This window comes from Diceros bicornis, chromosome 16, assembly GCF_020826845.1.
Source record: "Diceros bicornis minor isolate mBicDic1 chromosome 16, mDicBic1.mat.cur, whole genome shotgun sequence".
NCBI lineage: Eukaryota > Metazoa > Chordata > Mammalia > Perissodactyla > Rhinocerotidae > Diceros > Diceros bicornis.
In genome coordinates, this window is record NC_080755.1 from 40,713,970 (window position 1) to 40,785,314 (window position 71,345).

General features: G+C 50.7%; 1 protein-coding gene across 1 annotated transcript; it reads right to left on the reverse strand.

Moving 5' to 3' along the window:
• Nucleotides 1-5,612: 5,612 nt before the first annotated feature.
• ZBTB7C (zinc finger and BTB domain containing 7C) lies at nucleotides 5,613-18,260 on the reverse strand. Its single transcript, XM_058556573.1, has 2 exons — nucleotides 17,050-18,260; nucleotides 5,613-6,328 (listed from the first exon to the last, which is right to left on the reverse strand). The coding sequence occupies exons 1-2, from the start codon at nucleotides 18,258-18,260 to the stop codon at nucleotides 5,677-5,679; spliced, it is 1,863 nt and encodes a 620-aa protein (XP_058412556.1). The 3' UTR covers nucleotides 5,613-5,676.
• Between the last annotated feature and the right edge of the window lie 53,085 nt (nucleotides 18,261-71,345).

The following is a 71,345-nucleotide window of genomic DNA, read 5'->3' on the forward strand; positions in this document are numbered from 1 at the left end:
GTATCATTTGTCTGGTAATTCTGTATGTGTGTGTGCACACGTCTGGCTGCAGATCAAGTGATCGGTTTCCAGGTCTTCAGGGATTGTCCAGATTTGAGATGTTTGGTCCTTATTTGTCAGTCCACTTCTGGGCCCATATTTTTTGGGTGAGGCCTTGTGGGCGCTGCCCCTCCAGGGCACAGCAGCCCCTACCCAGGATGTGGCAAGGAGGGAAAATGAGCAGGGAATTCTCCCCTCAGTTGCTGGAAATGCGTGTTTGACTCTGTCCTCAGTCCCTGGAACCTGAAAGGAGGGAAAGAGGCTATTTGCTTGCTTCTCACATCCGCCCTCGCCTCCTGCGCCCCAAGCAGGATGCGGGAGAGGTGGGCAGGGCTGGGAGGCCCGGGCAGGCTGATAATTGTCCACTGGTATGATTTCAAGGCTGCCTGTCCAGATCAGCCACCCTTGTTTGCTGCTTGAGGCCTGACCTCGCTTTGCTCGGGTCCTTTCTTTCCCCCTGGGAGGAGGAGCAGGGGGCTGCAAAGGCCAGGAGAGGGAGCCTGTGAGTCACATTCATCCCCAGTGGCTCCTATCAGAGGTTGGACAGAGGGGAGGGCAGAGAGAAGAGAGGGCGCCCAGATCTTGAAGGGTGTTTGGGGTAGGAAGGGACACCAGGAGAAAGGGGGAGGAGGAGGACACTGGCCGGGTTGGGAGGTGTGGTCATTGGCTATAAACATCCTTCATTCCAGGATTGCCCAGGTCCCTGGAGAGGCCTCTGACCCTCTGCCTGCAGGATGCATTTCCCTCCTGTAGGGCCTCCTGACTCTCCTGAGTGACAGACTTTTCAGACTAGAGAACCTGTGCCCATGAGGCCTCCCTGCCCCTCCTTCTCGCTTCCCTTATGAAGCCCTAGCGCCACCTGGCTTTCAGAAGTGGACGTGCATGCGAGGGGAACACCCAGTTGGCCCCGGGATTCTATAAATGCTAAGTTGCCTGGTCTGCAGTAAGCTCAGAGGACCCTCAGGAGGAAGAGCTGGCAAGGTTCCAGGAGAGTAGGAACAGGGTCTGTGAAGAGGTTTGTCGGGATGTGGCGTGGACCTCTGCAGCCCTGCAAATAGAGACCTTTGTTCTCCTCCTTAAGGGCAGGCCCTGGGGTCAGATAACAGCCTAAGAGGAGTGACAGTCTCACTTCCTGTTGGTTCATCCCTGTCCTCCTGTCACATATATCTGGGGCCTCAAAATAAGAGTCAGGATCTTTTCTACACGGAGTCCTGTTTCTCTGGCCCCAAGTTGCTGTAGGTCAGCGGCGGGAGGGCCGGGGGGCATGCAGCCGTAGGCCACCAGGGTGGGTTCTGCACACTTGTCCCATCTCATCTTTTTCACTTGTCACTCACTCTCCCTGGCGCAGTCCTTCCTCCATGGTCACACGAGAATATATATTCTCCTTTTCACAAATCAGATGGAAGGGGCCCAAGAGATGGACCATCTGGAAAGCCCTCCTTTCTTGCAGGAATTACCTCATTCTTGAAAGGTGATGTTGAACCCTTCCATTGACTGAGAGCTCACTCCATCACAAAGGATCTCATTCCTCTTTAGGACAAGTCCAGATGTTAGGAAGTTATCTTCCTTCATTCAGGCACCCACCTGCCCCCTGGATTCCCTCTCCTATTAGTTTGAGTTGGGCAAACTTTTGGTAAAATCCTTCCTCTACCTGACAGACCTTTAGAAGTTCCAAAGCCTGTTCTACCGTACCCCTTAAGCCTTCTTCTCCAGGTTAAGATGCACGTGTTTCTTTGGCCTGCTCTCAATGGCCTCCTTCTCCTACCTCTCCCTTCTTCCTTTGCTGTCTGCACCCCAACTCCCTTAGCACACTGGGGCCTGAGGGAGCAGGCCACGCCTGGCGGAAATCCATGGAATACCCACCTGGCCAGGACTAGAGGGGATTTTACTCACACGAGGAGTTCAGGAGCACCCAGGGCTCAGGCCCCATTGGGCCCAGTTCCCTATCCCTTCGCCATGTTCACCTGTGGCCCTCAGTGGACACTCACCCCCAGAGTGAGGACCCAATGATCCTAGAATGCTCGAACTGCATTTCTTGACCAGTAGCTGGCCTTGTATTTCTTGCATTGGGCTATGCTTACCCCCAAGCCCTCAGCCACGAGTTCGGGCGTCTTAAAGCTGGAGGGTGGCCAAGGAACACTCTGACTTTACCAGAAGATTCTGGGGAAAAGGCTAGTAATGGAACTGGCAGGTAGTTCAAGATGATATTTTTATCTTAAGACCAGTGCATACATATTATGTAATAGAATGTAGAAGCATGAATTTCAAAGCCATAATATGAGACTTCAGAGGTGTTTTACACCACAGGATGGTTGCTTCCAGCTATTCCTTTAGAGTTCAGTCCCCACTCCCCCAACTGGCTGGCCCCCTCTGCTGAGGGGTATTTGGGTAAAGAACTTGGAGAAGCTCTGATGTATTCAATCTCCTTTGTTATTAGAAGTGAGGAAAGTGAAGATGAGAGTAGAGAAGTGATTAGTCTAAGGACACACAGCTCAGAGTCCAGATTTGAAACTCAGATCTGTTCCTTCCTCTGTACCAAGAAATGCTGCATTAGGTTTATAAGAACGCTTATCATGGCAAGAAAGGGGATCAAAGACAGAAAAGGGGCTTTGTGTTAACCCTTGGTTATCCAGAAAAATGCAGTTCAAAGTCCGTGCTCTGGGTTGAGTAGAGTTGACCTCCTTCAGTGATAGAAGTGTATTTCCTTACATTTTTCAGGGTCTAGTGTTCCCTGGTTGGGAAAGAGGCTCAGGTGAAAAAGAAAGACGTCCAGATCCAGTGCCAAGGAATGAGAGGAAGAAGTCCAAGGTGGTGGCAAGGCCAGCTGGAGGCCGCTTTGGACACCAAGCCAGGGAACTGGTAGGGCTGGCTGTGTTAAAATGGTCAGACACCCCTGGACTTTCCCGTGCTCACACACCACAGGCTGTACCTGCACATGTGTACACACACACACACCCACACACCTCGCACTCAGGCTCATAGATGCCCAAAGATTATGATCAAGTGGTTCCTCACAAAGCTGAAATAGGAGACCACTGAAGGATGGAATCCTGGCCTCCCCACCACACAACCCCCCACTGACAACTGAAATGAGAATTGGAAGGGGGAAGTCAACCTTCATCAGGGAATTGAGCAAGCATAGCTATTTTGTGCTCAAAACGCTGTCCTTCAAATTATTAAATAAGGGTCAAAGTTTTGTGTTTTTTATAAAGGTGTCTTTGACATTATTGTAAGTTTGTGACACCCAGTCATCAGAACCTGAAGCAATGAGCGTCTACAGGTTGACTTGTTGCTGTCGCCTCTCACAGAAGTGCAACTCTCAATATAACTTAATCAAGTCAATTAATACTGTTTAATAAATAGGCCAGAAAATTAGCTGAGAATTTTTCTTGGCGGGATGCGGCGTGCGACCAAAGTTATGGAAGATTGTCCCTTGAATCACTAAGGCAAACTTTGTTGAGTGTCATTTCACATAAAGCAATCACATAAAAAAAGAGTTATAAATAGAAAAAATTCCAAAGTTCTCCCACAGACAGACAGGGAAATTGAAACATCAAAAAAAAAAAAGGGGGAACAAAATAAAACACAACCACCCCTTTGCCCACAACCCATTTGCTTCAAGTTCTTCTGATCATACAGTACTCAACATCTTTGGATATCTTACAACGTACAACTCCACACTGCAGCCAAGACAAAGCAAAAAGAACTAACCAGTCGTCTGAAAAACTGAGTTTATAAGAAGTCATTATCTTTACAAAATAAAAACAAAAGCCCCGACACCACTGGATTCCAATTGGTTCATTTTTCCTCGTTTTCTTTTAAAGTTCAGGTCAGCCCCAGTCCCTTGGCTGATGGGGGGACCACAGGCATGTTGGCTGGTGTGTTCCAGAAGCAAGTGTCTGAAATGGAGATAGGAATCCAAGAGGCGGCTGCCTAGGTAGATGACTCCTGAAGACAAGAGGTGTCAGAAGCAAGTCCCTCTGGCTGGAACGGCATCTGGTGGTGTGTGGAGGCAGGGGGTCTGTCCTGGGAGCTGGGAGAGTGACAGAGTCTGTGGTCTTCTCTGGCCTTTTTGTTTTTTTATGTTTGCTCAGGAAGAAGCCAAGGCGACCGGAAGAGCCGAAGTCTCTTGCACCCACAGCTCCGGGATCGGGGATACCAGCCCTGGGCACCCTTGCTGATGAATGCTCCTCCTTTCCGGGCTACTGAGACACAAAAGCAGACTCAGCAAGACAAGGGAGGGAAGGGCCAGAGAGGGGGGAGAAGATCAGGAAGGCACTGGGCCAGTGGAGCTGTCTTCCTTCTCAGGACCTGCTACAGACTCAAGAACCAGGGAGAGTGTGTGGACGCACCAACCCACAGAACCCTTGAAACCCATGTTGGAGCCAAGACTCTACCTCCCACACTGAAGGGAGCCGCACACGCCAACTTCAGCCCCGGAGCGGGCATGGAGGGGTTGAGGGTGTTCAGACACAGCAAAGGGGGCAGTCGCCAGCCACGCCAAGGCCCTGAGAAACCGGCAACTGGAAAAGCAACCTAGAACCCCCGGGGGAACCAGGTGCTTTGTCTGTTTCTGGAATCACGGTGGAGGACAATTGCCAGATGTTAAGAGGTGGCCCCCGTCCCTTCTATGTTGGCCCCAGGAGTCCCAAGAGACTCTGTGCAGCATTGGAGGGGGCATGTGGAGGTGGGGTACATGCTAACTAGTCGTCCCCAGGGGCCCAGACATGCACAGCAGCCTGCCCAGGAGGAGGGTGGTGGGCACGAAGCTGCAGTGGGCTGTGGAGAAGCACTACCTCAGCTCTGTCTCTGTCATCCTATCTCATTTCTCACCTCATCCTGGCCTCATTTCTCACCTGTGCTAACACAGAGGTGGATGTGATACAACGAAATCTGGTAAGACAGACGGTTTCCAGCAGGGACTTCAGGAGTGGAAAGCTCCTACCCTCTCAAGAATTCTCTGTGGAGGGATAGGCGTGTATATGTGTGTGGGTGGGTGGGAGAGGGGAAACTAAATTACCAGCCCCCTTCATAGCAGGGTGAACTGGGGTACGGAGGGCTGACCTGTCCAAGGTCACAGGGCAGTGAGGGAAAAATGGGCCCAGACTCTGGGAGACTCACTCCTGGCTCCGGAGGCCTCTCTGCCTACAGGGTGTTTCCCATAAGGATCCCAGGATTGCTGGAGACAGGAATACTCATCACAGCAGTGTCCCTAGGGCCTCTGCCATAGCGCGCGGCTCAATCAGGCTGTGTGCCCCAGGACCCTACCCTCATCCCTACTCCATTTGGTTTGCCTCTGGCCCAGTCACCTCCGTCCATCTAGCACCACACAGCTCCTAAGTGCTCCTGGGCACCACTGTGTGGCCTCCTCTGTGGCATAGGCCCATGTGACTGTCTGTGTGAGAGCCAGGGAGACAGCCAGGGAGAGGCCACGCCCTTTGGGAGGGGAAGCCCATCTCAGACACCAGCAAAAGGGACGCAGCAGCCTCAGGAGGCCCGGAGAATACCATTGCTGCTAACATTTCTTTTCGTTTTCCCATTGCGATTTGAATTACAAAGTTCAGAACCACTGGGTGGGGCAGGGTGGGCCTGGTGGGAGAGGGGACAGGGCTGCTGGACGGGGTGACAAGGACCAGCCTAGTTGTTGGCTTCAGACATGGAGGCCACGTGGTTGAGGCCGGCGAGCCCGGGGAGGCCGGCCAGGCCCGCGGCCCACGGGTCGGGCAGCGGGAAGTAGGGCCGCGCTGCGGCCACGTTCTCGGCCAGCGCGAAGGCCAACAGGCCGCCCGCGTTCCTCTCGGCCTCCAGCTGCGCGCGCCCGAACAGCTTCATCTGCGTCTCCTCGAACTGCCGCTCCAGCTCCTGCAGGCTCAGCGCGCCCTTGGGCGCCGCCAGGAAGTGCCTGGCGGGGCTGGGGCCCGGGAGGCACATGGCGGCCCCGCCCAGGTGCCCGCCCACCTCACCCAGCGCGGGCGGCATCACGAAGGCCGCCTTCTCGGGCGCCGGGCCGCCGGGCCCGAAGAGCAGGCTGGCGGCCCTCCAGGCGGCGGGCTTGCGGCCGCGCCGGGGCCGCGCCATGCGGCAGCTCTGGCGCTTGATGTGGCGGTGCAGGTGGTCGGAGCGCGTGAAGCTCTTGTAGCAGAACTCGCACTGGTAGGGCCGCACGCCCGTGTGGATGCGCATGTGGTTCTTGAGGTCGTAGTTGTGCACGAACTTGGCATTGCAGTGGATGCACAGGTAGGGCCGCTCCCCCGTGTGCTTCCGCATATGGATCTTCAGCTTGTCCTGCCTGCAATGCAGAGCTGGGAGTCAGTCCCCCCACGGAACACCAGGAGCCATTCCTAACCCTCGGCTCCCTCTTCCTCCCAGAACCTGCTAGGGCTCCCTATTGCCGTGGTGTCAAACCCCAGGAATGGCACCCATGCTGGGAGTCACCTTCAATGGCTGCCTCACCCCAACAGGTGTGGCTGCTCACCTGGATTAGAGGGCTGGAGAAGGAGCAGTGTCCTGAAAGGCCTCCTCCACTCCAGAACTCCTTTTACACATCAGCTCGGCGCAATGAAGGTCCTACTCTTCAGGGGCCTGGCTCACAGACTGGGAAATAGACTTGCCAGGGACATAGGCCCCTGAAAGTCAGCAGTCTGTCTTTAGTCCTCCGATGGAGCAGCAACTTCTGATACTGCATTGCACCTTAATTTCGTGCCCACTCTCTCCAAGCAACAGTCTTCCCTCCCGGTTCATCCTGTGCTTTTGCCCAGAGCCCCTGGTCCCATCCCAGCTCCTGGGCTGTTGAGATCTGTCTGTCCTCAGCGCTAATCTGGGAGGTTTCAGAGCCCGGCACACCTTGTTCACGTCTCCTGCACTGTGGTTTCTTATCCCAAGCCCTGGGCTCTCCTTTTCGGAGGATTCCAGGGTTCACAAAAGAGCCAGGTGCAACAAGAATGCACCCTAATCTGGGGCAAAGCTTTTCAGGATTTAAGCGGTATTATTCAGAGGTAAGGTATGGTGTAGGCGTGGGGCTCCCACTGGGGGTGAGGGAGCCCCTGCTCCAGCTGCAGACTCACCACTAACATACTGGGTGACCTTAGGAAGTTACTTAACCTCTCTGCACAGAGCTGAACCTAGCACTAGACATCAGTTCCTATTGTCCAGGGCTGATGGGAAGAATCTGGGTTTGTGTTGAGCAAGATTCAACACACCTCCTGGTGGTCTTGAAAGGAAAACGGATATCACGGAGTTGTTTTCCCAAAGACTGAGCGCTGGGTGAACCAGCTGAAGGAGCCTTTCAGCCTGGCTGAGGTGGAGTCAGCTGTGCTGCAAGAACTCCTCTCAGGATCCTTCTACAGCCTTCCGTAGCCAGGCCCGGCAGGCCGGGAAGCTCTGTGTCCCGTCTCCCATCCCGCAGGTGTGGCTTGGGTGGAGTGTCTGCCTGTAATTTTTGGCTCGGGTTTGAGGTTGGAGCAGATGTGGAGCCCCGATGTCCTCCCTAGAATGGCCGGATTTAAACCATGCTCAACATAACCCCAGGACAGTTGGAACATGTCCTGGTCGCCTGGTGTCCCCTGGCCACTAGAGGTCTCTCTGACTCTCATTTTCAGGCTGATTCTCCAGGGCTGGGGCAGGAGAGAAAAGGATGTTTGTGTGTACAGTGGCAGGGGCCAGGAGAGGAGGACCAGAAAGGACAGCTCTACCCCGCACACCTGTGCTCAAGGGAAGGCTGGAGGGCACCTGGGGGGTGGAGATGGGGGTGGGGAGTGGGATGGGCCCGGTGGGGGCGGGGTAAGGAAGTGCTGCTGCCCAAGCTGGCTGGTGTCCTGGCACACCAGACCCTCCTCTCTTCCACATCCTCCTGCCCCTGCCCCTCCCACAACCCACCTGCCGACTCCAGGCTGCATAGTACCCTACTGTGACATCCCATACCCCCTCCTCCTGCCAGCAGGCTGCCCTTATGGTATCTGTAACCCACATTTCATCCAGGTGATGGGTTTTGGAGTAGGAAAAGGTCTTAGAGAGCACCCAGGCCAGTGGTTCTCAAACTCAAGCATGCATCACAACCGTTATCAGGGCTTGATGAGACCGAGGGCTGCGCCCACACCCGGAGATTCTGACGCAGCAGGTCTGGGGAAGAAGGGCAGAGAATTCGCATTTCTAACAAGTCGCCAGTTGCTGCTGATGCTGCCTGTCCACGGACCACTTTGAGAACCACTGGCCTAGGCTAGTCCTTCATTCTGCAGATGGGCAAACTGAGGCCCAGGGAGGGGAACTGGCCGAGGTCACCCAGAGGGTAATGGCAGAGCTGGGATTAGAACTCAGGCCTGTTGGCTCCCGGCCCAGGCCTCTTTCCTCACCACTGTAGGGGTCGGGGGATAGGGCTGTCTGTACCCCTATAGTGATGCTATATGGTCCTGACGAGTATGGGATTTCACACATTCACTCAGGCTCTGATGGAAACACTGATGCGAGGTGGTCGGCTAGGCTCACTCACCAGGGCCTGGAGGAGGGCTCAGCTCAGAGTCATCAGTGGGGCTTTAAATCCATCAGCTCATTTAAATTCCTCACCACAACCTTATAAGGCAGATTTTAAAAAATTCACTATTACATATAATTGACCCCGAGGCTCACCCTCAAATAATGGACAATGCAAACGGTAAATCTTCAAATATCAAGGGCCTATTATAAATATCCACTTCTTCTTCCAAGCTTTTCATTAAGGCATTTAAAATAAATAACATTTCAGCGTCAATTGGCCCGAGTGTAAGTAGTGCTGAGAACATGACTATAACTTCCTTTTATTGAGCACCTGCTATGGGCAGGTGAATACACCTTTTCAATGGCCCTGGAAGGTCCTTATTTACAGGCAAGGTATGGTGTGAGGGTGAGTCCCCTGTTAGAGGGGGTGGGAGCCCCTGTTCTAGCTGCAGACCCACCACTAACTTGCTGGGTGACCTTTAGGCAAGTTACTTAACCTCTCTATGCAGAGCCAAACCTAGGGCCAGACATTAATTCCTATTGTCCAGGGCTGATGAGAGAACCTGGGTTAGTGTGAGCTAGATTCAATATACCTAGCATAATTTCCTCTCTTGGACAGAGAAAAAGTAGGGGCTCAGAGAAGGGAAGCACTTTCCCAAAGGTATCCAGCCAGTGAGGGGCAAAGGGGCCTGGAGGGCTATCTGGGGTGTGGTTTGTTTGCAAGCTATTTTGAGGTTGAGAAAGGGTGGATTTTCAAAACGAGAACTCCCAGCCTGCAGCCTATAAGAGCTTCCTCAGAAAGTGCAGACCAGAACAATACAAACAGGGCATTGGCAGCCAGCTTTCTGCCTCTGGGGCCAGAAGACTGGGGCACACCATGGGAAGAGCTCGGCCCCGGGCAGAGCCGGCTGTCCCTAGTGGAGACTTTTCACGGGAGCAGGGGCGAGGGGCGGTAGAGTGGACAAAGCTCATGAGAAATGAGTCCTGGAAAACAATTAGAGATCATCTAGTTTACCAGGAGCAGTTACCATGTTCTGATTCATGGTCTGAGTCAGCAGGCCCATAACCTGCATTATTAGCAGTATGCTTCCCAGGACCTTGCAAATACTGATCTAATCCAGTTCCCTCACTTTCAAGATAAGGGAACCAAGGACCAGGGAGGGAATGGCTCTCTAAGGTCACACAGCTCTGAGTCCTGTAATGACCTTTCCATGTGGATATAATGTGCATGTGTGTCAGCAGAGCTGGGCCCAGGGTGAGACACACTCCAAGAACTGGACTGGGTCTTAGCTGCCCTGGGCCTCAGTTTCCTGACCTCTAAAATGGGGGTGCTGGGCTGCCCCATTTGACCTCTGGTGTTCTGAGAGTGTTTGCATCTGGGTAATGGGCTTATACCGAATCTCTTTCTGGAGCTTGGATTGGCTGGTTGGCTTCATAGATTCTGGCTCTTCTATCCTTGCTTCTTTATGAATCTGATCTGCTCGTGGAAGCAGGATTAGTGTAGCTGGAAGATGTTCTAGCCTGAATCTCAGAAGCTGAGCTCTTTGGCACTTCCCTTCAGGACTGGAGGTCTGGTGGTCCTCCTTAAAATCTTCCAAGGCTCCCCCTGTCGGATGGCCTTTGTCCTAACTTACCCCTTAGCATGGCTTTCAAGGCTCTTGACAAGCTCACCACTTCCAGTTACAAGATGAATAAGTTCTGGGGACCCCTGGCGACTATAGTGAACAATACTGTATTGTACACTTGAAAGTTGCTAGGACAGTAGATCTTAAATGTTCTCAGCACATACACACACACAAAAGATAACTAGGTGAGATGATGGAGGTATTAACTAACCTGACTGTGGTAATCATTTCACAATATATACGCATTTCAAATCATCACATTGTATACCTTCAAGTTATACAATGTTATATGTCAATTATATAAGCTGGGGGAAAAAGATCACCCCATCTGCTTTTCCAGTCCCCCGCCCCTCCTGGTAGTACTGCACCCACACACCACATGGATATGCTGTTTGCCCAGCAGGCCACACTCTGGTCAGCTTTGCATCTTTGAACACTTGCCGGCATGAGCTGGGTAGCCGGCCCCCCTACTGCAGCGCCTGCCATATTATGGGATGGATGCTTGGCACCCCGGCTCCTTCCCCTTCTGTGCATGTCTTGTGTTTGTGCACATCCAGTGCTCCGTCCTTAGGGTCCCACCAGAGGTCCCAGCCCAGAGGCCAGCGCGCATGCTCCCTCCTTCCCAGCTGTGAGCCCTCGTTCCAGCCCTCCTCCTCCCTGCACCCATCTCTTCCATCTCTGAGTTTACTCTCGCAAACTGCCCTGTCTGAAATGTCTCCCACTCCCAATCCTCCGACCCTTCAAGGTCAAACTCAAGGGCAGTCCTCCACAAACCCTGCCCTGTCCTCCCAGGTCTCATCCTCTGCCCTGACCTTCCAGAGCACCTGTGACCTGAACACTGCAGCTCAAGGCAGGTCACCTGAGGGACAAGGAGGGAGCAACAGAAGACGATGTGTCTGCGTCATCCTTTCCTGCTCCCTGATGGCCCCATATGTGCCAGCATTACCCTCCCAGCAGGTCGTGAGCTCTGGGGGCCGAGTCTCCCCGTCTGTGTCGTCTGTGGCCCCTGCTCAACCACACAGGTGCTCTTGGCAGATGGGAACACTTGTTCAGAGGCCATCTCTGCTGCCTTTATTTCTGTGCATGTTATTTTCAGGGCAGGACCATCACATGTGTTGTTTCCCTTAGCTGACCCCCCGTCCCTGGCTCCTGGAGCCCTGTCTTGCTAGGAGCCCAGACAGTGAGATGATGCAAGAGGCAGCAAATTACTGGGCAAGGAGCACTGGTCCTCGGCTGGTGCAGAAAAGGAACCCGGCTCATGGACATTCCTCTCAGTACTAATTAGCACAGATCAGGTGTTTACTGTGCACCAGGCAGTAATGCCTTATCTCACAGAAGCCTATGAAGTCGGTGTTTCCATCATTCTCATGAGGAAACAGAGGCAAAGAGACGTGCAGTCATGTGCTATGCCTTTCCTGATCTTAGGTAATGTATGAATGGAGTCATAAAACTGGGAGCAACCTTAGGGAATACCTGCTCCAACCCCCTCATGTTTCCCTCAGTGGGGAAACTGAAGCCCAGAGAGGGGAGGAGACTTGGCCAAAGTCACACAGCTAGTTAAAGGCAGAACCAGGCCCTGAACCTGGGCCTCCTGATTACCGCTCCGGGCTTCACTGAGATATGGAGCCCTGTATTCACTCGTGCAGCAGCTCTCATTGTGCACTGGTGCTGCCTTCTCAGCCCTTATTCAGCACGTCGCACGGATGGCACTGGTACCTGCTTTGATAAGAACCTGGGAGGCTTTTCTATTCTGCACTATGCACAACACTGAATGTAGAGTGGGGCTCATGGCACGTTTGTTGACTGACCAACGACCTGCTGGTACAGGGCCAGTGCTCAGATCTCCAAATCTGATGTGCTCCTCTCTTGCCCTGGTCCCCTTGTCCACCATCTCATTCCTCTACCCGGCACGGGGAAGCCAGCCCAGGTCACATGCCCCTTGATCTGCATCCCCCCTTCCAGCTCAGAGAGCTCATCGTCGGGGAAGTCGTCCCAGTCCTCATGAGCTCATTCCCTGAGTGAAAGCGAGCGCCGCGGGGCCTCGCCGGGGTGCTCGGCCTCCGCCGAGGCTCCCGGTCAGGATATGCTTTCCCAGCACCATCCGCCCAGACTTCTTGGTAACCTGATGGTCTGAGACAAACTCTCTTCCTGCTGCCACTGCTAATGACATTACATTATCTTAATAAGGTCCCCAGAGCTGCCAGGAGTGGGAGGACTAAAAAGAAAATACAGAAAAAACAGAAAAAGCAGCCAGGCTCCTGGCTGTGTTTGGAGAGCAGACAGCTGCCGGGCGGTCCGGAGCGGTCGGCATTTGGCTTGCACTGGAGCCAGGGCATTGGAGACTGAAAGTTGCGGCTTTAATGGGATGTTAGTAGGGGATCTAGTGGAAACTGGTGAAATCATGGCTCGTCAGAGATGGACTTCTCAGGGTGCAGAGGGTGTCCATTCTTTCCCGGGGCCTCCAGGCGACCTCTGTTGTCTCGGGGGCTGGTCCCTTGGCAAGTGTTACAGTTTCTTGTCTTCACTACGTGCCCCGCCAGACATGGCTGGAGCACCTGTGAGAGCCAGGCTGCAGACAGATGCAGGGGCTAGAGGAGGGAAGATGCCCAGCCATGCTCTCTAGGGGCAACTCTGATAGGCTGCCTCCCCTCAAGGACCCATGTGGCGGGATAGGAGGAATTAAGAGGTGTGTAATGCCTTCACGGGCCCAGGGCCAGGCCCAGTTGGCAGTGATGATGGCTGAGTTGGGGCAACAAGAAAGGGGGGCCACCTGCGATGTGGGTGGGCAGGGACAATACCCACCAAGTGCAGCAGCATCCCTCTGCATGCTGAGAGCACAAATACCGTCTTGTCTTCCCCAGCACACATGCTCCCTGTTCTTCAACACCCGTCCCCGTGGCCACCTCTGCCAGAACCCTGCTGTCCTGACCTTTGGCCCTGGCTTCCGGACTTTCCGGGAACAGAAGGTAAAGGACTCCTGATGAGGAGGGTCAGGGGGAACCTTGGCTCTGCCCTATGACCTGGAGCTGTTCCTGTCTCCCAGGTCGGAGCCACAGACCAGTTTCAGCAGGAGCCGTCTCTCTGTGGCCAGCACAGGCACCAACTGGCCTTTCTCAGGAAGAAATTGGTGACCTTGGACGAGGCTGGGGCAGTGGAAACACAGACTCAGGTACAGGCGGAGGGACTCAGAGTCCAAGTGATTATGAGGTGACCAGACTAGAGGAGGGGACAGCATGGGGCCAGAGAAACACAGTCTGGTTGAAGCCTTTGAGGCCCTGCCTGGGGCTCCAGGGGTATCTCATATCTGGAACAATCGGTGGTGGGGCAACTGGTGGGACTGGCTGAAATCTAGAGCCGCCTTGGAAGTGAGGTTCCTGACACCAAGGAATAGACACCACCATAGGCGGGGAGGCCTCAGTCCCTTCTCGGAGACCCACAGAATGAATGAAGCAGCAGGCAGGGCCTTAGGTCCACCCCAGGCCCCTCCACCATGTTGTGGCTGCTGAAGTCATTAGGAATGATGTCCCCATGGTGTGTGGACATTCTGGGAGTTGGCATCTGCGGCCATAACTCGGAGCCTGGGCCAAAGGGCCACCCTGCAGGGGGATGGTGGTCCCCTCCAACATTACCCAGGAGGGATGGGAGGTGGGGTCAGCATCAAGGAGAGAGGAAAGGAGACCTGGCCAGAGAGTAGAAGCTCAGTGGCCATTAAGACTCGGGCTCTAGAAAGGGAAATAGTGCCCAGAAGAGGACTTGAGGGCAGCAGTTCTGGGGTCCCTCAGCCCCAGGGAGTGGCGTGGCCTTGCAAGGGAGTCTGGGAATTCTGAGTCAAAGAGGCAACAGCTGCTGCTTTAAGTGGCTGCTGAAGAGCCTCCAGCTGGGGAGGGAGGGGAGGTGTTATGGATGGTGCTGCAGGAAGTCAGCCCCAAAGAGGTCCCCAAGGAAAGGCTGCAAGGAGACCTGGCTACAGAGAGAGTTGTGGGAAACCCCGACCTGGACAGGCCAGGATTGGGGCGCTTGAAGACCGAAAAGAATCCTTGCAGGGCAGCTCGGGGGAGGGGCCAGAAGGGAAGCGAGGAATGAGTGATTCTGAAGAATGTGACGGGAAGGGGGTTTGGGGAGTGTTCAACATGGACAGCCACAGCCCACAGGGCGAAATAAAGTCCTTATGCGAGGAGCCCAGGAACATCTCCTCCAACCTCCCCCACTCCGGGGTGTCTCTGCTCCTGGGAAGGGGGGCACCTAAGAGCTTTTCTGATCTTTCTCAGGAGGGTCAGAGCCCAGTGGGAACCAAGTGAGGAGGAGGTGCCGACGGAGGCTGCAATGCAGCTGCTTCGGCTGGAGACAGGCCTGGGGGCCCAGATGGCTGTTGTTCTGCTGAGCAGGAGTAAACCGGAGGGAGGGCAGGGCAGATGGCTGGACGGCTGACCCTCCCCACGCCTGATCTGGCCTGGAGGGGTGTAAGACTGCAGGCAGAGGGGCCACCCTAAGTGATCATCAGGAATGTGCTGGGAGGGAGGGTTTCTGGAATGCAATCCTCCTATACAACACAGCATCCAGGCCCAAACCAGGAGGCCTACACAGAGAATGCTGTAGTGTCAGGAGGGCGAGAAGTCTGACTGTCTTGACTGACCAAGGTTAAAACTTTCCCTAGGGAAGTCGGGGCCCACAGACCGGCGTGGCCCTCCCAGAAGGCTGTGTGGGAAAGGCCCGGGGTGGGGGGGGGCGGGGAGGGGCGGGGAAGGAAGGGAGACCGGGACTCAGGGTGCTGGGCGGGCTCACTGTGCGGTACCCTGAGACTTACATCCTGTTAAAGCCACAGACCTGGCTGTCCCCTGAAGGAAGAGGTGTCCCTAGTAAGGGGACAGGCATGGAAGTTAGGGAGGAGGACCCTGGATGGCAGGAGGGGGCCCTCTGGGCTGACTCAGGGGCTGACTTTCATGTCTGGCCTGTGAAGAGTGTCCCTGTCTTTGAAGCTATCCCCAGGGCCCTGGGCTGGGAGTCACAGGCTGAGAGAGGCCTGGCTGGAGATGAGTGAACTGTACTTGAATTCAGATTATGCTCTGGTTCATCTCCCTTCTGATATCCCCACTTTTGTCAAGCCTAGTTTAGGTGTTCTAACCTGGCCCATGGATCTAAGGAGAATTCAGGAGGAAGCGGGGGCGGCAGGGCCACTAGTGAGGGACACCCAAGGTGGGGTGAATCTCGGGGACTTTGGGTCCAGCTGCTCTGCAGCTATAACAAAAGCAGAGCACCTTGAGGTCAGCATTGCCAGGTGGAAGAGGACACACCCTGGGTATGTGGGGCCCTGCCCCTCTGCACCTGGAAATCCTCCCTCACTGTCAGCCTAAAGCATCTGGGAGAGATTCTGTTTGGGGTTTCCCTCGCAGAAGCAAGGTATGAGGGGTCCCAAGGCCACCTTGGAAACAATCAGGGTTGTCCTTCGAAGCAGTCAGCAGAGGAGCCTGCAGAGCTCTTTCAGCAAAGCCACTGTCACCTGAACATATTTCTGATGCCCTTCTCTGGCCACCTCAAATAGTTTTCAAGCCATCAAAGAGAGTGGGTCTCATTACTTTATATGACTCATCTTGTTTTCCCCCAAAAAGCACTGCCCCTGGTTTGATAAATTCAACCTGATTCAAAAAATTTCACCCTAACTTCAAAGGCCAAAACTTTGGATCCACTGAGGAAAATCAAAAGAATAAGCCCCCAGAAATTCCCAAAGATAAATTTCTAAGAGGATGTGGGGTGACGGCACCACTGGAATAATGTGGGTCTCTCAGGATGAGTTCTTTGATGGGGACAGTGGCTGTGTGGGCAATGGACCTAGTCTAGTAAGTCGTGGTCACAGGGCAGGTATTTCCCAGGCTCTGTCTACATCTACACGCTGAAATGACTAAGCCCTGATGCAAGGCCACACCAGAACCTTCCCCACTGTGGACACGGCTGGGAAGGTCAGCCTCACACCAGTGACCACGAACGCACCAACAGACCATATTTTCCCTAGATGAGGCCCATCAAAAGCCAGCAGTGGACATATCTGACCCCCATCATCCCACCAATCAGTTCTGACTACAAAAGTTGCTGCACAGAGAAGATACATAACACACATTTGCTAAATGGGATGGAGTCTATAAAACATGAAAGGTTTATAATGTATTGATTTCAAATTTCGAATTTTATAACAGCGTAAAGTTAACCCTCTTCCTAACGTGGAGAGTCAAGGGGGAGAACATAAAAGGAGGCCCATCCTTTAGGTCTGACCCAAAAGTGGATTGAAAGGGCCTACAGAGGTCTCTACAGTCTCCTGGTCACAGGTTTTGCTGTCACACATGGACTGGAGTTCAAGTGCCTGCTCTGCCATTTTCCAGCTGTGCTTATGAGTGGCCAACTGGCCACTGAGAACTGGATCGCTCATCTGTGAACAAAGGCCGTGGCACCTCCTCATCTTCCCAGGGCAGGGCTGGGGTATAGGAGAGTATATGTAATACACTGAGGACAGCCCCTGGCATGCTAAACATGCTCCAAATAAAGTAAAGGGGGTGCAGTCCATTGGGGAGTGTCAAATGGCTTCGGTGGGTCTACAGTGGGGAAGAGGAGAAGGAGGCCAAGCAAGCAAGGTGCCTTAACCAGAACAGCTCTGCTCTGATCTGCATTGTATCTTGGCCTTCCACTTAATATTGTATTTAAGAACACATTTTAGAGTTCAAAGAGTTGAAAATTACTATACCAGGTCATGCCTCGCATGCCCTCTAGTAATGAACTTGATGTGTGCCTAGGATCCAGTTGGGCCTCGCCTGAAATGGGTCTCTCTTTCCCTCCTGGTCCTCCATGCTCCCCTCTGCTGCCATCACCGTGGCCTCTGGTCCTCCCCCAGCACCCCTGAGGCCCCCCACCCAAGGGCTGTGATGCGCACCTGGTGAAGCGGACCTCGCAGATGTTGCACATGTATGGCTTCTCCCCGGTGTGGGTCCTCATGTGCCGCGGAAGCTTCCCGGCCCCCATGATGACTTTGTGGCAGATGGGGCACTGCTGAGAGGCCTTGGGCTTCAGCTTGCGTTCCTCCACCAGCGGCCAGGGTGGAAAGAGGCCCCCCAGATGGGTGGCACTCAGGAAGTTGAGATAGGCACCGTAGTCATTCTCTGCCTTGATGGGGCCCAGTGGCCCCCCAGGAAGGTCCGGGAACATGTCCTTGAAGAAGTCATTAGGGAAGGGTGGCGGTGGGGGTGGGGGAAGCTCTTCCTTCTCCTCCTCCTTGATCTTCCGGTTCTTGATGACCAGGTCCAGTGGCCCACTGTCCATAGGCTGCTCAGGCAGCTGGGCAAAGGCACCGAAGTCCCCTGGCCAGAGGTGTGGGAAGAAGTCCGGGGCAAATGGAGATAAGGAGGGTCTCCTGTCAGGGATGTTGGCTTTGGGGTACAGGTTCTCCCTCAGCAGAGATTCGATGGAGAAGTCCCGAATCACGCCCAGATGGCCAGGGCTGCCAGCCTGGAAGGAATCAGGGAAGTCCCTGGGTGTGTCTGAATAGGCCTTCTCCGTTAGATGGTCTGTCTTGGTAGGGCTTTGGTGGCAGTTGATGTCCTGGGGGTCAGGCAAGTTTTCTTGATCAGCAAAATCCTCCGTGTCATCCTCCTCCTCCTCCTCCTCTTCCTCCTCCTCCTCCTCTTCATCCTCCTCGTCATCGTCATCTTCGTCATCGTCATCGTCCTCCTTGTCGTCCTCCTCCCCCCCATCCCCCCCGGGCTCCATGATCTCCAGGCACACATTCACGATGCACTGGATCTCCAGCATCCTGGCGGCATTGAGGATGTGCTTGACGTTGGAGGCTGTGATGGTGAGCGTGGAGGTGTAGGCGAACTCCAGGATGGCGGCCAGAGCCTCGGGCTGGACAAAATCGATCTCGTAGACATAGGGTTGGCTGGCTAAAGTGCCGGCCGTGAAGAGCTTCTTGAAGTACTTGCTGCAGGCGGCCAGGACAGAGCGGTGGGTGCGGTACTCCTGCTCCTGTACCACCAGGAGCACGTCGCAGAGCAGGCCATCATGTCGCTGCTCGTTCAGGCTACACAGGACCTCACTGCTGTGGTTGGGGAAGGGAATGCCAATGAGCTCGTCAATGCCATTGGCCATGTTCTCAGACAAAGCCCTGCAGGGACACACAGAGAGGGAGACTGGGGTTAGAGGACATGGTCCCAGGAGGGGACACTTAGCTTTGGGACTCTGGACCAGCGAGGCCAGGCTGGTGGGCATACTCAGCCACACCATCCCTGCCTGAGCACACCCTCCACCCCCCTCTAGAAAACCAGCCCTCCTTCCTCTTAGCTTTTCCAAATCTCACCTGCCATTCAGAGCCCAGCTCATAAGCTGGGGTTTTTCACTATTCCACCGGGCGAAGTCTTCCCTGGACTCCTAAGGCCCTGGAGTTAGGCTTCTCATTGGGCAGTTGGTATATGCTATTTAGCGGAGGCTATGGAAGCTTCCATGGGCATAATTTCACCAAATTCCACTTTGTTAACATGAAATTGTGGACCACTGGGATGGACAGCCACATGAAACTCAGCTGCCCAGTGTGCTACGGGAATGGCGTGCACTACTCACAATATCTGGGGGTCAAGGACCAACGGGGGAGCGTTTTCTCACAGCTCAGTGCTCCTGCTGGGAATATGCTGTAGTTGATTCAACAAATCCTCTGACTCCTGTAGCAGACTAACATTTTGCATTGACTACTGTTAGGGGCTGAGTTGTGTCCCCCCAAATTTATGTGTTGAAGTCCTAACCCCCAGGACCTCAGAATGTGACTGTTTGGAGGTAGGTCCTTTAAAGAGATGATTAAGGTTAAAATGAAATCAGATGAGTGGGCCCTAATCCAGGATGACTGGTGTCTTCATAAGAAGAGGAGATTAGGACACAGACACACAGACAGAAGTCCATGTGAAGACACAGGGAGCAGACGGCCATCTACAAGCCAAGGAGAGATGCCCAAGAAGAAAGCAACCCGCTGACACCTTGGTTTTGGAATTTCAGCCTCTGGAACTGTGAGGAAATAACTTGCTCTTGTTTAAGCCCCCAGTCTGTGGTCCTTTGTTATGGCAGCCCTAGCAAACTGATACAGCTACTAGGAATCTTAAAACTGAATTTGTGGCCCATTTTCAGCAAGGGAACAGGGGACTTGTGGCATATGTTTTGGCTTCTGACCTTACTTCTGGTTTCATCTTAGTTGATGAAGTTTCCCTTCATTTGCAATTCTTGATCTTTTTTTTTTTTTTTTGTGAGGAAGATCAGCCCTGAGCTAACATCTGTTGCCAATCCTCCTCTTTGTGCTGAGGAAGACTGGCCCTGGGCTAACATCCGTGCCCATCTTCCTCCATGTTACATGGGAGGCTGCCACAGCACGGCTTGACAAGCAGTATGTCGGTGCGCGCCTGGGATCCAAACGTGCGAACTCCGGGCCGCCGAAGTGGAGTGTGCGAACTTAACTGCTACACCAGGGGCCAGCCCCTCTATTTTTAAATATTGACATCTTATATATATGTATATCTTTGAGCCGTTTCACCTATAAATAAACATTTAAATTCAATATTAATTCGAGTGCATTGTTAGTTAATGCATCACGTCTATCTTCTGTTATCCTCAGAGAAACACGGCCCCTGGGAGGAGAAGCCTTTTCTGAGACACCTTAGGACTATATATATTATACACAAAGTGAGGCAAGTGATAGCCGCCAGAGGGAGAGGTGCAGGACAGAGGACAACAGGCAGCCCCTCCTTTCAGGGAGCAGAACTCAGAGCCCAAGTCGGCAGATTCAACCTGGACGAAAAGCCACCTCAATTTTTATGCCAGAGGACGTAGAGCCTTCCACTCAGGGCAAAGCTTCATCATGGCCCATGCTTAGATCCTACAAAGGCCTGGCACTTACCCTGGTGCAATTACAGTGGGGAGAAAATAAAAAGAAAACCCAAACCTGAAAGCCCCATGCCCCAGTGGGAAGAGCTTTGGGAATCCCCACATATTTGCCTTCTGGGTGTTTCCGCCCTGGGAAAGCAGATGCAGGGTGAGAGGAGGAGCCAGAAGTGCCAGGCCCATGCTGTGTGCCCCGAGGGGGGCCTGGAGGCACCAGGGACCCAGAGGAGCATGCAGGGTGCCCCTCTCCTTCTCTGAGCCTTCCCTGTGCTGTCCCACCTGGGCAGGTGCTCAGGAGGTTTCCCAGGGTGAAGGCCTCACTGCTTTCCTGCCTTCTCATCTTTAAAAGGACCAGGGACCCCACAGGCCATGCATTCATACCCTAAATAGTCACTAGGTTTCTCCCCGAGCCAGGCACTGCCCTGGGCCCCAGGGATGCACAGAGAGCAAACCAAGAAGGCCCTGGTCTAATAGAGCTTACAGAGACATGACAACTGTGATAAAAATAGAGCAAGATTCACTGAAGAGGATCCATAGATGGCAAATGAGCCGTCTTCTTTGAAAAGATGTTCAACGTCATTAGACTTTAGGGAAATGCAAGTTAAAACCACAATGAGACATCACTAGATACCTATCAGAATGGCTAAAATAAAAAACAGTGACAACACCAAATGCTGACAAGGACGTGGAGAAACTGGATCTCCCGTGCATTGCTGGTGGGGATGTAAAATGGCACAGCCTCTCTGGAAAACAATTTGACAGTTTCTTAAAAAACTAAATATGCAGCTACCATGTGACCTAGGAATTGCATTCTTGAGCATTTATCCCAGAGAAATGAAAACTTATGTCCACACAAAGACCTGTACATAATGGTCATCACAGCTTTATGCATACTAGTCAATAACTAGAAAGAACCCAGATGTCCTTCGATGGGTGAATGGTTAAACCAACTACACCATGGAGTAGTCAGCAATATACTCAAATGAGCTACTGACACACTCAAACACCTGGATGAACCAGAGTGAATAAAGCCAATGTCAATAGGTTACAAACTGTATGATTCCATTTCTATAACATTCTTGAGATGACAACATTATAGAAATGGAGAAGAGATGGGTCATTGCCAGCAGCTAAAGAGGGGATGTGGGCAGCAGGCGGCATGGCTATAAAAGGACAACATAAGGGGCCAGCCCGGTGGCGGAGCGGTTAAGTTCATACGCTCCGCTCCGGCGGCCTGGGGTTCACAGGTTCGGATCCTGGGTGCAGACCTGTGCACCGCTCACCCAGCTATGCTGTGGCTGCATCCCACATATCAAGTAGAGGAAGATGGGCACAGATGTTAGCCCAGGGCCAATCTTCCTCAGCAAAAAGAGGAGGATTGGCAACAGATGTTAGCTCAGGGCTGATCGTCCTCACCAAAAAATAAATAAATAAATAAATAAATAAATAAATAAATAAATAAATAAATAAATATAAAAGGATAACATGAGGGATATCCTTATGGTGATGGACATGTTCTGTATCAACGTCAATATCTTGGTGATGTTGTACTATGGTTTTGAAACATGTTACCATTGGGGAAAACTGGATAAAAGGTACATGGGATGTCTGTATTACTTCTTAAAATGACATGTAAATTGATGGTTATGTCAAAATAAAAATTTTAATTAAAGAAATGATACGAAACAACTTAAATCAATCAAAGAATCATCCCCCATCTCTATCATCTGTCTCTCTATGGCAGTGTATGAGGCAGTGGGTCAGGGGGGAGACTACTTTACCCACGGCTGTCAGGGAGGGCCTCCTTGAGGAAATGACATTTGAGCTGAGGCCTGGATGGTGAAAAGGATCCAGTCATGGGACAACATAGGGAACAGTGTTCCAGGCTGTAGGAACAGCAAGTGCAAAGCAGGTAGTCCCACCAAGGTGCCCTGGGTCTGGGAGGCCAAGTTCTGCTCTGAATGGTTCCATTTAATTTGGTTCTTTTCTACTGAAAACACATTCCACTTCTGCGTCTCTCTGGGGGGCTCAGATGGACCACAGCTACCTAGATTCCCCTGAGGTCCTGTGTAGGACTCCCCTCCTTCTCTCTGAATAGAGAGGGTGTCCCCAGGCTGTAGACCTCAACCATCGGTGCCACAGAGAGAGCTCTGAGGCTGCCTCCTACCGTCCAGAGAAGGAGAGAACCTTCTGGAGGCTCCCTCTTTCCCTTGCACCCCACAGCCGCTCACTCCTGTAATGGTGGGAACCAGAGGGATGCAGAGGCCTTGGAAACTAGGAAAGTTGAGAAGCTCAAGGCCAGGCAACTCCTTCAGGGCTGCCATGCCTGTTGTGGGTCCCAGGAGAGCTGCTTTGCAGACAGCTGGGCTGGGGGCCAGCAGGCAGCCCCTCTAAGTCCCCTGTCAGAGGGGAGACCTCAAGTCTGAGCTACTTTTGGTTTTGAACGCTCAGAGCCAGATGCAGTGTGACCTTCTGTGCAGTGAGTAAGGGGATCCGAGGACACTGGTCACCATCTTCTTGGCCCCTAGCTCCCTGCTTCAGACACTCAGGCCCTATGGGGCAGACTGGAAGGATAGGGCAGGGCCAACCTCAGCCAGTACCTTCTCTCTGCAGGCCAAGTTCCAGCCCTACACAATGGGTTTCCTGAATGAGGAATCAGGATCACCATCTGCCGTCAGGCCTGCTCAGTCTTCACAGTAACTGGGATTTAGCTCCTATTATTATCCCCATTTTACAGGTGAGGTAAATGAGGCACAAAAGGATAAATCACACAGACAGTAAGTTTGGGCATAAAGATCTGAGCTTGAAGTCCGGCTCCCCAACCACGCTCTTAACCACAACCAATCCAGCTGCTGCCTCTGACCCTCAAAGGTAACCAAGAGTGGCCAGTAGCCTCCGCTGTCGCCTGAGCGGCCCAGACTTTGGGCACTCAGAGGTGCTCAGGGTGCCTTTGTGGAGAAGGGTGGGAAGGATGTGGGTCAGCGGGGGAGGGTGGCCCTGCCTTCCCAGGAGGGCCAAGCAGGCAGGGGCGGCAGGGCAGGTGAAGTCCTCAGGCAGGCTTGGCCAGCCTCGGGAGCTGGAGTATCAAGAAGACCTCTCCACTGAGCCCCAGGCTGCTGCCTTTCTCAGAGCTAGGGGAGGGGCTCCTTTCAGACCCCTGGGAACATGCGTGCTTGCTCCCCAGGCAGCCTCCCCAGCCCTGTGGAAGTGGCCGCCTTGGTGGTGGTCTTGGCAAAGCTCTGCAGTGGGAAAGAGGAGGAGGGGAGAAGAGGAGATAGAGCAGAGGCTGAGCACAGCTGAATGGGCAGTCACCTGGATGGGGTAACTGGCCACAACACTTCCCTTAGGTGTGCCCCAACTATACCCCTGTCCCCTACTGTCCAATCCCCAAACACAAATCTTGCTCTTCAGCCTCCCTGCCCTTGCTCATGCTGAACTCTTGGCTGGAGAACATCCCACATCTTGCATCTCCAGCACCCTCCGTCTCCAGGAGAATTCCACCCATGCTTCAAGGCCCCACTCAGATGACCCTTTCTTCATCTCAGTTCAGATGCTAGGCCTCTCCAGCCTCTGGTTCTCCTAAACACTTAAAGCCTCTTTTCATTTATTTTATTCTGCCTTGCACTGTAACTAATTTTATATGCTCTTGGCATCTCTGCTAGATGTAAACTGCTTGAAGGCAGACTGTCATTACAATGCTTAATACAGTCTTGGCACATAGTTGGTGATGGTCTGGGGCAGGGGCTCAGCAGCACTGAAATGACAGTTGTGCAGGTTGTTCACTATACAATGGCACCACATCTAAGGGGTAGCAGACTTAAAAATGGCTGCTCCGTGATTCTTGCCTCTTGGTGGCAAGAATTCGTGCTCTCCTGTGGTCCCCTCCCACGTGAACAGGGCTGACCTGTGTATCAATGATTTGTGGAAATGACGGTGTGTGACTTCTGAGGCTAGATCATAAAAGACATTCTGAGGGAAGCCGGCTGCCATGTCTGGGGACACTCAAGCAGCTCTATGGCAAGGTTCACGTGGCAAGGAACGATGGCCTCCTGCCAGCAGCCAGCACCAACTCGCTGGCTGTGTAAGTGAGCCACCGTGACAGTGGCTCATTCAGCCCCAGTCAAGCCTTCAGATGATGGCAGCCCTGCTCACATCCTGACGGCAGCCTTGATGAAGATGCTGAACCAGAACCACCTACTGGAGCTGCTTCTGAACTCCCGACCCATAGAAACTGTGAGATAGTAAATGTTTATTCTTGTTTCAAGTTGCTAAATTTTGAAATAATCTGTTATGCAGCGATGGAGGATGAATATGGGGCCCCATTCACTTCACAGACATTATACATTTGTGATATTTATAGTGACAATTTTCTGGCAAACGGCAGATGCTTCAGTCTAAGAAAATCAGTATATTCCGTCACTGTTTTGGTAGATGGAAGTAGATATTTTGAGGAAATGACATCTTTCTAATTCCCATGAAGTTATGACATGGGTAACAGGGTCCTCACCCTCACAGTGACCTTCTCATCTGAAAAGACTTTTTGTGAATGAAATGAAACTTCGACTCTTAAATAAAAAGCCAAAATCATTAAAACCCCAGAAAATTAGTTCTTCATGGAGAGCCAAGTTTTCTGGCTTGCTGAGGGCTTATTCCTTTAAAGACAAAACTGTTAAAAAATATTTTTTCAGAGAAAATTCCGACATTCTTTAAGCTTCGCCTTCTTCAGCAGAGGAGATGCAATCCGTTGGACTGTGTGTGGGTGGTCAGTGTCTCATCTGAGCCCACTGAGGAATGGAGGGCAGCTGTCCCCACGCTAAATGTCCCATCTCCTGTGCCTTTGGAGCCATGTCTGCTTGGGCCTGGGAATCAGGAACCCATAGCTGTGTGACTTGGGGAGTATCCTCCGCCTCTCTAGACTTCTGTTTCCTCATCTTGTTACTGGATAGTTGTATGAAATCTGATATCCTGTGTCATAACTGCAAGAAGCTAGATGAGCAAATTGGATCTGGAGATGAGAAGGGGGCAACAGGCTCACGTGACCCTGGACTCAAAGGCTGGTCTGCTCAGCAGCGACTTCTCCACTTCTCACCATCCCTCAGTTTGGAGCTTTTGGGCCATTCCTGGAGGAGCCAGCGGGTGTAACTGCACAGCTGGGGGCTGTTTTTCCAGGCAGGAGGCAAGGGCTGCCACTGGCTTTTCATTGTCTCTTTGGGAAGACGTGCCCCTCCCTGCACTCTGGGAGCTTCCCTGGTGACCCTAAGATTCCCATGCCCTGGAGGGCCCGCAGACAGCAGTGTCCCAAAGGGGATGCCATGCCCGCCCCCTTCCCGCCCAGGCCCTCTATCCCCTCCCTCCCATCGCCAGAGCCAGGGCGCTCTGTCTCCAAGAATAACAAGCTCAGGAAAGAGAATCACACACACACACACAAGAAAAACAAAACAAAAACTCAACAGCTCAGAAATATAAAATATGAACCTCTGCTAGGGAGGGGATAGAAAAAAATAGAGAGATCAGAAATAAAGGGGAGGAGGAAGGAGGGAAAGAGTTGCTCGGAAATGAAGGAAGGAGGTTAAAGAGGAACAATGCAGGGCCAGTGAAACCCTCTCAGTGTGGTCACCATTCCAGAGGATGTGAGGCTTGCCACAGCCTCTCCTGGGCCTCTGCCCTCAGTGGAAGGTTCTAGAGCCCAGGTGTGTCCAAGTGGCCCTGCCTGACAAAGGCAGCACTTCTCATCTCTGGCCTAGATCTATTCAACTGTAACATGAGAAGTTACTCCTCAGGTTCTCTACCTGCCTTCCCCTCTCTCCCTACCAAGAGAAGGGGTCATGCCCTCAGTTAACTCCCTAAAAAGTGGGAGGGGTGCTGCTCTGAGAGGAACAGAGAGGAGGCGGGGGTGGGGCGATGGGAAGGGGCCAGAAGGCCTTTGACCTACAGAAACGCATTGCAGAAACCTGGCTCTAGAAGTCCTCCAGGGCCAATTTCTTGAGGGTGACTTGAATTTTTGTTTTTCTTTGCGTCCTGTTCTAGTAACCGAATCAATCAACCAAGCAAACCAGCGTTTATAATAAAAATCAGGACTAGGTACCATTTATCAAGTGCCTGTAACGTGTCGGTCATGGCACCTCTAATCCTTCTTTAACACACACAACTCTGAAAGGTGCATATTTTTATCATCATCTCCAATTTGGAGATAAAGAAATGGGTATGGAGAGGGTGAGGGACTCGCCCAATGCCACAATGTCTGAGCCAGGATTTGAACTCAGCTGCACTAGGGGAAGGCTCATATTCACTCCCCTTTACCACACTGCCCCCTACAAAGTCCAACTTAGAGGGAGGAGGATTTGAAACCCCCCCGCAACAAAGCTTGTGTCTTACTTGAGAGATCTGATCAGAGCCAGGGCTTAGGGAGGTACACCAGGGAGCTGAGACCCACACATGTCAGGGGGGCTCAGTTCTGAGTGCAAATAAGAAGTATGGACAGAAAGGCACAGACCCTGTGGGCTGGGGAATCAGAGTAGGCTTTCAGGAGGAGGCATCTCATCTGAGCTGTGAAGGATAGAGAGGATTTCATTGGGCAGAGGAGCAGGAAGAACCTGCCCCACATCATTTAGATCTGGAAGGCTTTGGATTTCCAGAATCCCCTCTGAAAATGTGTTTAACATGGATTCCGAGTGGGATCACACCAGAAGCTGTTTTCAGCCAGCGTATGCCAGAAGTTGATGGACAGCCATCTGACAACAGGAGGCCTAGGCCGAGTGGTGGGGCGTGAGGGCCCTGCCCTCAGACTGCCTGGGTCCACATCCTGGCTATCCTTTGGCAGCCTCTGGGATTGGCACTACCCTCCTTGAGCTCAGTGTCTTCATCTGTACAATGGGGATGATAATAGTGTCTATCTCACTGCGTTGCTGTGTGGATCAAATGAGGTAAGGCACCTAAAGTGCCTCCCGGTACATAGCAGGTGATCAACCAATCTCAGCAATTATGAAGTCCCGGAAGGACATGGAACCCTACCTGGTGTCTGGGCTGAGGGAGGGGGATCATAACGGGAACTAATTTGCCTGCCGCATAGTTTTGCAGAGATCCACACCATTTAAGCATCTCTCCCAGAGATACTCTGAGAACAGCCCTTACAAGCTTCAGGGCCACCCCTGGCATGTGTAGGACATCAAAATCTTCCAAGTTTCTTTCGTACCTCCTGTGCTCCTAACCCAACCAGGCAGGCAAGGCTGAGATAAACTGAATGCCCATTTTACAGATGAGGAAAATGAGGCACAGAAAGGAGGCTGTGCCCAAGGTCACACGGCAAGTTAGTGTCAGAGCTAGAACTAGAACTAGGGTACTGTGATACTCAAGTCTGTGCCCCCTCTGATAGACCACAGTGCCCCCAGCTAGGTGCAGCATTGCCTGGCTAGGAGGGACCCATGTTCTAGGATTGGTTTTATTAGGAACGTGAAGTGCAGGGGTGGGGAAATTGTATACTCCTGCTGCCCTCCATTTGCTTATCCAGGAAAAGGGGAAGTAATGGCATGGATCTCACCTGCTCTGGAGCAGGGTCTGTTTCTTATAAGTCCGTATCATTCTCAGGACACCATCAAATAGGAGCATAGTAGATGCTGAATGAATGACATCAGTTTAAATACAAAGTGGGCATAGGCTTGAAATCACAAGAGGCAGTGGGATGGCCCCAACCCTCTGCCTTGAGGACATCTAACATTTGAACAGAGCCTTGTCATTCATAGACACTTATATTCATTCATTTCATCCCTATTATGATCCCCATTTATGGGGATCAGAGAAGCTAAGTGACCTGCCCCAAGTCACACAGCTAGAAAACAGCAGGGCAGGGCCTTGATTGCTGCTCCAGTCCTATCTCTTTCCTGTCCTCCACAGCTGCCCTGGTGTTGTGACTTTCAGCACAATTCTATTGCTTTGATCTACAAGTCCAGCACCTCCCTGAATTCTGCTCAGCTCAGCAAATCTGGGGCTCAGGATGGTGCTTCCATCTGCCAAATCCCAAGGGCGGGCCGGCCCCAGTGGGCAGACTCCCACTGTCCTGGGGAGTGGCCCCACCCCGTCTCCAGCCTCCAGCTCCTCTCCTGCCTGGGCCTGGAACTTCAAAGCCACCTGGCAGAATTAGTAGCTGCCATGAGGGCAGGGGTGGGGCTGCACAAAGGCAGAGAAGGGATGTGGATTCTTTTCCAGATTTGGGAATGAGGCTGGGCAGCAGCTACCTGCATCGTTGGAGGAGGTTCTTAGTCCCTGTGGTCTTTGTAGGCACTGAAACCTGTAAGGGGCTGGTGGGCCGGGGCAGGAGAGAGGGCAGGGAGGCCTGGCCCAAGCAGCTGGCCAGCAGATCTCTGCTGGGCGCGCCCCACCCTGCCCTTGGCAGTTCCCTTAAGCAGGGCAGCCACACCCTTTGGCCTCGGAATGCCCTGGGGCTTCAGCTGCCCCAGAGACGGGGGCCAGACATGTGGGCTGGGAGGCTGGGCAGGGCCACTCAACTTCCCGCCTGCCAGGGCACCTCAAGCAGAGCACTCACAGCTGGGTGACGCCAGCCCCACCTGCTCCGCCACCCTGCCAGGACACGCCTGAGCCCACAGTCCCCAGCTCAGCCTCAGGCCCAGGGCTTGGAGCTGGTGGTTTCTGTGAAATAAGCTCTGAGCTTCCTTCCTCTGCCAAAGGTGATGGCCATGCCAGATGTTCCCTACAGCTGGAATGCAGGCCCTCCCTGCCTCACACGATTGTGCTCCCCTATCCTCTTCCCCCCTAATGCCTAGTCCCCCCACCCACAAGACAAGACATGAGACGGCCGGGAGAGAGGCCAGGCCCAGTAGGCAGGCACTCATGGGTTCTCACCCCAGCCACAGACAGATTTTGTCTGTGGCCCTGTATCTGGAGACCTGAGTTTCTTCTCCTGTGACCAAGCATGCAAGTCCCTGCTGCATTGTTCTCTGCTGAAGCCCCGAGTTAAAAATGCCACGTGCTTGTTGAGCTTCAGATTCAGAAAAGCTGGTCCACAGAGACTTTTCTCCATGAGTTTTCCTAAGATCCTTGGTACAGAAGAAATTGTCTGGCCCGCTTTGCTGATGAGAAACCTAAACTCGTGCTGGTGAACTGACTTGCCCAAGGTCCCAGCACTAAGTAAGTGACAGAGAACCCAGACCTCCCGACTTGGGGCCCAGGCTCTGTCCACTGTCTTGTGCTGTATCCTTGGTCAACTCCCACCCTCAGCATCATCACCTCCGCCCCCCACACCCCGCACTGGTTTGGTTTCATCAAAAGAAAGTCTAGGATCACCCGCGGGGTTTGGAGGAGGGGCTTCTCTCCTCCTAAATTCTTACAGGGATGCAACATACACTTGAGGGGCACTGAGAGGGTGGCCTGAGAGATGGGCAAGGAAGAGTGAGAGGCAGCTCTGCACTGGGCTTTGGCAATGGAGGGGTGTGGGGGGTATGAGTCAGGTCAGAGCTCTTTAATCACCCCCCAGAGGAACCCCTTCTTCACACAGCAGCTGCCTGCCAGCATGCCAGGGCCTCTGCTCCCATCCCCTCGCCCAAAGGGTGGCTTGGAGCTTTTTACTTTTCAAAGCACTTCAGCTCCTTGATGGCAGGTGGGGCCAGTATCATACCCATTTTACAGGTAAGGAAACAAAACTGAAAGGAGGTTAAAGTCACAAAGCCAGGTGGTTAAATGACTGCTGGAGAGCTCGCACGTCCCCTGAGGCCATCGATTTTTCTACTGCACTGTGCAGTAACCTCGCAGGAAAGGTAGGAGTGGGCTCTTTAAGGGGCTGCATGGGAATGCAAGGAAGGCCCTCTCCAGTGCGCTGGAGGGAGGCTGGAGGGGCCCAGGGCCGGCAGAGCACGCCCGCAGGGAGGATCCCCCTACTGACGGCTGGAGCACGGCCAGGTTGCCCTGTGGGAGTCTGGGCCAGACAAATAAAGTGGTGCCCCTTCAAGCTGTTCTTTAATTATTTATTCATCCTTTATTTATTAGGGATCGAGGCGGTGGGGGGTGGGGGAGACTTGTTTTCTTTTAAGAAAAATTGCACACCTCTTTATATTCAAAATAAAGAATTTACTACTTGTGTTTATTACAGGTGATTTCCTGAGCCAGAAAACTCCTTGGGAGGCTTATTAAACCTTATTAAACCACTGAAAATTTAGATAATAAAATAAATCACTTGTCTCCCATAAACAGCACTAGGCCCCGTGTTACGGAGCTTCAGAATCCCAGCTGCCCCTGGCTGCCTTTTCGGGAGGTGTCTCGGCCGGTCTGCTGCCCTCCCGCATACTGCATCAGCAGGTCACAGACTCAGTGGGGGTGGAGAGGTGGGGGACCCACAGGAGCCCACTGGAGTGCTATTCGTTTTAGCATTTCTGCCCCAGGCTCCATCTCCTGTAGAGGAGTGGGGATGGCTTAGATTTCGCTAGTTATTAAGGGGCTGTGTGTGGACACCTGGGTTAAGTGGCACCATATTTTGACCCTTCCTGGGGATATTTTAGTGTCTATTCTAGAAGGCACCAAGGCGGCTGCACAGCCGGCCAGCCTCTGAGCACACTCTGTTCGAACACCACCTTGACCCGCACGCTAAGGGCTCCCAGTGCTGTACCACTGCCGCCGAGCACGGGGACTTTACAGCGGGAGGATGGAAAGCGGATGCCGGGGAGGGGGCCATAGCTGGAGCCGAGAAAGGCTGAGCTCTCTTTTGGGAAAAGGCATGAGGAGCAACCACTGAGAAACGCCTGGATGTGCAGTCCGCAGAGAGGGCAGGCAGTACCTGCCTGCATGTACAATTAATCTCTGCACTGCAATTGAGTGACAGGCGACCTTGGGCTGGCCGAGTTTCCTCTCTGAGCTGCAGTTTCTTCTATGTCAGACTAGGAGGCTGTGAAGGCTGTGAAGGCTGCCCACACACTCGGTGGTTCCATGGCGTCCTCCAGTGAATCCATTTCAAGCTTTCGGTTCCAGGTGGATCCTTGGATTCTGATGACACGAACAGGTCAACTTCTGCTGTCTTGAGGCGGCAGTGCCCGACTGTGGATTTCCTGACTCTGTCCCCTCCTCTCTTCCCCCAGGTGTCTCAGGGATGCTGCCGGGTTACACCGGGAAATAAGTGTGAACACACATTGGGCTTTCAGAGGATGAGTGTTCTACAAAGTCGAGGTGGGATTAGCATTTGACCCCACTGGGCAGAGTGATGGAGACACAACAGCTTGGTAAAAAGTGCTTGATACATTCCCTCTCCCTGCCCCTGAGGAGGGCGAGGACGCCAACTCCGGATTATCTTTCTGACTCAGACAGTGGCCAAGATGTGGACCCGGGAGTGACCAAGGCAGGGTTTGGAAGCTGCCTCTCCAGGATGTGCACAAATTCATTACAAACAACTCCACAGCCCTGTGGGGTGGGGAGTGGGGGGGGACAGATGGGCACACAGCTTGACAGAGGTACAATATATGGGAGACAGAGGGTTAATTCTGAGATTCCTCCAACTGATAGTGATGGAATCAAACGGGTAACTGAGATGGATGGAGTGCTCATTTGGTGCCAGAAGCTGTCCTAAATACTTTACGTGGATTCTCCCATTTAATCCACTGAAAAAACCCCATGGAGTAGCTACTATCATCATCGTTTCCCCACTTTTCAGATGAGGAAACTGAGGTAGAGCTGGGACTTGAACCCAAGCAGTCGGGCTCCATCCAGATTGTACCTCTGACCATAAAGTCGTTCCTCATCGCTCACAGCCACACCCCTGCCCTTCTCCCAGCCCCGGACCTCACCTCAGGTGGGATTCGTGGGGAGGGGCTTCAGTGGAGTGGGAGCTGTGGGAGGAAAGAGGGCAGAATCCCCCTGCAAGGCCTCCTCCTGGGTGTAAGATGCCCTAGTTATGCCTCAGCTCTCAGAAAACACTTCTGCCTCCCTGCCGTTGTCCACTCCAATTTGGAGACAAGGCCCAGATCAGCCGCCCAGCCGGATGGCCTCAAGGATCCCAGCCCCTCCTGTGTTTTCCAAAGGAAGTGAAACCTCAGATTTGCCTCTGAACTTACACTTTTCTTCTAAGCAGACACCATCCACCACGAGAACCTCCTGGCATTTGGCTGGAAAGAACAAACTGGAAGCTTGCAATTTCAGGCTTAATTGCACAGTTACATAGAGTAGTATTATATGGAACTTTTATTGCACCAGGAAAGTCCAAGCATTTCCTTTTCTATTTATATACTCGAGCCCAGTCCCTCCTCTGCTATAATTTTCCTCCTTGCCCGCTGCAGAAGCTGACGGCTATTTGGTTCCAACAGCCCTTTCCCAAGAAAGGGCAATGAGGATGCGAGTGGAAACTCATCTGTCACGAGTGGTTTACTCATGGAGTATCAGCCAGTTCACAAATGTTATTGATCACTCACCACGTGCTTCACCTGGGCTTAGGCTGTGTGGGGCTCTACACAGAACCCCAAACCTGCTTTTGAGGGGCTCTGGCTTCACTGAGCAGGTAAGACTAGCCCACAGCAAAACATTAGAGAGAAATAGGAACCAAGAAGGAATCAGGTGTGAGCTGGGTCCTGCGATCAGGGATGTGGGAGCCAGTAAGTGATAGGTGGGTATGTGGGCTACACAGCTGTCTAGGCAGGACCCCAGGGCCAGGCTGTTGTGATGAAGAGACTGCACGATGGTGCACAGCAAGTGCCCCCTTTTGAGCACGGCCCTGGAGTCCAGCCTCCTCTGTAGGGGGGTGGTTTCCCCAGTGCACATCTCAGGGGACAGGAGACTTTCTTTCCTCTGCCGTGTTTGCCCCCAGCCACAGGAGCCCAGCACCAAGAACTGGACACTTCCATACCTCTGGGGAGGGCGCCTCACCCGTCAGCACCCTTCAAAGTAACCACCCCCACCCTGCTCTGTTCCCGTCACCACCACTCATCATCCATTTGAGCTGAGGGCTTTGGTCTCCAGACTATCATAAATGACACTGAAAATATTCTCAAGGCACAAGAATCCGCACCTCCACCACCCAGCCCCTAGCCCAAAGAAGCCTGGCTGACCCGCCGATGGCTCAGTGATTGCCTTGCACCCAGCAAGTCTGGTCCCCCTCTGAAGTCTCAAGAACAAAAACGTTGAATAAATACAAGTTTAAAAAGTCAGAAAAGACTTGGCAAAAAAACATCATTATTTGCAGAGGATAAGATTGGATACTTTCCTACACAAACAACAGAGAAGTTCAAAAATATGTTAGAGGAGCCCATTTACTTGGCAACAAAAATGGATACAACACCTAGGAATAAGCTTTAAGAAATGTGCAAGATCCATACAAGGAAAGTTTTAAAATATGACTGAAGCACTTTTTTAAAAGACTTAAATGGAAAGATATACCCTGCTCTTCGATAGGGAGCCACAATATTGTAAATAAGCCAATTCCCCCTAAATAGTTCAACTAATGCAATATGATCCTATTAAAAATATCAACCAGAATTTCTATTGAAATTAGATCAGCTGACTCTGAAGTTCATATAGAAAAATAAGCATTTAAGAATAGCCAAGAGATTTTTGAAACAGATGAGGAACGGGAGTAGGGGGACTTGCCTTACCAGATATGAAAACATGTTATAAAGCCATAAAAATACAACATTTGGTACTGGATCACGAACAGAGAGGCAGATCAATAGAAAGTCATAGACAGTCCATAAATAGACTCACATAAATTCATATACATATAATAAGGATATAATATATATCTTTATTAATATATTAAAGCATATAATAAAGATGGGATTTCAACTTTTATTTTAAGATGAATTTTTCCCAATCCCAATAAATGGGATTGGGACAACTGGCCAATTATGTAGCAAACAAAACAAAACAAAACCTGGATCCCTTCCTCACTCCTTACATCAAAATAAGTGAGAGGTACAGCAAAGATTTAAAAGTTAAAAAAAAAAAACATGAAAAGGAAACATTGGAGAATTATTTTATAATCTCAAAGGGAAATGCTTTTCTAAGTAAGACAGAATATCCAGAAGCCATAAAAGATTGATAAATTTGACTAAATAATGACAAAAATTTGTGCACATCAAGAATTCCATAACAAAATCCAGATACAAACTGGGAAAAATATTTGCAAAACATCTGATGGAGGGCTGATTTCCTTTATAGAGAGAGCTTATTTAAGTCAGAAAAAGACCTATATAGCTTGCTAGAAAAATTAGCAAAAAAACATGAATAGGAAAATCATAGAAAAAGAAATACAAACAGCTTTTAAATATGTGAAAAATACTCAACATCACTCAGCATTGAAGACACAAAGATTAACTCTAAATAGATTTTAATTTTCATCTATAAGATGGGCAAAAATAAAAAATTCTCATGATCCAGAAATTTCCCCTATAGATATTTATCTTACAGTTTCATTATCACATGTACCCAACTTACGTACAAAGATCATTCTTGCAGCACTGATTCTATAGGCAAAGACTGGAAGCAGTGTGTTCATCAATGGGGGGCTGGCTAGATATATCATGGCGTACTATGCAGCCATTAAAAAGAATTAGGCATCTCTGTATATGGATATATAGAGAACTAGCTCAAAGATTTAACTGCAAAGCATGCTGCATAGTGCATGGTTTGTTACCATCTTTGGAAAGGCAAAGATGACCACGTGCATATATTTGTTTGTAGATGCATGTGCTATCTTTGGAAAGATACACTAAAAACTGGCTACTGGTTCTTTCCGAGATGGGGTTGAAGAGCTGTAGCGAGTGAGGGATAGAAGGTAGATTTATTTTCCTATATATACTCTTTGGTGATATTTGAATTTTAAAGCCATTACCATCAAAAATGTTGTATGATTTGGATTCTCTTCCCTCTTTCACAAACTCCCAAATCTTCTTCGGGATTTTCTGTAATGTCTGATCACTACCTATCACTCCTGTTCTGGGGCCTTTCAGCTACTCTATCTCAGTTTTCCTGTCTGTAAAATGGAGCTAATGACACTGGGCTGTCTATTTCATAGGTGGTTGCGAGGATCAGATGAGAATTGTATGAGACCAGGCTTGGGCTGCCATCGAGTCCTGTAGGATACAACTGTAGAATATTAGGGGTGGCCCATGTTCTGCCCAGCATCTGCCTACTACATAGCAATATTCCTGGCTAGAAAGGCAGGCTATGTATAACAGCCAGAGTCTCCAACAGCGGAAGAGCACATGCCTTCAGCCTCAAGAGGCCATTTGTTAGTCCAACATTTATTATACAGCAATAGAGGAGACAAGGAAGAGAGGGAGCCATGATGTTGTTTTGACATCACCTGAACTTCAAGAACCCTAAGAGTGTCTGGCTGCAAATGATGATCATCACCATAATCAGAACCTACTGCTTGCCAGTCAACCACCTGTTTCACATGTAGTAACTCATTTGTTATGCCCATTTTACAAATGTGGGCACTGAGCTCTAAAGGGTTGAAGTGACCCATTCAAGGTGCCCAGATAGTAAGAGGCTGAGCTTCCCCTCCTGGACCCTGTCATCGTTACTACAGAACTTTTGACGACTCCCTTGAAGGGATCCCAGCATCCCAGTCTGCCTATCATGGTCCTCCCACAGTCTGGTCTTGACCTCATTTCCCAGTGCTCTCTGACCTGGACTCTCTCTTTAAAGCTGGTCTGTGCATTGCCCTCCAAACACACCTTGCTCATTTCAGCCCCTGTTTCTTTAACTTGCTCACACCCCTAGTCTCACCTGTCTTGCCATCCCAGTCTCTCTAAGACCCTGCTTAAGTCTCACTTCTTCCCTGACACCATCACCCTCTAACCCAAGGCAATTGTTCACTGTGTGGCAGCCAGCCTCCAGGATGGCCTCCAAGGATCCTCACTTCCAGGTATTCACACCTTGTGAATTCCCTCCCATCTTGTATCAGGGTTGGTTGTTGTTCCCACAGAAGACAAGGAAGTGATGGTGTGAGACTCCCAAAGCTAGGTTATAAGAGACATTGCCACTTTTGCCTTGCTTTCTCTTGGAACTCTTGCTGTGGGGGAAACCAGTCGCCATGTTGGAAGATACTTAAGCAGCCTATGGAGAGGCGCAAATGGGGAGGAACTGAGGCCTCCCACCCACAACTAGCACCAGCTTGCCAGTTATGTAGTGTGCCATCTTGGAAGCAGGTCTTTCACTCCCAATTAAGCTTGGAGATGGCTGCAGCCCCAGTCAGTCAATATCCTGACTGCAACCTTGTGGGAAACCCTGAGCCAGAACTCCCCAGCTAAGCTGCTCCTGATATTCCTGACTATAAAAATCATGAGGATAATAAATGTTTGTTGTTGTTTTAGGCTGCTAAAGCTTGGGGGCATATTTGTTATGCAGCAACAGCAAACTAACACACATTCTTCTTAACTCCTTCAGGAGTTAGGATATTTCCCCTTGGCCCTCCCCCATTTACTCTCTTGCCTAGATTTTCGCGTGTGTAATCTTGTCTCCCCAACAAAATAGTAAACATATGTGGTTTATAATTCCCCTATATCTCCCATCCTGCCTAGTGGAGGGCTGGGAACAGAGGGAGAGAGCCACAGTGATTTTCCAGCTTACTATTTGTGAAGAGAAGGCAAGTGAGTAACTGAAAGGCTACAGCATGCAAATGCACAATGCTTCTTGCTTGATTAGTACCCTCCTAAGTGTGCAAACAACTCACACATAGAATACCTGTGAACCCACCACCCAAGACCTACAACTCACCTGCACACCAGAGCATGCATGTGAGAATTTCCAGTGTTCCACAGTGAGTCTGACTCATCACCTACTTCTGGCTCTCCTGGAGGGAGAGAGAAGAGGGTCTGGAAAGGGCTGTTGCTTCCTACTTACCACACTGAATGCTACACATGATTAATTTGCTTGCTTCACACCCTTTCCAAAAATATTTCCTCCAAAGCCAGAGTGACAGCCCCTCTTTCAGCATTTCTGATGCTCAGTTCTAAATAGATGGTATGCTTAGGCCCAAAGAACAATTTACGAGTATAAGAATCACAAAGAAAAATCCTGCTAAGGGCCCTGCTGCTGCTGCTTTTAAAACAGCCAGCACCCCAGTCTCTCACGGAGCCCGCCCACCCCGTCCCCAGAGACGCATCTCCAAAACCGCCCAGGCTGTTTTCCCTAAAGGCAGCCGGGTGGGAGGACACGACCCTTCCTCCTCCCATCTCTTTCCCAGGCCATCAGGCTGATATTTCAAGACTAATCAAAAAAAGTTGAAGAGCGGACGAGAGCTCTTTTGTAAAATGGTGTGTAAACAGAGGCAGCCCCACCATTTTTTTTGGCCGGGTGGGTGGAGGTGACCAAAGATGCAATTATAACGGAGCCCATCCTCTCCCACAAGACCCGTTTTACCCAGTGTGTAATAAAGCCCCAGGTCATCCACCCGCTGATTTGGGTTAGATGAGATGAATTTTTAGCTTTTCTGGGGAGTTTGTGCCAGCAGGGGAAGCAGAACAGAGAAGGAACACACAAATAGGCTTCAGTTCCCCGGAAGAAAGGCAAAGCACGGAGCGGAGAGAGCAGGAATGGGAGGCCCACCCCTTGCTTCTTTCCACCGTGTCTTTGTTTCCAAGTTAGCCATCGAGGGCCAGAACTTTGAGGAGATCCTGGGTCTCCCTCTCTCTACTCCCTTGCCCCTGACATCAGTGGACTGTCCCTGACCCATCTTTCTCACTGTGCTCCCCTCTCCACTCCTGCTGCCTCTTGTTCAGAAGCGAATCTGTTCTCACCACCAGCTCCCAGAGCATACACACGCTGGGCTCCACCACATGGCTGCTGTCTACTTTGCTTGTCTGCCTCCTGCTGGTGGCCTGCTTCCAACAACTGGAAGGTGTTACCAGCATGCCCATCTCCCATCACTTCGGCCTTGCCCATTCTGTCCGCTCTGCAGAAGCTCGATTCCCTCCCAACCTCCTCGCCACCTTTATTGAGCCATCTTTTGCTCATCCTTTAAGACTTGGCCCAGGTATTATCTCCTCCAGGAAGCCTTCCTGGATTAGGTGCCTGTCCTCCTTGTTCCCATTCTCCCCTCTCTCCTGGCCCTTACCATGTGGAGATATAACTGGAAAATGGGTGTTGTGATCGACCCGGGGGAGAGGAGGGAGAAGTAACTCTGGGATGTGAGGTGCTGGGGTGGGGGTCAGAGTAGGGACAGACAGACCACAGCGGGTCCTGCAGGATGAGCGTGTCAGGGATCCCATAACCCACGGGGTGAGAAGGGCTGCCAGGACCAGAGAGAAACACAGCCCACTTCAACCCCAGGTGCTTGAAAGGTGGTGACTGAGCAGCTGTGGAGTCCTGGGGCTGGGGTGACACTGGACAGAGGCAGAGACAGAGTGTGACCCTGCCCTGGCCTCTGCAGGCCAAGGAATCTACCCTGTGGTGAGGGAAGCAGGACACCTTGGAAATGGCTACAGGCAAGTTACGAAGCTTCAGTTACTAAAATTGTTAAAGGAAAGATGTGTACCCAGATGCAAAGCTCACCACAGAGAAGGATAGTGAGGAAGGTTTCCTAAAACGGACAACAGTGGGATTAGACAAAAGTTGGATTATTTATATATCCCCCCAGGAAAGTGTCATTCCTTCCTTTTTTCCTTCGCCCCAACATCTATCGTGATCTGCCATTGAGGGGCCAGCCCCCTGGCGCGTGCCCACCTTGGAGCTCCTCCTTCCTTTGTCAGGGATGCTCTCACCTTCTCCATCCTGAGCCCTGTCTCCCTCCAATAGTCCTGAACGCTCATTAAGCCCCTCAGGCTGTTGGAGATGATGGCGGGGGTCTTCACACCCATAAGAACCCCCAACTCCATCAGTAGGCTAAACAAATAATTTTGCGCATACATGTGTGTCTAGTTTTCAAATGTGTGCAGATGGGATATTGATGGATTCAACACAAACACACATAAAAATATTACTAATCATCTGAGATGGGTACAGCTAGGCAGAGGTCCATGAAATGTTTTGAGCTTCAAAAAATGTTTCAAGCTTCAAATCTTTCAAGCATCTTCAAAAGGATGGGGCCCACAGGACCAGAATGGATGTTCCTTGACAGTAAGAATGGTTTGGTTTTCTGTACCCTCCACAGGATGGAGCACAGAGCTTCACGCCAGCCAGCATTTGGCATATGTTTGTTGAGTGACTCTTTGATCACACATGGGCCTGGTTGCCTTGAAGTGGTCAGTATTACCTTGACTTTCCTAAGGAAGAAATGACCTGGGAGCATAAGTAATAAAGAATGTCAGAGCCCTCAGTAAGTAGCAAATGCTTGTGCATGCTTCATTCCTCTAGTAATGGTGGGCCTGGCCACACGCTGTGCACCTGTGCTTATACGCAGCCAAGGAGAGCAAAATGCAAAACCAGAAAATTCACGTGAGTTAAATCTTCCAAGGAAAAAATGGGATAGTCTTATTTCTTCTGATTAAACAACTTATGAATGGGGATAAAAAGGATGTCCTCTGCAAACCTTCAGCCCAATAGTGGTTCACAATTGCTATAACCTCAAAACATAACAAGCGTAGCCACTGTGGAACTCTCCATTTTGTTCCTGAGTCTTCAGAGTTTGAGAGGTGAGGGCAGCATGGTGGTGTCTTTGAACAGGTTTGATCCCTGGGAAGGGTGAGGAGAGCAGTTCCCTCTCCCCCTCTCCCAGGAGAACCTGGGTTAGCTGGAAGCATGCGTCACACTGGATTTCCACACTATTTGGTCCACAATATCCCTTCTGTGCTAACCTGCATATCCTGTCATGCTCATAGAACCACTGATCCCTGAGCGTGTCAGAACACATCCAGAGCAGTTTTAATTTTACACTCCATTTCTTGAGCACCTACTCTGTGCCAGGTATTGAGTGGGCTCTTATAAGTATATTACCTCATTTAATCCTTACGCTAACCCTGTGAGCTGGTTATTTCTACCCCCATTTTCTATGAGGAGACTGAGCCAGGAGTGGTAAAGTCACATGTCCCAGGACGTGCAGCAGGTCAGTGGTCTGTTCCAGGCTAGGAGCTCCACTTGAGAGCATCCAGAGGCCACGAACCGGGATAATGGTGGAAAGAGCTGGGAATGCGGTCTGCAAACATTTGAAGAAGGCTCCCAGGATGTCAGGGCTGGACAGGACCTTTTATAGTTGAGGATGCTGAGGCACAGAGAGGGGAAAAGACTTGTCCACCTTGTAACGGCAGAAAATGCAGCGTGCCTCTTAGTCATGGCCAGGGTGCTGGTTCTGGCATGGGTAACCACAGTGACAGCAGAGCACCCACGTTTTGCCTCCTACTGCTCAGCTCCCCATGCGGGGTGGAGGCCCAGACAATGGTGGAAGGGGATAAGTCTGTGACTGCCAGCCAGCACCCCAGAAAGGATTATAACATGCCATTCTTATCTGGAAGGTTACCCTCCCTGCTTTCCACCACCCAAAGCCCAGAGGTGAGACCAACTCATCTTGGTTTCCCCAGGACGTGCCTGGTTTAAGCATCGCAAGTCCTGCATTCTGGGAATCCCCTTGGTCGCGGGCAAAGTGGGACAGTTGGTCACCCTAGACTATCTCTACCTTATCTAAACCACCCACCTCTGCTGCCTTTCATGGTCATGTGACCTGGCTCACCAGACACACAGTTCAGGACTTTCTGTCCCAGCCCACACCCTTGAGGTACTGCCCTGTCCCAGTCAACGCCGGAGAAAGATTTCCTGTTGTCATCGTGGATTGCTCAACCCTGGCACTTTTCTGCTTTACCTGTGAGGGGACAGCCCTCTGTCTCCAGGCTCCCAGAGGGACACAGACCAGGGAGGGGCAGAAGTGGGGGAGACAGATGTGAGGGAGATGGGAAGAAGGGAGGGAGGGTAAGTTGATGAAATTGAGACAGAGAGAAGAGGGATCGAAGAGGGGCAAGGATGAGGGAGGTGTGGAGAAAGGAGAGAAGGGAGAGGTGGCAATATGGGTCATGCGAATAAGGCAATGGCCATTGCATGGCCAGCTGTGGTCTAGGATTCAATGAACACCTACCGGGCAGAGATGTATTTAGAGTTGTATGGGGCTGCCGGGACTACCTGGCTTAATGCCCTCATTTTGCAGATTTTGAGAAAATTGAGGCCTAGAGGACTGGAAGGTAGGCGCCTCCAGAGGAGAAGTCATGTCAAACTCTATTTTGCACCCAACCCAGAACTTTCATGGGATCTCATGTGTGGCAGGCTCTTAAATGTTCATTAATGAGGGCAGTGACAATAGAGATATATATCTCTGGCAATCCAGTCCTCTTGAGCAGGTCTTTCCAACTCACTGTCAGCAACAGTGAGTTGTTGATGATTATCTTGGAAATTTGAGCAATATGGCCATGAAGGTGGTTTCCCGGTGGAGAAGGTGGCCCCAATCCACTGGGAAACAGAAGGAGGGCTGGCTCCACACCTGGCGGCTGCTAGATGGGGTGACTGGAGGATGCCTCAGGAAGCCCTACCCACCCCAACGTACATCTCTTCTACCTGCCAGATAGGATGCCACCCAACTGGCCATTCCCTCCACTGGGAATTCCCACCAGGGGAGATTTTTAACAAGGAACTCTGCTGGTGGGAACCACCAAAGCCATTTTTATCCTGTACCCAAGTTTTCAGGGATTTCTGGATCAGCCCAAAAGGGGTGGTGTGAGCTCATCGGGTCAACTGCTCGTCCCCTTGGAAGATCTGGGGAACCTGCCCTGTGGACCACAGGCCTATTGTCTGTGCCCCTAGCCATGCAACGTGTGGTCAGGCGGGGAATGGTGATAGGAACTGGGAGAGGAAATGGGGCTGAAGGTAGAGGGGCCTCTCCAGGAGGAGGGAATGACAGAGAGTGAGCTGGACTCTGAAGTGGAACCTTGCATTCTGCTCTAGAGGAAACAGCTGGGGACAGCCTACTCTTGAGTGGCAAAGCCCACAGTAGGCTTCTCATAATACTGGCTGCTTGGGGGTGTTAGTAAGCATCCTCTCTCCCCCATCCAAGAAAAGGACTCCCTGGTCAAAGATTTCAACCACCAAGGGCTGGCACAACTTTTTGGTTTGGGAGATGCCCCAATGTGAAAGCGTTGGTGGGAAGCAGGACCCTACTTCCCGCTAGGGAAGAGGGGCTCCCTCCACTCCCACCCCTGGCAGTGAGCTCACGAGCACACAACCCAGGCCCAGCTGGTTGGACACTGCAGCCAGGACTTCGAATCTTAAGTGAGTGACAGTGAGCAGCAGCAGTTAGTGTCTCTTATTTTGCAATTATGAACTTCGAATGACACAAATATGCTTGAGATACCTGAACCCCAGAGCCCTGTTGGAGATTAACAATGGTTATTACACACACATATGCACACATACCCCTGAGAAAGCCCTTAGCAAAGAAACCTGTTTAACTTTGTTTAACTCTGCATTTCCCAAACTTGTTTAATCTTTCTGCTTTGCCTCACACCTTTTAATATCCTGCAGAACTGGTGTGACAAGGACCCCTATAGGGAACACTGGTAGGGAGCTGTGCTCTCCAAACTTTTTCAGTCACAGAATCCGTAGAGAAATACTATTTTCACGGCACACAGGAGTATGAGGGCTCTTAAGAGGTTGCTGGCCTGTTCAGTTGACACGAGGGCTGAGGGCGTCGGTGTCTGGGCACAAAGCTACTGGTTGGAAAGCTCTGGAACAGAGGACAGAGCCCTCTGGGAGAGGAGCCTGGAGGCCTGACTTCCTGCCCTGGCTCTGGCTTGAACCAGCCTCCCCCAGATCACACAGGTAGCTGGGTCCTAGCTGGTCTTTGTCCTGGCCTAGGCCTCCTCTACCATGCCACACATCTTCCTGTCCAGAGGGCTTGGAGAAGGGGTCTTACTCGAGGACCTCTGTTTTCTGTCATCAGGGAGGAGGGCAGTGTGGGGCAGCCCATCTTCCGATCCACCCCCGACCCCTGGAGTTAGCTCAAGGCCAGGACTTGCCAGCTCTGTCCTCTGCCCCCTCCCACTCCCAGCAGCCAGTGCCTGGGTCCAGCCCCACGGGCAGCCCGTGGAAGCTTCCTGTGTGAGGCAGCCCTGCCTTTGGAGGTCTCCTGTCTCCAACATGCGGCATCTGCTCTTTCCTTCATCTGCCAGCCAGGCATCATCTCCTGGCCGGCTGAACCTCTGGCTTCCATGCCATGTACCTTCTGAGGCCCCACAATTGTTGCAGGGCATCCCTGGGGCCTGGCACAGTGCCCGCCATGGCCCTGCCCTGGTTTTTGGCCCTGTCTCCAGAGTCCTCCGTTTGCCCACAGCCTGATTCATCCAGACTCTGTTTGGATCATAATCTCTGGCCAACATCACATGCATATTTCAGAAGGTCCACACACCCCATTGATGAGGGTGCTGCCAAGGCCTTGCGGGGCAGGGGTTGGGGTGACGTGCTACTAGCAAGATCAACCATCATAACTGGTTTTGATTTAAAGCAAACTCTATTTCACAAGCCATATCTAATACTGAGCAAGAGGCGGGCGTGCAGAGACCCTCTCTGTGGATGATGGTATTCAGTGTGCAGACCCAAGCATAAATGAAGCAGCCACAAAATTATAGATATCAACGGGGCTTGGATATAAATGCAGGGAGTCGGCATCCACTGGGAGGCCTCCCAACTCGCCCTCTACTTAGAGGCAGAGTCAATGTACAGCTTCCCCCTCCCCTGTTCCCAAGATCTTGAAGAGTGAGTCTGCAGGCTGGAGAGAGAGGCAGGGCTCGTACACATGGTCACAGAAAGGTACTTCTCTTCGAGCCCCGCCATGTTGCTATTTAGAGTTCAGGAAGGAGCAGCCACTGGACATTAGGAGTCTTGGGTTTAAGACCCAGCTCTCTTCCCTGCTAAAATGCGGGACCTGGAAAGGGGGGCTAGCCTCCTTGAGTCACAGCTTCCCTCTGTGAGTGAAGGATTTGGACTTTACCTTCAAGGGCTCTTCACGGTTTTTACCACCTGTGAGTCTATGACAAGGAAAACAGCAATGGGTGAACCAGGTGTGGGCCCTGGACGAGTTGTTCTACTTCTCTGGGACTCAGTTCCCTTATTTGTAAAATAAGGTGTGTGATGGTTAATTTTATGTGTCCACTTGGCTAGGCCATGGCTTCCAGATTTTGGTCCAACACCAGTCTGGATGTAGTTGTGAAGGTATGTTTTAGATGACATTAACATTAAATCAGTAGACTTTGAATAAAGCAGATTTCCCTCCATAATGCGGGTGGGCCTCGTCCAATCAGTTGAAAGCCCTAAGAAAAAAAGGCTGAGATCCTGAGAGGAAGAGAGAATTCTGCCTCTAGACTGCCTTTGGATTCAAGCTGAAACATCAACTCTTCCCTGGGTCTCTAGCCTGCTGGCCTACCCTGCAGATTATGGACTTGCCAACCCCTACAATTGTGTGAACCAACTCCCTAAAATAAATCTCTCTCTCTCTGTATGTGTGTACACACACACACACACACACACACACACACACACACACACACACCCTATTGGTTCTATTTCTCTGGAGAATCTTGACTAATGCAAGGTAGTTACATAAAGTTAGTGGTCCTCAAACTTGAGTCCTGTGGGTCTTAACCCAGGCTGCACATCAGAATCTCTGCAGGAGCTGTTAAAACCACCAGTGTCTAGACCCCAATCCCAGAGCAGCTGAATCAGACTCTCCAGGGATGGGGCCTGGGCTTCAGTGTTTTACACTCCCCAGGGCCTCCCCATGTGCAGCCAAGGCTGAGAACCACAGTTGAGTCACTTTGGAACTTATTAAAAACACATATTCACCCAGGACCTATGAATCAGAACCTTTGGGGGTGTGCTCCTGGCATCTTTAGATTTAACAAGCTCCCCAGCATACGGGGCAGCTGCTCTCTAAAGCTGGAGAGCTCGGGCATGGATCGCCTCTCACGAAGGGCCCTCTTTGTTTTGACAATCCACCATTCTGTGGTCTGAGTTTCAGGGCTGGAACACACAGTTCCCTCTCAGGCGGAGGCCAAGAGCATCACAAGAGAAGCCAGCGGGGGACTATGATTTGGAAACGGGAGGAAGTCTGCATCCTCCCCTCCTTCACCAAGGGCACGCCACACCCACCAGGTAGGTCGCCTGTGCACACACAGCGTCCCATCCACCTTTGTCTCCCCAGCCCCGGTGCAGGGCACGGCACAGAGAGGTGCTCATACATCTTTGTTGCTTCATTGGTTGAATAAATGAACACATTGTCTCCTCATCACTAGGCTCCTCCCTGTTCAGGTGTTTCTGTGGGCGGCATGCCTCTCCCTTTTCCCAGTTCTCTCCTGCTACAATCTCCTCCTTGTCGTCTCAGCTCCTAGCCATTCTCCAGGGCCCAGCTTACACCCCCTCCCTTTGAAAGATCTTCTCTGATTCTTATCTTCTGTATCTGACTGGACTCACCCGCAGGCCCAGACAGCTGTCACACAGTGCTCTTCTGGTTATCTTACCTGCCCTTCTCCTGTGTCGTCCCCAAACTGTGAGCAGCTACAGGACAGGCCACCCTCCAGGGTCTACCCAGGGCCAGCACATGGCAGGCAGCTGTGAGAACTCATGACACACCTAAGAAATCTCCAGTTTTTGGTCAATAGAGGCCCAGGAGAGGTCTAACCTCTCCCGCCACTACACCTGCCATTGTTCTGGAGCCTCTATTATCAGGGACAAGGCTTTGAGCTGTATGTGCATTATCTTGAGGAGGATAATGATCCCTTCGATTCCAAGGCTATGTTCTTAACCACTAGACTATAAGGCCTCCCCACTGCCCTGCGAGTGGAGCAGAAAAAGGTGTTTACTGTCCCTGAGAAAGGCAAGAATGAAGGGTGGGATTTGAGCCAAGGTGGTAGAACGGAAAGAAGATCTGGTAAAAGGCTTAGGGGGTTAGTGGTTGGGAAGTCGCTTCAGAGGAGTCAGGTCCAGGCCCTAGGGGGGAGGAGAGGGAAGTGATGTGTCAGGCACCTTGCTAGCCCTTAACGCATGTTCTCTCAATGAGGCTCCTGGAATCACTGCCCCATTTCACAGCTGAGGCAGCTGAGGCCCGCGGAGATGCAGTAACATACCCAAGGCATCAGTGCTCCCGCGGGGCAGAGCCAGGACCCAAACTCAGGTCTGTGTGACTTCAAGGGGCACCAAAGTGAATGTCAAGGAGGCAGACAGGGACTCATTCCTTCACCCACTCAACAAATACATGTTAGACATGTACAATGTGCCAGGTGCTGCTTATGGCAGTGAACAAAAGTCCACAATGAGTTTCCAGTCCAGTGAGTGAGGGATGGAATACTTCTAGGCCACGGCACCCTGGAAGATAACAAGGCTGGTCCTGCCTGCCTGATTCTAAAGTTATCCTCACCAGAGACTTGCACGTGAACCCCTGGATGCAGACCGGTACCTGGCCTCCAGCTGTGAAAGCCATGAAGACACTCTCATCAGATGGTGTCATCCGGAGAACAGGATCGGTGCGACCTTGCTGGTTGAGGTCTAGAGGCAGCAAGAAGAAGAGGAGGAGGAAGGCTGTCCTCTATCCCAGTGGATTCCAGTCAAAAGCCCCAGCAAAGCTGGAAAGAACCTGCTGCATCTCAGTGTGGGAGCCACACCTTCTCCCACACAGTGTTCTCCCGGAGAAGGGAAATCCCCCGCCCTGAAACAGCACCAAGAGGTCAGAGACTTCCCTCTGAGTCATACTTTGCATCCTCACACCCCATTGCTCCCTTAAAAGTCTTCACCGGACTAGGAGCCCAGAGCAGCCACGAAGGAGGACAGGCATCGGTGCATGTTGGGAGGAAGGGAGGCAAACATGCTATCATGGTAGCTTCTGGACCAGAAGAGTCTAGAGACTCAGACCCTCCCCTCCCTAACCCTCCTCTTTCCTGATGTTTCTGTGCTGATGCTTTCCTTAGCTTCCTTCTGAGTCTGGGTTCTTCCCCTTCCCAGCCTATCTCAGAGCCCAGCCTCATGCACCAAAAATTCCCATCAGATTATACACTGAGATCTCTGGTTCAAGAAATGTGCACGTATCACTCTGTGTTGTAACTGTTGTTCCCCAGCAGAGTGTAAGGTCCTTCAGGTTAGGGACTGCATCAGATTCCTTTTATGCCAGCAGCACAGTGCCTGGTGCATAGTAGGTTCTTAATACATGCACGATAAATGAAGGAAAATTTCACAAGAGCTATGGATTTTCAGATATTTCAAATGCAATAAAACACACTTTGCACAAAAGCACTCACTACATGTACTGTTTAGCAGATCCAGAGAGCACTGAAGCTTACCCAAGGATCCTTGTTATGAACATAAATGAAGACTTTAGATTCTCTGAAAAAACTCCTCATTATTTGTAATTTTGAGCAATGAAGCATGGATGATTCCACAACAACAAAAAACTCACCAACAGCCCAACTCAAAAATGGGCAAAAGACTTGCATAGACATTTCTCCAGATATAGAAGTGACCAATAAGCACATGAAAAGATACTCAGTTCTTGCTCAATATCACTAATTATTAGGGAAATACAAATCAAAACCACAATGAGATACTACCTTATACCCATTAGGATGGCTACTATCAAAAAACCCCAGAAAATAAGAAGCGCTAGTAAGGATGTGGAGAATGTGAAACCCTTGTGCACTGCTGATTGGAATGTGAAGTGGTACAGCCACTATAGAAAACAGTATAGTGGTTTCTCAAAAATTTAAACATAGAATTGCCATATGCTCCAGCAATTCCACTTCTGGGTATATACACAAAAGAACTGAAAGCAAGGCCTCAAACAGATTTTTGTACACCCATATTCATAGCAGCATTATTTGCAATAGCCAAAAGGTGGAAATAATCCAAAAATCCATCAACAGATGATTGGATAAATAAAAGTGGTCTATCCATACAATGGAATATTATTCAGCCTTAGAAAGGAATGAAGTTCTGATACATGCTACATCATAAACGAACCTTGAAAACATTGTGCTAAGTGAAAGAAGCCAGTCACAAAAGGACAAATATTGTACGATTCCACTTACATGAGGTACCTGGAATAGTCAAATTCATAGAGACAGAAAGTAGAATGGTGGTTATCAGGGGCTGGGGGGAAAAGTAATGGGGAGTTCTTGTTTAATGGGTACAAAGTTTCGGTTTGGGAAGATGAAAAATTTCTGGAGATGAATAGTGGTGATGGTTGTACAACAATTGAATGTACTTAAGCCACTGAATTATATACCTAAATGGTGAATTTTATGTTCTGTATATTTTACAATGAATGAATGAATGAATGAATGAAGCATGGATGCTTCTTTGAGGCAGCCTGGGGTACGAGGAAGGCATTTGATCTTTGGAATCAGATAGCCATGATTTCTAGTCCCAGCTGTGTGAGATTGGGTGTCACTTTGCTTCTCTGCATTTCAAGTCCCTCACCTGTAAAATGGAGTAAGAATACCCAAAACAGGGGCAAAAATACCCACGTTCCAAATCAGATCCAAGGACTGGGTGAGATGACACACATGAGGCCTGTAGCCCAGGGCCAGGAGAAGTTTCCTCTCCCCAGACCTCCCCCAACTCCCTTCTCCCCAGCCAGTCCCTGGGCAATGGCTTCAGTTGGCCAGGTTTGCCTTCGGTGCCCACCTCCAGCTCACCTTGCCCAGTGATGTGCAGCCTCCGCATGTCCCATTCCCGAAGGGCAGCCGCCAGCTTCCCTGGACTCAATAGACAGATGCAGGGGGCGAGCGGAGCAGGCAAAGCCTTACTAGTACCTCCCTGGGAGCTTGCAACAAACAAGCACAGACTGAAATGGGAAAGGTAGAATTTCACTCTTTGTGGGAAGTTTGTGGCGGATGTATTTTTAGAATGGGAGCAGGAGGGAGGTATTTTTAGGATGGGGTCCTCTTCCCATTACTCCTCAAATCACACTTCACAGGTAACCACCTCCTCCGTGGGGAAGGGAGTAGAGGGGGCACCCGAGAGCCCTATTGATGGGTAAGGCAGCTGGCAGCCTCTGCAGAGGAGGAAGTCACTCTAGGCTTTGTCCTCGGCCTGGGACCCCAGGTGTGGGACCCTGGCCAGTGTCCTGCCGGCCTCCCTCCAGAGCCACCACCCTTATGGGAATGAAGCCTGGCATTCCCTTCCCCCTGCCCAGCCACATCCCCACTCTCCCTTCAGGATGACCTGAAAGGGAAGTTTATAAGAGGAAAAGGAATGAAAAGGATCCTATTTAACAGCACATACTGGGTGGGGGAAGTTCCTGACAGGAAACGCTGTGGAAACTGGGCCCAGTTTGGCCATGGAAAACTGGTTTGGCTCAGAACTGGCCAGAGTGGACAGGAGACCTCGGGCAGCTGTACATCGCAATTAAACTGGACTTGTCCCAGTTCACTTTCTTTCTTGTCCCCTCGAAGCAAGCAGACACTATAATAATCCGCACACCACAGGGGGAGAAAGGTACCATTTTTTTTTTTTTTTTAATCCAGGAAAGAAACCCCACCCTAATTTAGGTCACAGAGACATGAAGGCTACTGGTGCAGCCCAGCAAATCAGCAGCAGATGTAGGCAGCTGAGCGGAGCCAGGCTGAGCAGCGCGGCTGCCACTCGCCACCAGCCTGAGTCACCCGGGTGGGGAAGGCGGTGGAAGGCAGGGGGTAGCTATCTTTATTCTTGGACTGGGGTGTGGGGTGCAGGAAACAATGGGAACAGAGGAGTCCTTGGGGCCGGAATGGGCACACTGCTGCCGGCAGGTACAGACAGGCTCCAAGCAGGCTGCTCTTGTGGGCCAAAGAATCCAAACAGGCCCTGAACCTGAACAGCGAGAAGGCCTCTCCTCCTCCTTCACCTCCTCCTCCCCTCCCTGCCCCCCCGAACAAGACCTTGCAATTCCCTTTTTGCAGGGCTAAGTCTGGCTGTGGCTGGCCAGCTGGTCCCCGCCCCTGCTTCCCCCCCACTTTCCTTAAGAGCCGGGCCCTCCCGCTGCTGGTGTGGGTGGTTCGGCTGCTTCTCCCGGCTCTTGTTCTGCTCAGTGCCCCGGTCCTGGTCCTGGATCGTGTTTCATCCCCTCTCCTCAGTTCTCCCATTTCTCTCTTCACTCTAATTTGTTTCCTGTAGTCCCTAGTGGAAATATAAGTTCCTTAGGGTTTAAGCCCTGTCCTGCCTCTCCGGCCCCTGGCTGGGCCTGCAGTGGGGGTCTGGTGACATGGCCCCCTGGAAGGTGAGCTCTCAGAAGCAGGACCTTCCCTGTCTTGGTGGCCCTCTAGCCCCCCAGCTACAGGCCTAGCACAAAGTAGGGGTTCAGTGAGCGTCTGTCGTATAAATGGATGAGTACAGCCGGGTACCATGGAACACCCCCAAGAGAGCACAGTGACTTAGAACATCCCAGCAGCTCCTGTGGATAACCGTGCACTGAAGCTGGCTCAGGGGCATATTTCCTGTATAGAGAGGAGGGTTTCCATGCTATCCTCAGGTCAATTAAGATAGAACTCGGTGTGGGACAGAGTGACCCAGTTTTCCCAACCCCCACGAACCTTCCAGTGACAGAACAGAGAGAAGAGTAACGGCCTCTGACGCAACAGAGAGAACAGAATCAAAGCATATTCAGCAGGAAGGTCTCAGAGCACTGCAGCCTGGGAAATAGAGAGGGGAAATGGCCTGGTCCAGGACTCTTGGCTCATCAAAGGAATTGAAACTGAGGTCTCCTGCTGTCCAAAGTCCGTCCCATTCAGTGATGTTTTTGTGATGGGTCACATAGTTATTAACATACTGGCACTATTTTCTTTTAAATTCTCAAACTTTTCTTGACTCTTTGACCCTTCTAGTTAATTAGACTCATATCTTTGCCAGCATCAAAATACATCATCTATCAAAGTGCACAGAGCAGAGGGAGATGGCACAGGTACAAGAAGAGACGAGAAAAGGGGTGGTTCACAATTTTCCCAGTATACAGGCCTCTCCTCTGTATATTTTCTCGAGTGCTGTTTCTCCCACCCCACAGAGCTACAGCTGTTATCACTAAGAAACACATATTTAAGCTTCATCAGCGTGTGTGCTGCCATCGATTGCATTGCTAAACAGCCTACTCGATAGGCTTGCAGTTTCCACCTAGTCTTTCTCTCTCCACCCAAATACCCACCTCATTCTGTGGTGCCCTCAAGAGGTGCCTTCTGGTTTTGGCTGCAGCTCCTTGCATTCTTGTCTAGGGTGGGATGCCTATGTGGGAGGGCTTCTAGCCCAGTGCCCCGAGACAGCAAGAAGGAAGCGAGATGGAAGTGGCAACAGCCAGCCCAGAGAGGAGGCATGTGCTTGAACCTCCAGGGACCTGTTTGGTGCGTGGAGTTCCAGAAAGCCCAAGAGCAGCTCTGCTTCCCCTACCGTGGGCTTGGCTGAGATTATGGGCGCAGTGATGACTGCACAGTTCGGGGTGATTTATTCCACCTCCCGCCCCCCACTCCCAGGATAGGATCCAAGGGCTTAACCTGCAGCTTCTGGGAGAGCAAAAACCCCATAGCTGCTTCCGAGCAAGAGCCCCAGGGCTGCTTCCGGTGGGGGAAGAGCAGGTAAATCCTCTCTGCTTTTTCTCAGAATTGGTTTTCTCCTCCCTGCATCTGAACGGGAGAGTGTTCAGGTTAAACAGGTACCTAGAGCAGCGCCCCCTGCTCTGTGGGCTAATCCCCCTGCACCTGCAGAAATCAGACCACTGACTGAAGACCCTGCAGCATCCTTAGAGACCACAGCTGTCCTCTGCAGAATGAACACATAATCCATCTCCACGCACCCAAGACAATGCCTGGCACTAGAACTGGGTGCTAAAAGAATGCTTGCTGCCTCGTCCTCCCTCCCTTAACTCCTTCCTCCCCGGGGCGGGTTCAGGCAAATTCAACAAATGCTCCCAGAGCCACTTCTACGTACAGGTACACCACAATTTGTTTATTCATTTATCCGTTGATGGATATTTGGCTTGTTTCCACCTTTTGGCTATTGTGAACAGCACTGCTATGAACGTTCATGTACAAGGATTTGTTTGAGTCCCTGTTTTCACTTCCTTTGATTATATGCCTGTGAGTGGGATTCCTGGGGGAATTACAGAATTATTAGAGCTGAATGAACTGAAAGGTCAGTTATTCCAATTTTATAGATGGAGAAACTGAGGCCTGGGTAGTTATCTGCCCTGATGGGGGTCACACGTGTCAGGATGCCACATGTGTGTGGCCAGGAGCCAAGGGGTCAGAGGCTCTTTAGTTCAACCACATGGAAGTCATGACTTCCATTGTGTGGGTTCTGTGGGGTCCAGCACAGTGCCCCTTGAACATGAGAGGCGCCGAATACTTACAGAGTACAAGAATGAAAGAAAACATTTACACCTAGTTTTTAAAAGTATAACCCACTCTGAAAAGGGAAGTGCTCCTTATCCCATCTCAGAGGTTCAAAGCATCTTGGGGAACAATTCTACAAGGGTCAGAATAAAACAGGTCCAGTGTCCACCTCCCTTGGATGAGACACACTCAACCACAGTGGGATCCGGGGTGCTGTCACTCTGTCCCTAACCTGTCCCTTCCTGGCCACCTCCACCTCTCCTTGCCACCTCCCTCAGTAGAGGGGTGAAGTGGCTTCATCTTAGTGAGCCTCTGTGGCCCAAGGAGAAGGCAGCCAGCCCACCCCTTGGCCAGAGCCTCTCAGGCCCCATATGCATGGTGGAATACCCTCACACTGGGAGAAGGTGGTGGGCTCCAGCCCACTTGATAGGCCAGCTGTCCCACTGGGCTCTCACAGTGCCAAATGGTTCCATTTTGTAGGGCAGGATGCAGCCCCCAGGACTTCCTGCCTGTGGGCTGTAGGGGGTCTGGGGAAATGGTCTGTGGTTCTACTTCTAGGAAGACCAAGCAAAGGTACCTCTGCTGGCAAGAAAGCCTAGTCTGCAGCCAGTGGACGAGGGCCCAGGGGCTATGGGGCATGGGCAAGCTCCTTCCTCATCCTTCCACCTCCTCCATCAGCAGGACTGTCGAAACTTACAGCAGCCACACAACAAGGCTAGCCTAATGACACAATTGCTCCTCCACAAACAGGGAGGAGATGTCCCACACACGTGCAAGCCCAGCTGACATTCTACTGTTTCCTCTGGAGCCCATCTGGTGTGGAAGTGACATCTCAATGTCTCCACCAGCTGTGAGGTGGTAGCCCCAGATCAGATCAGCCCTGGGTAGAATACAAAGGCTTTTGGGCCAGCATGCTGTCAGCCTAAACACCTCAGGCACCTTGGCTGATACTGTCCTGATTCCTGTAGCCAATAGCTCTGGTACTTGGACAGACACATACGTGTGACTCTCAGATGCCTGAGTGAGGACAGCTCACCTGCCCATTAAAGTCATCAGTGCTGCTCTTAAATGACAGGCCATCTGGGTATTTACCTGCTCCTTCTACCTCACACCACTTTATAGTCCTCCATGGACCCCAGCGAAAGTCCATAGACTTCATGTACTGACACTCACGAAGGTGAAGCTCAGAGAGCTGCAAGTAGGCTCTAATTAATGCAGACAAAAGGAAGGAACAAGGGCTTGGAGTTTACAATTCCCAGGCATCATTCTATTCCCCATTCTGTCCTTGCCTGGCCTTGGCATGTCATTTCACCCTGGTAGGCCTCGGTTTCTGCATCTGGGAGGGAAGGAGCAGTGTCTGTACCACCCCTCCAAGCTCTGAAGTGCCCTCATCCGTGATCTCTATATGCGGGCACATGTATACCTCACACCAGATATGTGACAGCAGGCTGTGGCCAACACGACACCACGTGATGTGGTTTGAGCTCTCCCCACACACACATTGCCGTGGGCTTGGCCAGTCCCGTCACGGCTGCACACAGCTAGGTGTGGGTGAGCCTCCAGAGTCCACAAGGCCAGAGCAACCATAGAGCCCATGTTCCTCCCGGACCGGCCACCGATCTGTTCATGATTCCTCTTTGGCCTCTGCCACTCCAGAGAACCTGGGTGAGCCCACGTGCTCCTTCCAGCCTCTCCCCTCCCACTCAGAATTCGGCAGACATACAGCTCTCCCTGGAGGATCCCACAGCCGAGAGGGCCAGGCAGCCTCATGCTCTTGAGGGCTACATTTGAAGAGAAAGATGTGTACCGGGAACAGTGGGCAGCAGAAAGGAGTAGTCAAGCCTGCCGGGCGCGGTTGAAGGAGGATGGGAACCATCTTGAAGGAAATGATCCCTGAACTGGTCCCTGGAGGAACAGAGAGGACAAAAGCCCAGAGAGAGGTCCTGGACAGCTGGCCGTTCGTGAACTGCAGGTAAGAAGCCACGTGCCCCCTTCACCCGCTGTCTCCCAACCCAGTCCCAGGCAGCTCCTGCATCCTACTGGCCCACGTGGCCCTCTCCTTCCCGTCTTTACAGATCCACAGCCTGAGCCCCACAATTAGCATTTCATCACCCCTGAAGCTGATGGTTTGACCTCCATGACAAATCCTACGGGGCCCTGGACCTCATCTCCTATTCCTGATTTCTCCAGAGCCTTCCAGAGTCTGAGCTGGGCAGAAGTCAGGTGCCCCCAAATGATTCAGAGTTCATCTATTCATTTTAGTGACACAGCTGCCAGGCAAATGGTGCTCCAGGCTGCTGTCCTTCCACCAAGCAGGCAGTCCTTCCATACACAGCACGTGGAGCGTCAACAGGGGCAGCCGAATTCCTGTTTCCCCTGAGAACTAGTCCTCTACAAAGTTACACAGACCTTCTCCTCTTACTTAGGGCACATTCCTTGAAATGCATGAACAACAAAAGCTAAAATTAAGGTTCTTCTTGATGCAAATATTCAAGAAGGGGAGTAAAACCTCACCTGCAATGAAAATGAGACCTCAGCGGACATCTCTCAACCCCAAGCCAACCAAACTGCCACACTTCTGGGGAGGCTCAGCATGACCCCGATCCTGCGATTTGGCCCCACAAGCACACAGCACAGGGGCATTGAGTCCACACTTCCCACTCAGGTTTTCTCATTCTCGACACTTCTGGAGCTTTCCACGTCATGACTGACAAACACGTCTGGTGTAGCCTGTGAAAGGGAGGCAGTTCTGTGGCAGTTTTAAAGGCTATGATTTTGCTCATTTTAAGGGATTTCGTTCCAAAACCACCATCAAGGCCCTTCTCCCATTTTCTTCTCTCGGTCCCAATCCTCCGATTTCAGCATCCCGCCTGCCGCTCAACAGGTGTCCAGCACCAGGTTCAGTTCAGCAAAATGTTATGAACTCCTACTATGCACAAATGACTATACCTGAGCTGTCCAACGTGGAAGCCACCAGCCACACATGGCTATTGGGCACTTGAAATTCCACTAGCCAAATGAAGATGAGCTGTGAGTGTAAAATACACACCAGATTTTGAAGACTTAGTACAAAAATAAGTTAAATAGAACATCAATAATTTTTATATGAATTACATGTTGAAGTAATAATATTTTGGATAAACTGAGTTAAATAAAATATACCACCAAGATTCACGTCACTTATTTCTTTTTTGTGCTGAGGAAGATAAGCCCTGAGCTAACATCTGTGCCAATCTTCCTCTACTTTATATGTGGGTTGCCACCACAGCATGGCTTGATGGGTGGTGTGGTGTGTAGGTCCGCGCCCAGGATCTGAACCCGTGAACCTGGGCTGCTGCAGCGGAGCGTGCTGAAGTGAACCACTGCACCATGGGGCCAGCCCCTCTTTTTCTTTTTTTAATATGACTACTAGAAAAAATTTAAAGTGAATATGTGGCTTGCATATTTCTATAGGACAGTGATGATCCATACAGTAGGGGATGCCAAGAAGAAGAAAACTGGTCCTCACTCTTTCGTGCATCACAATGGTTTGTGGCCCTGGGGCATTCCGAGTGAGTTGAAATTAAAACAGGCCCCATAAAGCATTTGTTTTCCAAATAATTATGCACCATCTTCTTGTACCACCTGCTTGGAGAAGATTCCAACACACTGAGCCTTATAATAGGGCAATATGTTTGGGGAAGGAGGTGGGATCTGATCCATCGTTTTTCTCTGCAGGTGAGTCTACAGGTGAAACTCTTCCACAATGGTCTCCAGGTGTGATCAAATTGTTAGTCATGTTGGAATTTTCTCAACCCACCTACGTTACTAGCAATCACGTGTCTTATCCGCAGGGATCCAAGATGGAACAAAGCTGTCACTCAGGCCCTCAGCAAAGAACCAGCAAGCTCAGAGAAATGCCGGAATCTGGCAGAGAAAGGAGGATGTTTGCTTGTGGCGAGGTACTGGTTAGGGGAGTTGTATTATGTGACTGGATATTTGGAAAGGAAAAAAAAGTAAAGGCAAATAGTACAACCTGGGTCCCTTCCCAGGTTGTTTTTATGTAATCTCACTACCCTTACCACGACCCTGCCGGGAGGGTATGGGCCCATTTTGTAGACGGGAAAACTGAAGCTCAAAGGGTTGAGTGACTTGCCCGGGGCCTAGTGCAGGTTGCTTTGGTTGCAGAGCCACAGGTACTCTTCTGACTGCTCCCCACAGAAAGGAAACTGCTGGGGGGATGAGGCCTGGCTTAGAAATCAGGCCACATGTCCTGGATTCAAATTTCATGAGTTGAGTGACTTTGGACAGACAAGTGGCTTTCTCTCCCTAAACCTCAAGTAGGTTCCACCAGCCCAGCCCTCCTCTCCTCACACAGACAAGGCCAAGAGAACTCAACGCGTTTCTCTCCACCCAGGGGCACACTGGAATCAGAGAGAGGGACAAAGGGAGCCTGTTGTACAAAATCTTGCCTGCGACCCATCAGCAGATTCCCATTTGCGTAGGCCATTTGCCAGGACATGGAAATCTCTCTATTATAATGGAATGCTTCTCTGTAATAGACTTTGTTGTAATGGGGCTTTACCACCCAATCTCGAAGCAAAATACCATTCAGAGCCCTGAAAAAGATGAAACTGAAGAAGTTCCCCTGATTGTAAATGGTGCTGTGTAAGGAAGCCCCTCTGTCCCTTCTGGTTATGAGGTTATAAAGAGCCCTTATGTTAGCAATCCCTATCAGGAACTTATTTTTCCTCCTATCTTGTCCCTGAAGAAGGGAAGGCCTTCAGTGGTCTAGGATGGGGAGCCCGATGTGCTGTAACCCCACGCGGTGTTTTGTGGGGTGATTTGTGTTGGCTGAGGTGAGCCTTTAAACACAGCCAAGATGTCTATCCGGATTGTGGCAGGGACAACCTCATCCCTCTGCCCTCTTCCTGCCGATTGCCTGTGGAAGGTCTCCACACTCAAGTGTTCCAGAAGCTTCCATGGGCATGAGGCCTGCTCTGCCTCCAGGTTCCTTGTCTATGACCCCTGGGTGGATGTCCCACTGTGCTGAAGGGTGGCACTAGGGACGCAAGCAGGGGGCACATGCTTGGCCCCAGAGCAACTAGGGAAACCCCAGAGGGTAGTGAAAGATATAGGGGGAAGCCCCGAGCCCAGCTGAGGCTCAGCTTTCAGAAGGCAGAGGAAGGGGACTGGCAGCCAGGAGCAGAGGTCAGGGGGCAAAGAAGGAATGAGGTCCTGCCAAATATGCACCGTCCCCTCCCCACGCTGGTGTGTGAGTGACCCTCCACCTGTCGCCCTATGTTTCACTTCACACTTTGTTTCATTTCACTTGTCATATTAGGAGCTGCTCCATCTTTAGCTTTGGGCTGACGCCTGGGAGTGGTGGCAGATGGCTCTCGGGATCCTGGCCAGCCTTCCCTCGCAGCTCCTGTGCCCCTCTGAGCTGACTTCATCGAGGGCTGCACATGTGCACTTCCCTGGGGTCTTCAACAGATGCCTGGAGACCACAACGGGCTGTGAGCCATGGACGGGGGAATTACTCAGACCCCCAAAACATTACCCTCCAGCCCCAGGTCTCACGGCCTGTGCTTATTCAGATTTGGACCCAGCATGGTCAAAATGAGGTTCCCAGGACCCTGTCGGCCAGTGCTGAGCCCTCCCACACACTTCTTGGGCTCCTGCGAGCCCAGCATGGGCTCTGCTGCATCAAGACCTGGAAAGTCCATAGTTTGCACACCTGGCAGGACATAGGCAGAAATGGTGGCTGCTAGCGTGGGGTATGGTATCTGGGAGCCAGGATGGGGCTCTGTCATCTCTGTCAACCCCTTTCCTATTGTCCCCCCAAGCCTCCCCAGCTAGCTGATGCCGCACAGTTTCACAACCAAACCTTCATTCCTTTGGGACAAGCTAAACCTGGACTTTAGCCCATATTAAAATGCCCATCCCCAGGAGTGGTGTCATTAAAATCTTATCAATCATTTACATCTTAGAATGAATGAGTTCATTCAAATTGACTCAGCTAAACTCAAGGGCCTACCTTGTGTCTGGGCCTCCGCTGGGCCTTACGGGGATGAAAAATGAGAAGACACAGTCTTTGCTTTCAAGCGGCTGCAGTCTAGGCCCTGGGCTTTTTCCTGAGAGCAAGCTTTGCAGAAGAGATGAGAGTGTGCTGGAGAGAAGAGGCAGAGGATGAGGGAGGGAAAGGACCCATCTCCCCACCCAGGCATGTTTAGCCCTGTGATGCATGCCCGATGGGGGTCATCACCTCTCTCCCAATAGAATCTGCCTCACTAAAGAAGCCTGTCACAGGCTAATTCGATGTGAATTTGTCCTGCCTGAACCAACGTGAACTGACAAGGAGTAGAAGATGTAAAAATGTGGTCCCTAGACCAGGATTTGGATTCCTGCTCTGCTATTTATTAGCTGTGACTCTGAGCAAGTGACTTAACCTCTCTGTGCCTCAATTTTCTCATCTGTCAAATGGGGAGAATAATAAAAATAACACCTACCTCCTAGGGTTGTTGTGAGGATTGAAAGCATTAATAGTGTGAGTACTTAGAACAGTACCTGGCTGGTAGGAAGCGCTCCATACACATTAGCTATTAATAGTATCTAACAGTAAATCTCTCTAGGGAAACTGAGTGTTGACTGTGCAGAACTGGGCTCTGTGCTCACTGGAAGGAACGGTGGTCATGGACAGACTCTGGGACCCTTCATGAATGTCTGAGATCTTCAGAGACCAGGGGTCCTGCTTGTGTCCAGTGGCAGGTTCAGTGACTCTGGCCCTGGTGAGAGACACCTGAGGGGCTCTGGCTCCTTCTCCAGATCCCCTGCTGCTGCCCTGACCATGCCTGGCCCATCTCAGCCAGAGGCCATCAGAGGCCAGGCCACCGATGGGTTAGTGTTTGTCCCAGGGAACCCCTGGTGTAACCAGGGGCAGGGCGGGCAGCAGGGCTGCTTCTCCTTTCCCCCTGCACTAGTCTCCTCTGAACATTGCCGGCCAATTCATCTTCTTAGTGAACAACTTGGATCATGCCATTCTCTTGCTCTATCACCTTCAATGGGGAATTAGTTCTTAGTACTAAGTACTTGGTACTTAGTACTTCACTTATGGCCTAGAGGACAATTCCCGAACCTGACATTCACTCTGGCCCCACCTTCTTCCTGGGCTTTTCTTTTTCTCACTGCTGTTCCTACATAATAACCACAGCAAGCACCCACCGAGCTCTTCGACTGTGCTCTGAACTGCTCCAAGTGCTCCATGTGTGTTATCTCATTTAATCCTCACAACAACCTTCTGATGTAGACACTATTATTATCCTCATTTTATAGACAGGATATTGAGGCACAGAGAGGTTAAGAAACGTAGTCTTGGTCACCCAGTAGTTGATGGTGGTGCTGGGACTGAATCCCGGAAGCCAGGTCAAGAGCCTGCATCCCACCTACCGTCTACTCCCGGGGGACACACCCACTGTTCTATCAATCTGGGCTGCTCTCTGTTCCCCCAACACACCACGCATGGCCCTGCCGTTCACATTAGTTCTTCCATTGCCTGGAATGCTCTCCCACTCTCGTCCCCTCCAGAGTCCCTCTCGTCAACCACAATGAAGCCCACACGTCAGGAACCGGTGGAAAACACCCTCCTTCTCAGGCAGAAGTCCTCTTTGCCTCTTTGCTGCCTTGGAGACGCAGGGGAATATCTAATCTGCCGTACTGGATTCCGGGGGCCCACCTGCGCATCTTTGATCTTCCTGCAGCAGCCTGAGCAGGCTTAGGACTATTTGTCAAATGAATGAATATATGACGTGCAGCAGGTTTTAAACTTTGCAAACACTCTAATACTTCCCATCTTATTTGATACTCATGACTCTGTGCTGGAGTGGGTATTGTTATCCCCATTGTGCAAACAATAATAATAATAGGTACCATTTGCTAAGTGCTTACTCTGTGTAAGCACTGTGCTAAAGGGTTAACATATGTTTTCTCAGTAACTCCTTCCAACTATCCCGAGAAGTAACTATAATTATGCCCATTTTCCAAATGAGAACACTGAGGGTCAGAAATGCCAAGCGACCTGACCAGGACTGTGTGCAGGGCCACCCTGAGCCTCCCAGTGCGGGCTCCTCAGCCTCGGCTCTTTGCTTTCAAGTGCCCACTGTGCTCAGGCCTGGGTGAGGTGCCAAGAGGCCCAAATAAAGGAGGACGTCTGAGTTCTACACTCAAAGGCAACAGGCGAGAAAGCTGAGTGTGTTCAGTGACAAGGAGAACACTGGATTTCCTAGGAGAAGGCAAATCCTCCAAGCCAAAAGGTTGAACATGGCGCTCCCTTAAACTACGATTCTAGCTGGCTAAGTGTGGGGGGACTTACAGACCCCTTTTCAGGATCTATCTGCATTCTAAATAAGCTATGTCCTTATTCTTGTTACCCTCCCACTTCTCCGATTTGATTCAAAGTGATCGGAGCTCTGAGACCCCTCTGAAAGCTGGGCTCAGGGGTGTCGCCCCTCAGGGACTGCTCGGTGGCTGCTGTCTGGTGCTCGCATATACGGGACCCGGGGCCAGTGATTGACAGAGCCCACAGGGGGCATTTTGCCAGATTGTTCTTATTTCTTAATGAATTGCTTTGTTTTCTTTTCCTATTCTACTTCATCCTTTCCTTTCCATTCTTTAAAACTACCATTTACTTTTCAAAAAGCCTAAAAGGAGCACATTTACATAAATATGTGAATAAATATGTGTGACCAGCATCAGCATTAACATCCTCATCATCAAAGTTTTGCTCTGAACATCCACTGTCAATCAAATGAAACCTCGGTCATGCACAGGCCACAGTGCTAAACAGGGTTAGGAAGAGAGAAGTGGTTACAGTCAAGGCACGAAGATTTGGTCTAAGCCTTCGTTTAGTGTCACAATCTAACAGGAGAGGAAGAACACATGCCCAGGAAAATAAGCACGTACTACAAGCCTCCAGGTACCCTGGGCTCCACCGAGTATATGATACCGTCTTAAGTAGCCCTACAGGCGCTCAAAGGAGGGACACGTTGCTCCGAGCTGTCAGAGAAACTGGGCCTTGAAGGATGGACAGCATTTAGGGCTGGATAAGTGTTAGGCAGAGAAGGGGCTGGGCAGAGGGTCTATCAAAAACAAAAGAAAAAACCCCCAAAACATGTATAAACCAAAGAACAGAGAAATGAATACAGAAGATGTGTTCAGCGTATCAAATGGTTCCATTTTGGTTGGTGTGATAGGCTGATAGAAAGAAACTGTGGGTGAACTTGGCAGTGGGCAGGGGGTCAAATTATGGAGGTTCTTCAATGCCAGCCTAAGGAATTTGACCTAATTTGATAGACAATAGGGAGCCACTGAGGATATGTGGATGCAAGAGCAATGGGTTGAAAACACAATTCACCTGGTGGCGGTATGTGTGCACGCTCCCTGGGCCCGATTTACTAATCACAGAGGGAGGAAAAGTGCTTTGAAAAGACTCAAGTCCTAAACCCGTTACCCCAATTAATGAGAATTATCTGGGTTGCTGGTTAAAGGAGGATTCCTGCGCCTGCCCCGACTTGAAGAGTCAGGTTCAGAAAGCGGGGCCCTGGGGTTTCTAGTGTCCTCATCTCCCCCAGGCGATTCTGATGTACAGAGAGACGGCAGTGCTTCTCACGCTGCACCATGCACGCTGACCACCCCGGGATTCGTTAAAATGGGGATTTTAAAATGGGGCACGGGGCCCAGAAGTCTGCATTCTAATCAGCTTCCAGGTGAGGCCCATGCTGCTGGTTCAAGAAATGCCACACTTTGAGTAGCAAGGGGATAAAGTTTTGTCCTAAACCTAAATGGTTGTTCTCCATCCACCCTGGAAAGCTTTTAAAAAAATACTGTCACCTGGCGACTTTAGCCTAACTGATCAGACTTTAGGGGTGGGGGGTGGGGGGCAGCCAGGCCTGGGTGTAGTTTAAAAGCTCCCCAGGGGTGTCTAGTGAGCAGGAAGGGTTTGAGATCCGCCATTTCTAACTCTGGAAGGTAAGTGTTCCTCTCTTCCTGAGACCGGAGAGAGTAGTCCCACGATTCAGAGCTGGGCGCAGGTGGCAGAAGCGTGCCCAGGCAGCGGAGCAGTGAGGTGAGCAGCCCCACGCCCTTCCCACCCTTGGCCCTCAGGAAGGTTCACATAGGGTGGCATGCAGGCATGGGAAGTGATGGGAAAGCACCCACGTCCAGAGACAGCATGTGCTTTCTCTTATGAACCCTTGGCTTTTCTCAGGTCATTAAGGGGAAGGCGAGGCTCTGCACCCAGGCCAGTCACACGTCCTGTCTCTATGCTGACCTACGAAGTGTGAATGCCCAGGACCCGGGAGAGGAAATCGGTGCTCAAAGCCTGGAACTCCACCAGCTGGCTGGTTGGCAACGGGGAGCAGCTTTCTCTTTGGTGTTTGGGTACCGGCCTAATTCTGGGGTCGAATCTCTGTCAAAGAGAGTTCTTGCCCAGGGAGTTACGAGTCATTTGCAATGACACCTACAGAGTTCCAGGTACAATTCCGCACTTCCCTGAACAATCATGGTCCCCAGTGAGTAACGCTGAACTGGCCTTACAGGCAAGCAAGGCAGGAAGAAGAACCAAGTTCTTTCTCAGCTACTGCTCATCCTGAAGGCCCCAGCTGGGCTGAGCATGCTTAGTGAGGGGCATCAAAAAAGAAAAGAGAGTAGAGGATGGAAGGTGAGTCATGGGAGAAGGGGGAGTGGAGAGAGGTTGGGACTAGGCATCCTCAGCATGACCTAGGCCTGTCTTCCTAGACTTCCCTCCCCTTGGTCCCCTCCCAAAGCCTTCCCTTCCAGAGAAGTTGGCCAACCAGGCCACTTGGTTGCAGGATGAAAGTTTCCCACTGGATATTGAGCTTACCCCAGCCACACACACACCCTTGCCTCTTGTTATCTGGATCGGCCCACCTACCTTCCCACTGCAGCCTGTCAGCTGACTCCAGCCCACCATGTTCTCTCCTCTCCAAGCTCCTGCAGCAGGCACTGCCCAGGTACCCATTATCTGCTCTTGCAGCTTCCTTCTGCAGCAGCACTTTCCATTAGAAATACATCACAGGGGCCTGCCTGGTGGCATAGTGGTTAAGTTTGCATGCTCCACTTTGGTGGCCCCAGGGTTTGCGGGGTTCAGATCCCAGGTGCGGACCTACACACTGCTCATCAGGCCGTGCTGTGGCGGCGTCCCATGTACAAAGGCGAGGGAGATGGGCACAGATGTTACCTTAGGGCTAATCTTCTTCAGCAAAAAGAGGAAAATTGGTAACGGATGTTAGCTCATGGCCAATCTTCCTCACACAAAAAATAGAAGAAATACATTGCAAGGCACACATGCAATTTAAAATTGTCTGGTGGCCACATAAAAAAAGTAAAAAGAAACAGGCAAAATTAATTTTAACAATGTATTTTAACCCAACATGTCCAAGATATGACTGTTTCAAGATGTATCTATCATGAGGTATGTTAAATTGTTTTTTTTTTTTTTTTTTTGTACTAAGTCTTCAAAATCTGGTATTTTACACTGTGGCACATCTCAGGTTAGAGTAGCCACATTTCAAGAGCTCAAAAGCACGGGCAGCTTGTGGTTATTGTATTGGACAGTCTAGACTGTACACCCTTGGAGGGCAGGAATCATCTATTAGAGCTCACAGACAGGCTGGATGTGAAAGCTGGAGGAAGTCTTAGGGCCACCTGGTCTGATTCCTTCGCTCTGCAGCCTCCACTCACAAGGGGAGTGACTTGCTCTAGATGGGAGCGACTGGAGGGTCTAGCCAGGCCAGAGTTCTAATCTTCCAAAGAAGATGATCTTTCTGTGTCTCAGTCTGTGTGGTCTCCTCTGTGCAGGAAGACGCTGCCCCCTTGCCCATTGTGGGTCCTTGAAAGAGGTGTTGATTGATTCATTCCCAGGGTTACCTTAGGGGCCACTCAGTGGCCTCCCTTTATCCACTTGGCAGAGTCCAGTGCTCTGAGTGTTCACACTCAGGCCAGTGCCTCCCTTAACCCCACAACTCCTCCAGTCCCGGCTCAAGCCGTGGGGAGATAAGGACTCAGGAGGAAGGAATGTTGGCAAACAAGCAAGGTGTGGATGCCAATCATACAATTCGTGACAGTGAAAGCCATTCTGGCAATCATTAATGCATTGATATTGCAACAACAGGGAACATTCATCCAATCAGCCCGAGTGCTTGTTTCTCCATAGTGGGTCCACACCTCCAGCCACAGAGCCCAGGCTTAAATGACAGGAGTGCCACCTCCACTCACTAGACTCGCTGCGTTAATCAACACCCTCCATGTCCCCTGCAAACCACCTGAACCGCGTCCTCCACACTCTGGACACTGGAGGCCCCTAGGCCTCTCTCTGGTAAGGCCAGACACTCCTGCACCCATCCGCTGAGCTGCTTGCCGTGCGAGGAGCAGCTGTGCCATGCCCAAACCTGTTTATGCCAGTTGTTTGCTATTATTTCATAATTTAATTAACCATAATGTAAACTAATGAAATAGAAGTACAAAGAGAAAGCAAGCTGAAGTTTTCATGCAAACTAAACTGATAGACTCAAAGGTGAGTCATTAAAAAAATGCTGTTGAATTGGGTATGGATGAGATAAAACATCGGATAGCAAACCAGACACCTAGAAGGATTTTGCACTCAAATATGCTTTGCATGTGTCTTTAACTTCTTCTCTTTAATAAATCCGTTCTAGAAACCTTAGAAGATGCCTCATTTATGGGGATGGTTTACAAAAGAAGAACAGTGAGGAACCCCAACCACTAGACCCATATGCAAATAAAAGGCATTGACCAACCTCAAGAAATTGGTGAAGAAATGTGCACTCACATGTTCTAAGTTAAAATAAGATATTTAAGGTATTCATATACCTTCGGTTTCTGATGCCTGCTTTAACTGGCTTTTTAGGTTGACTGATTAACTATGGGTTCTGATCAAGTAGACAAAAGCTGACTCGGTCAAATTTTTGCTCCCTGGGGGAAGCCCATGAAATATAGCTGGTGTCTACTGAACACTGAGGTTGGAAGTGTCCGAGGTCTTCCATTTTAATATAGGGATCTTGCATTGGTCAGAGACCAGTCAGGACCAGGTAACTCAACAAAGAGAATTTAATGTGGGGGACTCGAGGGGAAACAAGATTAACAACAGAGGGAAGCTGGTAGACTACTCAGAGAGGAGGTAGTGTTCACAGAGCACTGACTCAGGGCTTTCCCAAAGGTGCCAGAACTGTGGTGAGGTTATCTGGGGGAAGCTGGAGCCACAGAGGGGACACAGGCACGGTACAGATGCCACCAGATTTAAGAGAGGGGGATACCTGGCTTCCACCTTTCTCCTACCCCAAGCTAGTGTCTCCCATTGGCCTAAACCTAGCCGGAAGCCCATTGGCAAGGGAGCCGGGGCAATGCAGCCAGCAGGTCAGCCCCCAGGATGCAGAGCAGAGCAGGGAAGAAATGCATCTGAGAGTGGACAGGCCCAGGACTGGTCCAGTTCTCCTGAAATCCAAAAAAGCCCCCACTGAATGACTCAGAGTGGAATTTAAGATGCTTTTAAGGCTGATCATGGAAAAGTGAATATTTGGGGCCAGCACAAGAAGAAGGTTGTCCTTCTGGTGCCCTACAATTGTGCTACATAAGTGACTGACTATTGTGAGGCTGGCCTTAAGGGTAGTTATGGGCAAAAACAGGGACAGAGACATTTTCAGATGTCAACACAGGAGTTCACAGATGGGGAGGTAACAAAGTGCTAGGGAAGTGTTCACTAGGAGGCAATGCTGGGCTGCATCCAGCATTTTGATTTTTAAGGCTTAAGGGTCTTTTTTTTTTTAAAGGCTTTTCAAGTTTAATAGGCTTCTTGTTGATTATAACCAAAATCCAAAGGATGGCTAATTTCAATCGCCACTGCACTCTGTTCTGGCTGTTGTCCAACTGCTGCGCAAAATCAGATGCTCTGGACCCGTTGGGCGATGTGGTCACAGCTGCCTGGATAGTGATGCTATCATCTGCCCGGGCTCTCTCATTGTTTCCCTCAAGTTTTTAGTTCATCTGTAGCCACTTTGGTGACTTCCAAGATTAGGCAGCTAATGTTGGGGGTGGTGGATGTCAAATTTGTAGCATCTGACCAGCATTTAACAGACTTTGCTGCTGGCAACCACCGGCTGTGTGTCTTAGGGCAAGTCTCTCCACCTCTCTGGGTCCCAGGGTCCTTGTCTGTAAAACAAGGGAGTTGAACTGATGCTATACATTTCAGAGTCATCCCTCCGACATTAGTTTTCATCACACAGGCCTCTAAATGAAAGTGAAGAAGGAAAGGGGTATTAGGAAGAAAGTAGATTGAGACCAGGCAGACCTCTGAGGAAGTTTAAAAAAAAATCCCTGAGATGAGATTTTTTTCCCCCTTGTCATACGCTTTTCCCCCTAAAAGCAGAATTCTAAGCAATAAATCCTAGTTAATTGAGAGTTCTGGTTACTTGGGGTGCACTTAATCAAGGTTTTACTGCATTTTCAATTGTAGTGAGTTATACAGTGGTTTGCATATGCAGTTACTTCTGAAGTGACTTCTGTTCCCTGACCTCATATCTGTTTCATTAAAATTGAACACTTTGAAATGAAAAAGAGAGCACGGAGCAGAATGGTTCCACCTGGATACAGCTCTGGGGAAACAGCAGTCAACGTGATGAAAAGCAGCGTCCAGCCATGCCCATTCATTAGCTGCCCTGCCTGCAAGGCAGTAACTGTATTTTCAAACACACTTCACAGTGCTTTTCAACCTGGTGAGGCATTTCTGGGTTATTCTTCTCACTCTGGGCAGGTAAATTTGGTGCAAAAATCTCCCCCAGTTCCCTCCTAGTAACGACCAGAATTTAACTTTGGCTGGCTAAGCAACATAACAGATTATCTCAATACTCCCAAAATGCTGTGCATCAGAACTCGGGCATTCTTGGGGCTGGAGGAAAATAAGGAGTCCTTGAATCCCCATTTGAGGCTGTTCTGTGGCGAGCAGTGGTGGTGCCATTTTATAGAGAGGTGGAGCAGAGGTCTGCAAAGGCAAAGCCGTGTATAGACCTGCACTGTTATTTGAGCCAGAGGTCTGGTGGTCAAAGCAAACTGGGATGAGAGTCCTGGGGCAGGGTCAACCTCAATCAGGTTGGGGACCTCAGTAGCTGATTATCAGGTGAAAGAAGGAATGAATGACTGAGTCTTGCCAAGGTGTCCTCCTACAGCCCACAGCTGAGGGACAGATGGCTGTCTCCTACCCTTGCTTCCCTGAGTGGCCAGATGGTAAGAAGCCTGAGACCTGTAAGCAGGCAAACAGCTGGGAAGCTCTTATGTGGAACCCAACAATGCACAGCCAGCCATATTTCAATCAGGCAGGCGGGCTGCAATCAAGGCAATCACCCAGTATCTCCTCAAAGCTGCCCTTTCTCCTGGAAGCTTCCATCACTGTCCTATAGTGCCTGTAGCTCTGCCTTTATCGGGGGCTCTGGTCCCTGGTCCCATGAATGCTCTCCCACCCCTTCCACGGAAGTTCCTTTTAGTTCAGGCAGGTAAACATGGTTACATTCTTTTAGCAGGAAAGAGAAAGTGCCAATTGTGAACATCTGATTAGAAAACAAAAAAATAGGAGGCAATTTGTTTTCTTCAGAGAGTGTGTGAGAGCAAGAGAGAAAGAGAGAGAGAGGAAACTGAATCACAGGCCTGATCTCTTACAGACAGGTCACAAGCTGAGCTGTGACTTTTTATGAAAGCTCCGAAATGGTAAGTTCTCTGACTGCAAGTGCACTTTCTGGGCAGGGCACTTAGACTGAGAGGAAATGGGGCTCCTGATGACATCAGCGCGGTCACAGATTGCTTCCTGGGCTCTGGCATGACTTTATCCTTATTTTTTTCTTTTCTTTTAAAATAATTATCAGGATGTAACAATGACAGGAAGATGACAAAGAGGGAGGGCAGGGGGCTGGCTGGATATCAGGTTGTTTGGGAGACTGAAGGACAGGGGTGAGTGGGGAAGGGACAGGTGACAAGATGCTTTCACCTGAGGTCAAAAGTCTGAATCTCAACATGACCACGAACTTTATGAATAAACGTTGTCCTATCTTGTGTGGCGTTTGAGAGGGATGGGTGAGGAGAGAGAAAGGAGTATGGTGAACCAATTCAACTCAATGATCCTGCCCCCCAGGACTGCTTTTCGGCAGTTATCAAAGTATGTGTGGGGTCCATGTCATCTTTTCCCTACAGATTGCAAATCTCTCAAGGGCAGTCTAAGTTTATTTATCTCTGTTTCCTTGCCGCTGTCATCACCGCGATTGCTACTACCATTACCACCATGGCTTCCATCTCTACTCTCAGGGCACGGTCAGCAAATACACAGAATAAGTAGAAAGGAGCCTCCATTTTGGAATCTGTCTGCCCTTGAGGACCCTTTTTTTCTGAAAACTGGCTCTTCTCTCGCCTCATAGGGTTCCCCTGGTTATTAAGGAATCCTGCTCACTGCCATAATTGATTGGAGCAAAGGTAGACAACTGACTTCAGCTAGGCTAGCCCAGACTTTCTCTACATGTTGTTAGATCTGATGGCCATATAAATATGGATCTTTTATGACCATCTTCTATTATGTGCAGGGAAAATCAAAGAGAGCTGATTTGTAGAGAGGAAAGGATCAATCAGTTTTATAAAGAGAAGCCAAGATGACATAGCATATGGCCCCAGAAAGATAGACAGATATTGAGGAAGTAATTGGTTTTGATTGCTTTCCTGGTTCCAGCCTCTCATGAGGTCTGGCTGTAGCGTTTTCCCTGTTTTTAAGACCCATGACATATCCTTTTGTCCTTGTAATAAATGGGACTTTCAGCTTAAGCTAGCTTGAGTTGTTTTTTTCTTTTTACTTGCATCCAAAAGTGTCTTAACTAATACAAAGTAACCACCTTGCCCCTCTCAGTAGGCGTCACTAATCAATCACAGTAGTCTTCCTGATAAGCCTCAGAATCCTTCATCTGACAATTATTACCCACAGAGCAAAATTAGTAGACAAGATAAAAATCTACTGGCAAAAACAAACAAACCCCACAAACTATTCGCTAGTCCAAAGTCTAGATAGGCTACAGTACCAAAGAGTACAAGAGGAGAACGTGAGAGGGAGTGATCCATTCTGACGGGGCCCTCTGAGCATGGACTTGAACACTGGGTGCGACTTTACCGGGCAGAGATGGACAGGATACCCTTCAGGTGTGAGGGATGACAGGAGAGCCTTTATGGGCCAGCCACTGTGTGGCGGATGGATCAATACTCACCTTAGTGTATTCCTAATCACATATTACCAGACTGTCTCTGAGTCTCAGAAAATCCTTTTTGTTACTGTTGTTGTTTAGGATGCTCTAGAAAGATCCACTTAGAAAAGGGGTACTAACCAAAGCCAAAAGTTGGCCTCAGCCAGAGCTGGAATGCTGCTTCTTGCATTGTTTCCCATTCCCTGTGGGACTTGGGGAAGGACCAAATGACTTGGACGGTCTTGGCTTCCAAGCCTGGCTTTCTCAGCAGTGCACCCTCTCTAGTGAATCTTGTGCTTTGTTTTCCCAGAATCCATTCCACCTTTTTTAGCCACAGCTTCTGATTTCCTTTTGTGGATTCCTGACTCTGGTCCATGTGGTGTGGGAAGGATTCCACATCTGGTTCCAGGGTGAAGCATGTGACCAGGCATAAGCCAATCAATGAGTTCCATGCTCTGGCTACAGGGATTGGTTCAGAGATGGGCATGTGACTTAAAACAGCCAATCAGGCTCAATCAGAGCCAAATCTAAGGCTTTAAGGACACACATAAGAGGTGTTCTCTTTTTTCTACTGGACTTGAATTGGAGAGGCTGTGTGGCTGTCCTTGCTGCTACCAGCTTGCCACCTTGCAGACCTGAGAGTGAAGCTACTCCAAGTGGGAAGCAGAGCCAGGAGACAAAGAAACCCACATCTGAGTTTGCTGAGCCTGGGTGAAGGGGTATCTGAATCTGACCCTACCCACAGATCATTGCATTACATAGCCAATACATATTCTGTTTTGCTTCAGCCACTTTAAGCTGGATTTTCTCTCATTTGCATCCAAAAATGTCCTGTTACACTCTGCTTTGGTTACCTCATCAATAAAATAGGATTAATACAACAGCCAGCCTTTGCATAGGACTGCTGCCAGGAATAACTGAGCGCCTATAAAATGCTTTATTAATTACCAGCCAGGCCCCAGCGGTAAACATTACCACTCCAATAAGTGGTTTTAGGAAAGGGCATTGAGTATTCTCCAAAGAAAAATAAATGTGAAGTATGTTGTCTCATCTTTCACACCATTTGTCCTAGCACAATGCCTGGCACAGAGTAGATGCTTAATCAATAATGGTCAAGTGTTCAAAGTTGTTGAAAGAACACACCTGCAATGACTTACCACTGACCCCCTGGGCTTTCCCCAATCCCTCCATTCAGGGTGAAGCCAGCCCAAGAAGGTCCTGTCCTGTAGAGAGCGTTTAAGTGTACTTCCACTCTCACTCTGGCTTTAGATTAAACTTTGTGACCACTCAGCACCCCTTCTCCCCCCATACACATCTTTGAAAACCCTGAGTCCTACCTGTTCTACTGGGGGGTGGGGGAGACTGCTGGGTGACAGGTCCAGCTGAGGACTGAGCAAGTTTGGAGATTAAGTGCAATTCCTGAAAATGAACTGGCAGGATGCAGCCCCCACCAACGCCTCCTGCTAGCTGTGTGGGGGGCGGGGGTCAGGCAGCCCCCGCTGGGTTCTGAGTCGGCCCCCCGATAAGGAGCCTGGTTATCACCATGCAACCTCAGGCAGCTGGCAGCCTTTCCCCTCCCACCAGGACAGGTACAATGGCTCCGTTAATGTCCTCAGTTGTCCAAATATCACTCATCACCTAAGACACGCCTAATAAAAGGCTAAAGGTGTCCCCTCCTATGCTTACTTCTGAACACAATTCACTGTGAAATTATTTGTGTCTCCCTGAAGCCGCTGTGCTGTAGCCTTCTCAGGTTCGTCCTTCGAAGCCTGAGCCCAGAGCCACTCCTGGGA

Bases quoted from the DNA above. Each gene is read 5' to 3' on its own strand.
- ZBTB7C (XM_058556573.1), bottom strand. From the start codon at position 18,260: ATGGCCAATGGCATTGACGAGCTCATTGGCATTCCCTTCCCCAACCAC. The intron at 6,329-17,049 runs GTGCGCATCACA...TCTGCATTGCAG, and splicing joins TGCGAGGTCCGCTTCACCAG to GCAGGACAAGCTGAAGATCC.